A 72,089-nucleotide genomic window follows, 5' to 3' on the forward strand; every position below is an offset into this window, starting at 1 on the left:
CAACTCTTAACTCATAAGGCTGGAAGGAGCCACTGCTCAATATTTACAAGCTCAAAATCTGAATACGAACTGTCTTTTAGGCCTTCTGGTACAAACCCTCCTGGTATTCAGCCCCTTCTCCCCCAGTCTCTGTTCTTAAAGCAGGATACTGAACGAAGAGCGAAGAGGCTGGGTACAGGAAAGACCTACTGTCCCTTCCCACCCCTCCTCCACATAATTTGTTCAGAAATCTCACTTTAGAAATCATCCCTTGTTTCGGAGGATGATGTCATTCCCTGGATGAGAGTAGCACAGGAATGACCTGTGATTGCAAGTGGTCCACAGACATTTTCATTGTGCTGGGGAATAACCACTCCTTCTCTCCTTGGTTCACGGGCATCTTCTCACATCTCAAAAGATATAAATAATTCAGTAAGCCAAAGAATTCTTGCAACTTTTTTTTTTTTCTTAACAGGTATGGGTCTTATTTCTTTTAAATGTAGACCAAGCTCCTCCCCCTTCCCATCTCTGGTACCCTTGCAGCCTGCCTCACTTGGTCGAAATTGAGGATATTTGGTAGGATGGTTAGTGATTTAAGTAGGGAAAGCTCAGGGGAGGTGTCTCAGAATGGTACCGAGAATAGACAAATAGACACTGAACTCCAGGCATCAGCCAACACCAGTTCTGAAGATGTAAGGGTCACCCCAGGCAGCCTACGTCAAAGATTTGAGAATCTTTATGCTACCCCGAGAGGCATCTCCTTGCACCAAGCATCAAATGACCCAAGGTGCTAAATACAGAATGTTCTTCCCCAGCCTGATTACCCCCAGGCCATCAACACTCCCTCGGGTATGTCCTCCACTCCTTAGAAATGGTAGAAATCTTAGGTTTTTCCTCTCATTTGCTTTCTTGCCAACCAGCTAATGAAGAGTGGGAACAGGTATCGGGAACCAACAGATGGTTTCTCAGAAATGTGATGGAATAAGAAATCTTGGTAAGCATTCATTTATTCTCTGAATGCAAGTCAAACACTGCACTGGGGCTGGCACTACAGAACCGGAAAAGATGTGATCCCTGGTTCCTCCCTTCTCTGTAGTGTCTACTGGGAGGAAGATGCTAGAAGGAGCACACTACAAAGTCTCCACCCTAGCTTGGTACGTACTGAATATATCCCAATGCATAGGACTTTTACTTACAAATATTGTTTATACTTGTTTTATCTTAAAGATTTTTCTTATTTAAAAAAAATTTTTTAATGTTTATTTTTGAGAGGGAGAGACAGCACAAGCATGAGCAGGGGAAGTGTCAGCACAGAGCCTGATGCAGGGCTTGAACTCATGAACCATGAGATCGTGACCTGGGCCGAAGTTGGCGCTTAACCGACTGAGCCACCCAGCAGCCCAGATTTTTAAAAATTTTGAAGTACTCTCTACACCCAACATCAGGCTCAAACTCACGTTCCCCGAGATCAAGAGTGGCATGCTTCTCTAACTGAGCCAGCCAGGCGCCCCTTCTTTATACTCATTTTGAAATGTCCCTTCAATCAGTAATAATAAACTAATAGATTTTATCTACATTTACAGTTGTTTTGATCTAAGAATGTACTGTCACCGATAAGATCTCACATTTTCCAGAATAAAGCTATTGAGACCAAAATGCTTTGTTTCTCTAAGGGCAGAATTAGTCATAATTGTATTGACCGCAAGCCAAAAAGAAACGAACTACAATAAATGTAGGGTCTTGATTTCCGACCTCTATGATCAGGATCTTCTCAGTGTGTGTGCGTCTGCTCAGGTCTTTGCCGCCTTCCCCTGCAGGGTCCAAGGGCCGGCCACCCATAATATACCGACCACAATGGTATACTAATCATCTTGAATTGAAGGTCCTTGGAAAACAGTCAGTGCAAGGGCACTCAGACCCTCCTCAGTCCCCCTGAAAGCAGAAACTAAATCTCCCATATGAGAGGTACCCTCCCTGCACTAAGAATGTCTTTTTAGAGATAGCCTTATCATCAGAGCTAGGCACTTCGTAGCAAAGAAAACTGTAGAAACAAACCTTTTTACTTTTTGACCAATCTTCAGCCCAAATTCCACCTAGAATTCCATACTAAAACTCCCAAATATGTTTTTTTTGACCTGTCAAATTTCTCACAGATTTATTCTTTGTCTGAAATGTATAAAAACTGCCTGCCTTGCTCATATCTTGAAGTCTCAGTTTCATTAGTGGGTCTGTGTGCACAAAATAAAATGCTGGTGGTTTTCTTCTTTTAATCTGTCTCATATGAATTTAATTCTGAGTCCAGCTAGAAGAACCTTGGACAGAAGAAAATGTCTTCCTCCTCTTCAGTTGGCATGATATACTTTCACTGGATACTTGCTGTAGATTCTGCAGCTTTGAGATCTTAGGACATCTGACATAAATCTGGCAGAAGGTAAGACTTCTTACCATATCAGCCTCCCAGAATCTGTCTACAGTTCAATGGAGTGAGAATGGTGAGGATCTTTTTCTCTTTCTGAATTGAGATTAGCAGGAGAAAATATTGTGGAACTGGTTCCTTGGGCTTAGCTACTGTTGGTGGGATCCTTTAGGTTTTACTAATCCATTTCCTCTAAGAGACTGTCACTATTTTCCTAAAGGAATTACCAAACTTGAGAAAGCTCTGTTCTGTTTTCCACAGTGGCTGCACCAATTTACATTCCCAACAGTGTACAAGGGCTCCATTTTCTCCACATCCTCACCAACGCTTGTTATTTCTTATCTTTTTGATTCTAGTCATTCTGACAGGTGTGAGGTGATCTCTCCTTGCAGTTCTGATTTGTATTTTCCTGATGATGAATGATGTTAAGCATCCTTTCATGTGTCTGTTGGCCATCTGAATGTCTTCTTTGGAAAAAATGTTTATTCAAGTTCTCTTCCCATTTCTTAATCAGATTATTGGGGGGGGGGATGTAAAGTTGTATAATACGCTCTTTATTTTGTGTATTAATCCTTAATCGGGTATATCAGTTGCAAATATCTTTTCCCATTCAATGGGTTGACTTTTTTATGTTGATGGTTTCCTTGGCTGTACACACAAGCTTTTCATTTTGGTATAGTCCAATAGTTTAATTTTGTTTTTGTTTCCCTTGCCTGAAGAGAGATACCTAGAAAAATGTTGCTAAGGCCAACATCCGAGAGATTACTGCCCATGTTTTAAGGAGTTTTACTATTTCTGGTCTCATATTTAGGTTTTCACACCATTTTGAGTTTGTTTTTGTGTATAGTGTAAGAAAGTGGTTCAGTTTCATTCTTTTGCATGTACCTATCCAGTTTTCCCAACACCATTTATTGAAGAGACTGTCATTTCCCCATGGTATATCCTTGCCTCCTGTTGTAAGTTAACTTACCATATTAGCATGGGTTTATTCCTGGGCTCTCTATTGTGTTCCAGTGATCTATGTGTTTCTTTTTGTGCCAGTATCATACTGTTTTGATTACTACAGCTTTGTAGTATATCTTAAAATCCGAGATTGTGATACCACTAACTTTGTTCTTTCTCAAGATTGCTTTGGCTATTCAGGGTCTTATGTGGATCCATACAAATTTTATTATTTGTTCTAGTTTTGTGAAAAATGCTATTGGTATTTTCATAAAGATTGCATTAAGTCAGTATATTGCTTTGGGTAGTATGGACATGTTAACCAATCTGGTTCTTCCATTCCATGAGCATGGAATATCTTTCCACTTGTTTGTAGCATCTTTAATATTTTCATCAATATTTTATAGTTTTCAGAGTACCAATCTCTCACCTCCTTGGTTAAGCTTATTCCTAGGTATTTTACTCCTTCTGGTACAATTGTAAATGGGATTGTTTTAGTTTCTCTATTTCACTATCAGTGTACAGAAATGAAAGATTTCTGTATATTTTATATACTGAGACATTACTGAATTTTTGATGGAGTCTTTTTTTTTTTAATTTATTTTGAGAGAGAGAGAGAGAGAGAGAGGTAATCCCAAGCAAGCTCCACACTGTCAGCACAGAGCCTGATGCGGGGCTCGATCTCACGGAGAGAACATGACCTGAACCAAAATCAACAGTCAGACGCTTAAACCGACTGAGTCACCCAGGTGCCCCAGGGTTTTCTATATATAGTATTGTGTCATCTACAAATAAAGTTTTACTTCTTCCTTACAAATTTGGATGCCTTTTATTTCTTTTTGTCTGACTGCTATGGCTAGGACTTTCAGTACTATGTTGAGTAAAAGTGGTTAGAGTAGATAGCTACTCTTGTCTTGTTTCTGACCTTAGAGGAAAAGCTGTTAGCTGAAAGCTTTTCCTCGTTATTTTTTTTAGTTTATTTTTGAGGGGCAGGGGGTGGGTCAGAGGATCCGAAGTGGGCTCTCTGCTGACAGCAGACAGCCCAATGGGGGGGGGGGGGCTTGAACTCATGAACTGAGAGATCATGACCTGAGCCGAAGTCAGATGATTAACCCACTGAGCCAGCCAGGTGCCCCAATACTGGGTATAATGTTAGTTATGTTTGTCATAATGGCTTTTGTTATGTTGAGATAGGTTTCCTCTAAACCCACTTTGTTAAATCTTGTCAAATGCTTTTTTATCTCTTGAGATGGTCTTATGGTTTTTATCCTTCATTTTGTCAATATGGTGTATCACATATTGCCTGATTTGCAGATATTGAACCATACTTGCATCCTGGAATAAATTCCAGTTGATCATGAATGATTGTTTTAATGAACTTAATTTAGTTTAATATTTTCTTGAGGTTGATTTGTTTTTTTTAGAGAGCGAGAGTGTGCAAGCTGGGGAGAGGGGCAGAGAGAATGTTAAGCGGGCTCCATGCTCACATAGAGCCTGATGTGGTGCCCAGTCCCACAACCCCAGGATCCTGATGTGAGCTGAAATCAAGAGTTGGACATTTCAACGGACTGAGCCATCAGGTGCCCCCTTTGTTGAGGATTTTTGAATCTATGTTTATCAGGGATATTTGCCTGCAGTTTTCTTGTAGCATCTTTGATGGTATCAGGATAATGCGGCCTTGTAAAATAATTCGGAAGATGGGGCGCCTGGGTGGCTCAGTCGGTTAAGTGGCCGACTTCGGCTCAGGTCATGATTTCGCGGTCCGTGAGTCCGAGCCCTGTGTTGGGCTCTGTGCTGACAGCTCAGAGCCTGGAGCCTGTTTCAGATTCTGTGTTTCCCTCTCTCTGACCCTCCCCCGTTCGTGCTCTGTCTCTGTCTCATAAATAAACGTTATAAATAAATAAATAAATAAATAAATAAATAAATTCGGAAGCTTTCTTTCCTCTGATATTTTTTCGAGTAGTTTGAGAACTAGCCTTAACTCTTCTTTAAATGTTTGGCAGAATTCATCGGTGAAGCCATCAGTTCCTGGACTTTTGAGAATTTTTTGATCACCCACTCAATTTCATGACTAGTAATTGGTCTGTTCAGATTTTCTATGTCTTCCTAATTCACTTTTGGAAGACTGTATACTTCTAGGAATTTATCCATTTCTTCTAGATTGTCCAATTTGTGGCATAGATTTTTTTGTAGCCTCTTAGAATCTTTTGTAATTTTGTGATGTCATTTGTTACTTCATTTCTGATTTTATGATGAATGTGGCTAAAGGTTTATCAGTTATATTTATGTTTTCAAAGAGCCATCTCTTGGTTTCCTTGATCTTTTTTATCTTTTTAGTCTCAATTTCACTCATCCCCATTATGACCTTTACTGTTTCCTTCATTGTAACTTTGGGCTTTGTTACTGTTCTTTTTCTAGTTCCTTCAGGTGTTAAGTTAGATTATTTGAAATTTTTGTTTCTTGAGGTAAGCCTCTAATGCTATAAATTTCCCTTATAGAAGTGTTTCCACTGTGTCCTAAAAATTTTGGGCTGTTGTGTTTTCATTTTCATGTGTCTACATTTTTTAATTTCAAGTTTGATTTCTTCATTGACCCATCAGTTAGTAACATGTTTAGGCTCCATGTTCTTAGGTTTTTTGCCATTCTTGTAATTTCTAGTTTCATACTGTTTCAGTCAGAAAAGATGCTTGATATCATTTCAGTCACCTTAAATTTATTGAGACTTGTTTGGTGGTCTAGCATGATCTATTCTGGAGAATGTTCTATGTGTACTTAAAAAGAATGTGTATTCTGGTGTTTTTCGATGGAATGTTCTGTACATATGTGTAAAGTCCATCTGGTCTAATGGGTCATTCAAAGCCACTTTTCCTGATTTTCTGTCTGGATGCTCTATTGCTGTAATTGGGATATTGAAGTCCCCTACTCTTATTATTGCCAATTTCCTCCCTTAGGTCTGTTAATATTTGATTTAGGTGTTCCTGTTGTGGGTGAATAGATATTTATAAATGTCATATCCTCTTATTGGATTGATCCCTTTATCATTATATAATGCCTTTGTCTCTTGTTACAGTCTTTATTTTATTTTATTTTTGTTGTTGTTGTTCTTTTTTTTTTTTAATATATGAAATTTATTGTCAAATTGGTTTCCATACAACACTCAGTGCTCATCCCAAAAGGTGCCCTCCTCAATACCCATCACCCACCCTCTCCTCCCTCCCACCCCCCATCAACCCTCAGTTTGTTCTCAGTTTTTAACAGTCTCTTATGCTTTGGCTCTCTCCCACTCTAACCTTTTTTTTTTTTTTTCCTTCCCCTCCCCCATGGGTTCCTGTTAAGTTTCTCAGGATCCACGTAACAGTGAAAACATATGGTATCTGTCTTTCTCTGTATGGCTTATTTCACTTAGCATCACACTCTCCAGTTCCATCCACGTTGCTACAAAAGGCCATATTTCATTTTTTCTCATTGCCACGTAGTATTCCATTGTGTATATAAACCACAATTTCTTTATCCATTCATCAGTTGATGGACATTTAGGCTCTTTCCATAATTTGGCTATTGTTGAGAGTGCTGCTATGAACATTGGGGTACAAATGCCCCTATGCATCGGTACTGCTGTATCCCTTGGATGAATTCCTAGCAGTGCTATTGCTGGGTCATAGGGTAGGTCTATTTTTAATTTTCTGAGGAACCTCCACACTGCTTTCCAGAGCGGCTGCACCAATTTGCATTCCCACCAACAGTGCAAGAGGGTTCCCGTTTCTCCACATCCTCTCCAGCATCTATAGTCTCCTGATTTGTTCATTTTGGCCACTCTGACTGGCGTGAGGTGATACCTGAGTGTGGTTTTGATTTGTATTTCCCTGATAAGGAGTGACGCTGAACATCTTTTCATGTGCCTGTTGGCCATCCGGATGTCTTCTTTAGAGAAGTGTCTATTCATGTTTTCTGCCCATTTCTTCACTGGGTTATTTGTTTTTCGGGTGTGGAGTTTGGTGAGCTCTTTATAGATTTTGGATACTAGCCCTTTGTCCGATATGTCATTTGCAAATACCTTTTCCCATTCCGTTGGTTGCTTTTAGTTTTGTTGGTTGTTTCCTTTGCTGTGCAGAAGCTTTTTATCTTCATAAGGTCCCAGTAATTCATTTTTGCTTTTAATTCCCTTGCCTTTGGGGATGTGTCAAGTAAGAGATTGCTACGGCTGAGGTCAGAGAGGTCTTTTCCTGCTTTCTCCTCTAAGGTTTTGATGGTTCAGTCTTTGTTTTAAAGTCTGTTTTCTCTAAATACTGCTATCCCATTCCCCCTCCCCCCCTTCATTTGTGTGGAGTATCTTCTTCCATCCCTTCACTTTCAGTCTGTAAGTGGTCTGAATTCAGTCTCTTGTAGGCAACATCTAGATGGGTCTTGTTGTCTTATCCATTCTGCCATCCTGTGTCTTTTGGTTGGAGCATTTATATTTAAGGTAATTATTAACAGGTAATTTTTAGGTAATTTTAAGGTAATTATTAACTTACTGCCATTTTGTTCATTGTTTTCTGGATGTAGTTCTTCTCTTTCCTTGTGATTGATGATTAGTGTTATGCTTGGCTTCCTTTTTTGTGTGTATTATAGGTTTGTTTGTGGTTACCATGAGGCTCATACATAATGTCCTAAGTACCTAAGTCTGTATTGAGTTGATTGTTGCTGAGGTTCAAACACATTCTAAAGGAACTTGCCTTACACCCCCTCCATGTTTTATGTATATGTCGCCATATTTTACATCTTTTTGTGGGTCCCTAGATATAATTTAACTTAGATATAATTGATTTTACTACTTTTGTCTTTTAAGCCTACTAGCTTTATAAGTGATTGATATACTACTATCACTGTATATTTGCTTTTACTTGTGAAATGCTTTCCCTTTCATAATTTTTTTCTAATTATGGTCTTTTACACTTAAAGAAGTCCCTCTAACATTTCTTGTAAGGCCAATTTAGTGGTGATAAACTCCTTTACCTTTTGTCTGGGAATTTTTGTCTTAATCTCTCCTTCAATTCTGAATGAGAGTCTTGCCAGCTAGAATACTCTTGATTGTGGGGCTTTTTTTTTTTCCAGCACTTTGTTATCAGGCCACACTCCCTTCTGGCCTGCAAATTTTCTGCTGAAAAAAATCAGCCTCATGGGCATTCTCTTGTACATAACTAGTTGCTTCTCTCTGGCTCCTTTTAAGATTCTCTTTGATCACGTGTCTTGTTGTGTACCTCCTTGAGTTCATCTTGTTTGGGGCTCTCTGTGCCTCTTGGATCTGGCTGTCTGTTTCCTTCCCCAGGTTAGGTAAATTTTCTGACCCTTTCTCTTCTTTCTGAGGGCCCTATAAGGTGAATATTAGTATGCTTGATGTTGTTCCACATATCCCTTAACCTAACCTTACTCAGTGTTTTGTTTTTTGCTGTTCAAGTTGGGTGCCTTCCATTAGCCTGTCTTCTAGATCACTGATCCATTCTTCTACGTTCTCTAACTTGCTGCTTTTTCATTTGTTACTGTATTCTTCCACTCTGATTGGTTTTCTGTCTAGTCCACTGAGCAATTTTCTAATCATTTCTTTATCTCCAATTTCATTTAGTTCTTTTTCTGAAGTTTTGGGCTTTCATTTAGAGCACATTCCTCATTTTGTTTGTGTTTATTTCTATGAATTAGGTAGAAGAGCTGCTACTTTTCTCAACTTGAAGAAATTGCCTTGTATAAGGATGTCCAGTATAGACTATGTGCCTGGCCATTTTGGCTGGCACTGTAGCAGGTGTGGACTAGGGGTGCCAGGGCTCTGCAGAGGGCACTCTGGCAAGCCCAGGTAGAAAGCCCCACAGCAGTACCTACAAGGGGTGCCCAGGCAGTCATCTGGAGCATGCCCAGGGTGTTCTGCCCTTGTTGATACAGCTGGAGCTGTAGTCAGTGCTGTCCAGGTCTACCCAGCATGTGCTGGAGGTGGGGGCTCATTGAAACAGCAGGCCAGCCAGGGAGCCTGGATCCTATCTACACCGTCAAAATGGAGGAGTGTAAACAGTGGCAGGCCCCCTACTGCTTGGTGGAGAGCTATTGCCCTTATGTTATAGTTGCCCTTTTAAACCATGGCTTCTTATCTGTATCCCAAAACAGATAAATCTGCTCACAGGCCCTCAATTTTATCCCTCCCCACTGCAGTTTACACTGTTAGACACGATAATAACTGGAAACCCCAATCCCTACCTCTTTTGCTGTTCTCTAGGTGTTCCCTCCAACCTCTGTTGTGCAGAAGGTGTCTAGTCAGCCCTCGGTTCTCCAGGAGGAACTGCTATATATGTAGAGATAGATTCACCGTGTCCATGCAGAAGGTGAGATCAAGGTTTTCCTACTTCACTATTTCGTTTCCACTAGAAATTAAAGTTTCTAAGTGTTAAGAATCCAAATTAGTGAGTTAAAGCTACGCAAAATAAGGGAAACAATTCTGTGTACAAGGAAATTGTTTTCAATAAGAAAATGGTATGTGGTGGAAATACATTTTTGTTGAAGGAAAACTTAGGACAAAATCTTAATGTAAAAAAGATAGTTTATAGGTTTATAGAAAAGAATTTTATATATGGCCAGTAATGGCTAAGACTAGAATAAATTTAAGAATAAGTTTTAACATTAAAAAGTTTTGTTTATAGGGGTGCCTTAGTTGAGCATGTGACCTTGGCTCAGATCATGATCTCATGGTTTGTGAGTTTGAGCCCCGTGTTGGGTCCTATGCTAACAGCTCAGAGCCTGGAGTCTGCTTCAGATTCTGTGTCTCCCTCTCTCAAAAAGACACGTTAAAAACAAGCATTCAGGAAAACTGAGTCATCAATATTAAAAGAGACAAGTTTTGCTCACAATTATGTAACCTTCTATATTTGCCTTTAAAATCTTTTATTGTCACTTTGGTTAGATAGTTCATAACGATCTGTGATCCTATTTAATAAAATGTACAAACTTCCCCCAATTAAATTCGAAAAAGTCTTTTCATCACAATCTAACCAAAATATTCCAGAGGGCCCATGGCATATTTCAAAACATTTGGTTTCCTTATATAAAAAAAGAGATTACACTAAATAATCACGTTGAGTTACATGGGAAACACTGTCAAATGAGTGATACTAAACCCTCTCAGATTATATTTACGTAGCCAGATAATAAAAACTGTATGAAACTCCTAGAAATCAGGTTATGTCCTATTATCTTGAAATGTGTGTCAAAGAAGTAACCAAATTTCCCTGTCAACTGCATCGTAATGAACACTAATCAGATCTTTAGCTATGGGCGTCTTTAAGTCTTTTGTCATTTACAACACCTATAACTTAGATGTGGTTACAAAGCTTCCTGCAAATGTGTTTCATCTGCACTGATACTCACGGAAAGAAATCTGAGTACAGGTTTCTGATAACATTAAGATCACACAACTGAACTGGGTAGGGATTTCCAGAACTAATAAAAGAACTAGATGTAAGCAAAACAAGAGTAACCTGGGACTGAATGAAGTGAGGATTATAATTTTTAGGATTTTCGTTTGTTGAAACTTTTTTTTTAATTATTTGTTTTTCCAGATTAAAAGAAATTTTTTCTCTTAAGATAACTATAACTTACATCAATTTGATAAATGTTTTGTTTCACAAAGGCATATTTTATCTTTTTTTCCCTGATCCCTTCAGAAGTCAAAAAAAACTGTGTTCTTACATTTTCATAATATAGTAAAACTCCGGATTGCGAGTGACTTGTTCTGAGTGTTCTGCAAGACAAGCAAACATTTCTTACAAATTTTAACTTGATAAATGAGTGATGAGGAGTGGTATGTGACACCTAATGTCACATGATCACAACTGAGCCAATGCTTCTTGAAATTCGCTTTGATACAGGAGTGCTCTGGATTTCAAGTATGTTTCCGGAATGAATTATGCTCGCAACCCAAGGTTTTACTGTGCATTCATCTGCACAAGTTCAATAGTAAGAGTACCAGGACACAATTAGAAACACTGGTTATATTACCAACGCTTTGACTGGAATGTCATATTTGAAGGAAACATGCATAAACTCAGATCTAACCAGACCGCTTAAGCAACTATGATTGGCCTTATGGAACCAATAGAGCCCCTTGGAAAGATAGCTTGACACCTTGCTTACAGGGTTCCCATCAGACTTACCAGGTGAACAGAGAAGGTCACTTCTGGGCAGGTGCAAGAATCTGCACCTTGAGAAGAAATTAGCCCAATCTGCATGTGTTACAGGCGAAGTCTGTGGCACGTATCTGGCTTGGCTTTAGACCTTGAGAGGCTGTTAAAGTTCAGTCTGAAAACAGCCTATACAATCAATCGCTATTCTTGATGCACTTATGTAAATAATCAGACCAAGTTTTAAAAAACTAGACTTCCTTGGCAAACAAATTTTAATTAGCTGTCTTTGGTAAAAAGGAGTGTGATTGTAAAAATTGTTTTAATAACATACCTTTGTGAATATTATATTCTAACACATTTCATTATAAACTGGATGAGATCCTGATGTCTTCTGTTTTTTTCCAATGCCTGGCTACAACTCTTCAAACCAACATTTTGGGCTTTTGCCCATCTTTTGTACTTGGAATAATCTGATACAACTGCCCTTTTTCCTGAAGCCCTGCAAACTGAATATAAACAACTTAATGTAAACTTCACAGAAATCACAACAGCTCATATGTAGACATTTTCCATGTCTGTTGCTCTGACACTCAAACTACAAACCAAGAATATATGCCAGATTGTCACTGCCTTCCATCTAGAAATTCACTTGACTCGCTACCCTCAGAAACTGGTTTATAATTTGATCCAATCATTAATCATTGCTTTTGTTTCCACAGAAATGGATTTTCATTACCTGATTTGAACCATCGGACTTTGAGAACACATCACCACCTCCTGAAATGAGTTTAACTAAACTGACCTATTCTCAAGAACTCAAGAAACTGGTTCATGGAGACAGAACAACCTACCAGGTCAACTTTTATTTTTTTTTGAGAGAGAGAGAGTGTGAGCAGGGGAGGGGCTGAGGGAGAGAATCTAGAGCAGGCTCTATGCCCAGGGCAGAGTTTGATCTCACGACCATGAGATCATGACCTGAGCTGAAGTCAAGAGTTAGATGCTTAACCAAATGAGCCACTCAGGTGCCCCCAACTCAATGTGTGAAACTTCCTGGGAAGTTTCAGAGGAGGGAAATGTAGGGGCCAAGGACAGGCCCCCCTTAATGTCCCACAATGGCATACTGATCATTTTGAATTGAAGCTATGTGGTAAATAGCCAGTGCAAGGACACTCAGACCCTCCTCTGCCCTTTTGAAAGAAAATAAATCTCTCACATGAAAGGTAGCCTCCCTGCTCTAAGAACTAAAATTACATCTTTATTTTAAAGTTTATTTACTTTGAAAGAGAGAGGGGTAAGAGAATCCCAAGGAGACTCCACACTGTCAGCACAGAGCCCGATGCAGGGCTCAAACTCATGAACTGTGAGGCCATGACCTGAGCTGAAATCAAGAGTCGAATGCTTAACCAACCGAGCCACACAGGTGCCCCAAACGACAAACCAAGAGGGGTGCCTGGGTGGCTGCTGGTTGAGCATCTGGATTTGGCTCAGGTCATGATCTTGTGGTTTATGGGTTTAAGCCTTGCATCGAGCTCTGTGCTGATGGCTCAGAGCCTGGAGCCTGCCTCGGATTCTGCGTCTCCCTCTCTCTCTGCTCCCTCCCTGCTCACACTCTGTCACTCTCTCTCAAAAATAATAAACGTTAATAAAAAACAAATCTGCAGAAATAAACTTGCTTACATTTTTACTAATCTACAACCGCAGCCCGAAACCTTACTAATGCTCCCATTCATTTTCTTTTCCTATCAATTCCTGACAGCTTTACTGTCTAAAATGTATGTATTTTTTAAGTGCCTGCTTTAGTCTTTCATTTGGGTGTCAGTTTCATTATGGGTACTGTGTGCACAAAATAAAACTGATTTTTTTTTTCTCCTCTTAATCGGTCTCATGTAAATTTAATTTCGAGTCCAGCAGGAAGAACCTTGGACAGAGGAAAATTTCTTCCTCCCCTTCACTCTAACATGCCAACTGGTCCACCCATGAGCAGGCCCACAGCTAACTCATGGGCTTTGAATAATTCCTGAGGTTTTCCACCCCCCGCCCACACCCTCATAGGCGTTTGGCACTGTTGAATAAAGTCAGCTCAAGGTGGGTGAAAAGAGCAAGCAAAATTATTTTCCAAACATAGAAGGGAATGGTAGTTAAGATTCTCAGCCCCAGTTTGAGGTAACAAAATATATAAACATTTTTACATTAACCCTTATGTTCATACTTAGCTATACATATACTCACATATGGGTCAGATATTCTCACACTCCAAGTATCAATGCTGCTAACCATGTATAACAAAATACGTGCTACACAGATATAAATACCTTGTAAAAACCCACAAAAACATCTGAGAGGCCCCAAAGAATAGAGGCCTAAACATACAAGATTATAGGTGGTGCTCAGTAGAAAACTACACACATGAACACAAGCTGCAGTGAAGAAACTGGAGGTGGTGCTGAGGAGAGGAAAAAAAATAGGGCAAAGGTGCTCAAGAAATGACCCCAAGATATTAGAACCTTTTAAAAATGTCCATTAATCTTCCCAGAAGAATACAGTACTGTAGCATTTCATTTAGGATAACTGCGCAGGAAGAAGGGGGAAAGACGAGAGTATGTCCTAGTACTTTAAAACTTGCAAGTTTTGGGGGCGCCTGGGTGGCGCAGTCGGTTAAGCGTCCGACTTCAGCCAGGTCACAATCTCGCGGTCCGGGAGTTTGAGTCCCGCGTCAGGCTCTGGGCTGATGGCTCAGAGCCTGGAGCCTGTTTCCGATTCTGTGTCTCCCTCTCTCTCTGCCCCTCCCCCGTTCGTGCTCTGTCTCTCTCTGTCCCAAAAATAAATAAATGTTGAAAAAAAAAAAAAAACTTGCAAGTTTCTATCAAGCATTAATGATTGCTTTTGTTGGATGAAAAGGAAAATACAGGATCAAAAATAAATTAATGAAAAGTGAAAAAGACAGCATTTATAATGTGACAACAGAACTGTGGTAAAGGCTACGGAGACACTATGCTAATATAATTCAAATATCTACCATTTTCTCCTGTTACTTTACGATACCAGTCAAGGTGTTAAAACGGGTACACACACGCACACAATACTTTCTCACTAGTGTCATCCTGTTTGATCTTTGCTCTTAAACACCAAATCTCTTTTGTAAACAATCTATGGAGTACAAAGTTACATAGTCTTGACCCAGAGAAAGAAGAGAAGCATTTAATAGACACTTCTCTTCTGGTTACATGGGTCTGGTTTTCTACAAAATGGTTTATTTGCCCCTTTAATACAAGTCGAAATTAATTTCAACCTGGAATGAAAAGCCAGTTATCTAATGGAAATAAATGGCTCCCCCCCCCCCAAAAAAACACAAAGTTTCTAATGAAAGTATTAACTAGTGTCCATTAGACATCTATTTCTTACATTCCGGCCACTAGACAGAAAAATCAACTCACAGGGCATTTGAGACATTCTGTTATGTGTTCTATTTTATTGTGTGAGTGCACTAATCTGTCCACATATAACCTCTGGTTAATAAAACCAGCAGAGGTATTCATCTGAGAGGAACATATACTCCCTAAAACCACAATCTAAAACCTAATAGACCCAGTTAAATGCTCTCTGGGGACACCAATACATTTCGATTACTACCAATTTTCATCGACATAAAAAGGACACTAAGTTAGGTAAGGTTCTAGCCTGTTAAGACTCCAGACACATTGCAATCCAATAGCCCCCAGGGGCAGGTTCTTCTATTAAGTGATTTTTTTTTTTTTTTTTTTTTTTTTTTTTTACAAAAGTAGCTTTTATTTTTGTTTTTAAGAGGATATTTAACAGATGCTATTCATAGCACCATCAGTCTGAGGAGCTCTAGGTATTTCAAAGAAAATGCCTTTTGGTTCTATAAATGGGTTCATACCAAATTCACCATCTTTTAGAATAAATCCATGTCCAGAACGACAAATCAGTCTGAAAACCCTGTGACTTAGATGGAGAAACAATATCCACGTTATGGAACGAGCGAGGCAACTTACGTTACTTCCCCAGAGCGACCCAAAGGTTCTAGAACACTTATCTCAGACCCCCTCAGACAAAAGCTGCAGAAAGAGAAGGAAACACGACACACCACAGAGTGAGCCACGGGGACCCGGAGAGCCACGTCGCAATTTAAGACCACAATCTGCATCCAGAAAAACATGAAAGGCCTTTGTGTGCAAAAAAGAAAAGCATGTGCTTGTGGGAGGTTAATGAAGGTCTGGGGCTGAGTGAAGAACAAGAAAATAAAAGAACAGATTTTCACGCTCTTCTCTCCTCCAGTATTATCACACAAGCTACACGAGTGCGCACACACCCCTACACTCTACGTTCACATTGTTCCTCTTTCTCCAAAGTTTCCCAGGGTGGGCAACTACACCTCCGACGTGATCGGCCAAAGGGGGGCAGGTTTCTACACGGAGTAAAACACACGACCTCCCAAGCCCCCGCAGATTATCCATCAAGAACATTAAGATACCTCATAGGAAAAAAAAAAACCAAAAAACTTCTCATTTTAGTTGTGATTTGACCTTATACACCACAACCCACACCCACCACGTATCAGTCTACTCCTTAGCCTGACGGACCAGGACTCTCATCAGACTGACCGGCAGGGCTGCATCTCTCTGGTGAAGAAGCCTTTCGAACATTTAGCTGTGGCTCTCTCGGTGCTGACGAGGGCCAGCTCCTCCCCGCCATCGTGGTGTCACCATCGCATCTCTGAGCTAACGGGGTTCATGTAGAAGACTGAGGGAGAACGTCTCTCCCAATTCATACACGACCTTTCTTTCTTATTAACTTTGTGCCATAGAGATATGCTGCAGGTTTGTTTCAAGCACAGAAAATAAAAAGACTTTTGCATAGGGGGAAAAAAAAAAAAAAAGCTGTGGGAAAGGATTCCCATCAGTCCTGCTCCAGCGTTACCAGGGCTCAGCTCACAGGACGACTGTTTCCTTCCCAGGCCAACGTCCTTGGTGTCTCCGTTCACCTGGCCACTCAGTTGTTCCTGATGATGATCCCTGGAGCGTCTGACTGGCTGAGAGTGCTGCTGGGGTTGGGGGGGAGGGGGGAGGGGGGAGGGGAAAGGTGACAAAAAAAAAAAAAAAAAGGGGACGAGGCTACAGGATGATAATGACTGTATGGCAGAGAACCATCAGAATAGCAACAAGAGATAATCTTGCCCGAGACCACGGATATAAAACTAGAAGCTCTGAGGACTCAGAATTCAATAAACAAGTAACAGTACTAAATATTCTGGTAAACAAGTAACAACCCAACTGGCTGTTCAATAGTGGACCACTGTTCTTATTTCTATTTCGGGGTTGCGGGGTTTCCATTCAGAGTCCACAAACGTTGGTGTCTACAGCGGTAAGAAATCTGAGGCGTCCCTCGTTCTGAGGATTCTCTGGTACACGGCTGGTTCAATACTTCAGCATTAACAAAAGCGAAACGGTGGCCAGACCTTACCAGACCCTGGCCCATTTTGACACTGGTCTCTCTGTTCCAGGCTGACCTCAGTCCTTCTTGTCCTCCTTCTGAAGCTGGCTTTTTGTGGTCCCTAGGTTGTTCCACACCTCTGTGTACATTAGGGTCCCAACGAAGACAAACAAGGTACCCAGCCAGTGCCACAGAGTGAAAGGGTTCTGGAAGTACAAGATGGAAAAGATGAGGCTGACAAACTTGCGCAGAGTCACGACAAGGGTGACGGTAAGGGAGGCGCATTCTGTGGTGAGGATAAAGACACCCCGGATGCACACGTACCTGGAGTGGTGGGTTAAGGTGGTTTTCTGTAGACTGCCAAGAGAACCCCAGGGAGAACCTTCTGGCATGGTTTAAATGTTTATATTCTAAGAACCAGAAAACACGGGGATGGGTAATGGCTGCTCTGAGTCTCCTCCCTGGTAGAATATCCTGCAGAATGAATGTCCTGCCATTCGTTGGTGGACCCTAGCTTGAAACTGCCCGAAGGCCTGAATTTTTGTTCTGAATTCTTCCCACTGCTTACAGTGAGGGTCCCCTCCCCCGTAGTGACAGGAGGTAACACTTTCAGGAAAGGTCAGCAAACCTACTTCATAGGACCTGGTCCTCAGCCCTTCGACCCACTCGTCCCAAAAGGAACTCCGCGGGCAAATCTCTGAGGTGACTTCAGAGGAGTGAGATCGAGCTCCATCTGTTTCATTGTTCCAAAGACTTAACGGTTTTTATAGTGTACTTAAGGTCGTTCAAGAGAGCCATTTACAAAATTAGGCTTTAATTAGTTTGAAATTTCGGGCAGAATTTTGTGGCAGCTGGTGAAATGTCCGAGGCTGCTGAAAAACTCCAGGAGAAATCACAGAGCATTCTTGTCACATACCAATACTGAATTATCCACGGATTTCTCCACGCCACCCACAGCAATTCCTTTATGCGCCCAATGACCTGCTGACCTCCTGCAGCGCTACCAACTCTCTGGTCTTTCCCAAAAGCCCAGGCTGGATGGGAATCTCTGTCTCCTGCAGTACAGATCAAGGCAGACGCAAAACTCAGGTCACCGCACCATTAGGAATACAAACCTTCTCTGTGTTACTTTGACATAAGAGGAGGGTATGGCAGAGGGGTGCAAAGGATACTGAGTGATGACATTCATGAGGAGGTAGAACCACATGATGGGCACTGTCACACCAATGAAGGGAACTTGGTACAATTCTGCAAAGATTAAAAGGGGATACAGTCATACACTTGGGACAGCGTAAGTCTTCATCTTTTTGGACAAAGTGATACAGACTGAACATAATAGAGACAGCAACGTTCCTCCCCTTGCAAAGAGATTTGGATCGTACACCATTTCACTTGCCCTGATTCCAGGCTACACCAGTCTCAAGAGTCATTACAATGGTTTCTTAAATTCTAATTTATTTTTTATTTGAGAGCAAGTGAGCATGCGCGTGAACAAGAGGGGGAGGGGGAGAGAGAATCTTAAGCATTAAGTTATCATTAATTTTAATTGTAAAATAAGCTCTCTACCACTCACCTGAATAGGACCCCACTTTACAAAGAAAGACTCAAGTACAGAGCAGTGAAAAATGACATGGTCTCAGCTGACAACACAAGAATAAAGACAACTAGTAACTAAATGCCATCTGAAAATATATTCAATCCTACTAGTGATGAGAGAATTCTAAATTAAAAAAGGTTCTACCATTTTATATTTATTAAAACAGCGATTAAAAATTTGTAAAATCCTGGGCGCCTGGGTGTCTCAGTGGGTTAAAGTGTCCGACTCTTGATTTCAGCTCAGGTCACTATCTCAGGGTCGTGGGATGGAGACCTGCCTCGGGCTCTGCACTGAGTGTGGAGCCTGCTTGGGATTCTCTCTCCCCCTCTCTGCCTGTGCTTGCTTGCATGCGCGTGCTCGCTCTCTCTCTCAAAATAAATAACCATTTAAAAAAAAATGATGAGGGGCGCCTGGGTGGCTCAGTGGGTTGGGCGACCGACTTTGGCTCAAGTCATGATCTCATGGTTTGTGAGTTCGAGCCTTGCATCGGGCTCTGGTGCTGACAGCTCGGAGCCTGGAGCCTGCTTCGGATTCTGTGTCTCCCCCTCTCTCTGCCCCTCCCCTGCTCACGCTCTGTGTCTGTCTCTCAATAATAAATAAACGTCAAAAAAAAAAAATGATGAAATCCTAATCTGGAATGGTGGCAGTGGAACCAGCAGCCTCGGCTGGCAGTAGCAATCGGTGCATTTTTGTAAAAAAAATCAATTTCATAATTCTTAAGGGGCAATAAAGTATTTATATGCATTCTTAGGAATTAATCCTCACTAATTCAAAAGATGAAAAATAGTTCTCCATTGATGACAGTACTATTTATGATAAAACATTGAATCAATCTAAATGGCCAATCTTAGAGCAATGGCTATGTATGGCAAAGGAACTTTAAATAAGGCATTAAAAAATTAAAATTAAAAAAATCATGAAGATTATATGCAGTCATATAAAGAAGGAGAGTGAAAAAGTATAAAATAAAATTTAAAAAATCATGAATATTATATACAGTCATATAAAGAAGGAAAGTGAAAAAGCAAGTATAAAACTACATCCATGCTAGGATGACAACTAGGCAAGAATATGCATACACAATATCTGGAAGGAAACTGGGAAAATGAAATTAGCTGACGTGTCAGGCAATGGAATGGTAACTCTTCTTCTCTTAAATATGTTCTCATATTAGTTTTATATAATCAAGGCTTGCACAGTAAATATTTGGGAGGAAACAAAATAATCAAGATCAAAGAGATTTTTAAGTTTCCAATTTTGTAGCTTAAGATATTTCAGTGTTTATTTATTCATTTTGAGAGACACAGCAAGGGAGGTGGGGGAGAGAGAGAAAGGCAGAGGAGAAAATCCCAAGCAGGCTCCGCACCGTCAGCATGGAGCCCGATGTGGGACTTGAACTCACGAACCGTGAGATCATGACCTGAGCTGCAATCAGGAATCAGAGGTTCAACCAAGTGAGCCACCCAGGTGCCCCTTCATCACTTTTTTGAAATTGCTCAATTGTTTGTGGGGTCTGAATTATACAGAATAACTTGGGAAATTCGAACAGTGATATTGAAACCTGGTTAGTAAATGAACGTTACTTTTCTTTTGCAAAAAAATAAAAAGCCATGTGTGTAAAGATAATTCGCTCTAACTGTATGTCTGGACTAGGGGGAAATCCCCATAATCTGGTATTCTACTGTCTTTGAAACACTTAGCATGTACTGAAATGAAAAGAAAGTTAACAAGTATTATTACTGTTTAATAACTTCAGAGATCCACTGTATCGATTTGCTGGGAAAAGAATCAATCAGTAGGACTTAAAATATTTAGGTGGATTTTTAGTTCTCTTAGCAAATTCAAGGATAACAGGTTCATCTGAGACAACCTCAAAGCAAGCAAGAGAAAGAAGCATATATTCAACGCAGGTATGAGCTGAAGGCAGATTCTAAAAGAGATTTTACATAAACACCCATCCCTGTGACTTTTAGAAGAGCGCTCTAGGAACGAAATCAAATCAATCCCAAGGAATCTGACGTTTACTTTAATAGCCCTGTGCTGTGTGGGGACTCTCAAGGGACCTTAAAAATCATTGTGACAAAAATGGCTATATGTCAATGAGATCTCCAAAAAAACCCCCCCAAAATCAGAAATGGAGTAATTCAGAGCCTTAGAAACGTTAACACACTACCTTCATTACATATTTTTTTTGTGTGGGCAAATGGGACAGGCAAACACAGCAAACTCAAACAGAAAGCAGTCACAGTCACAACCTCACAATATGCATGTTCAGACTTCAGAGGGCAAACAAGTTTAGGTACGAGCCACGTAAAGCCTTAATTCTACAAACGTGTATCTGTTCCTGTGTGTTCATTTGTCTGTATAACGCCATGTCTTTTAGTAGATATTCACGTCGGATAAGTAATTTCTTTCAAGTTAGTTGGCAATTTATAGCTAGTTTATTAACTCGCCACTTTAACAAGGAATAGCTAACTTACCCTGCAGACATTTGAACTAATTTTGCTTATTCCTGCTGCCTACCTTCCCTGTACCTTGGAAAAAAGCCCCCTCGTGGTTTTTGCTTCCCCTTGCTCCCAGGTGGCTAGGCCAGGACTGGGTCTGTGAGCAGGTCCGCCTTCGCCAGCCGAAAAAAAGATGTGCGGGAACACAGAGCTGGACTGCTGCCCGGCTTCTTGTGGTCCCACCCCTGCGGTGTGTTATTGCTATGTCTTTGCATCCTCAAAACACCAAACGTGCCACATGCAAATGCAAACACACACATTCCAAAGCGTTCTGTGGTGAGGATGAAGACACTTAGAAAATCTGAAGGCAGTTCTCTAACTTTGTTGGCAAATAACTGAGAAGCACCCGTAAAACCTTTTGCTGCTGCAACTGCTCATTAACAGCACTATATTCCCGGAAGGCGGAACAGGGAGGGTTTCGAACAAGGCAGGGATTTGGATAAGACCGTGAAAAGAAGCGGTGGTCAAGTCAATAGGAAAACTGAGAGCTGATCCCAGAAACTGTCAGGTAATTCCCCTGGAGATGCCCACACTCACCAGACTTATTGAACAGAACCGCATGGTCATAAATGTCAGAAGCCAGGAAGATGAAACCCGGGAGGGGAAGGGCGTGCTGTGGGAAGGAAGACGTCGTGTAAATTGAAATGCAAACACATCACAGAACATTTAGAGCGGCTTTACAGTGACTTTAAGTTTTACAAGGTGTTTGACAAGCAGTGTCAAGAAAAGGAATTTAGACTCGCTAAATTAAATATTTGTACCCAGTGCTTCTGCCCACGTGACCCTGAAAGGCGTGCTGTCAACCCCAAACTACAGCTCTTGCCCTTATGGAACAGAATCAGATGACCATCACGCACTAAACAAAAAAATGGAGCCGGCATCCTTCCCTCAACAGAAGGGAAATTAACTCCCAGTCATCTTGCCCACAGGATTTGCTGTATTTTGCTACTTTTGAAAATGGCTGAGCAAATACAAGGATTTAAAAGTTATAAAGCAAAGGCAAATTTCAGGGAGTTTAGGAAACTCGAGGGAAAAAGAGATTTGAGGACAATATGAGGTCAGGGAAAATAAAATGAAGACAAGAATAAAAAGGGGTTGAAGAAGACACAACAGGTCGGCACAGATGAATGAACGAGCCTGACAATAACCCACCACAATAAGGAATCAGAGCTAACGTTACAGGCAGTTACTCTGTGCCGAGTACTGTTCTAAAACAAAGGTGTGAACTGGACCGATTGTTCCTTATTTTTTAAATTCCCAGACACATACTCCAGCTCCCATTAAATATCTCAAATTGATGGTCTGCAACTTTAGTACAGAAAGCTGGTGGTGAAGGAATCTCTGAATACGGACCCTGAAGGCGTCCCTACCAGCCAGGACGGTGAGGGGCTGTGCTTTGGATGTTATCTCCACAGGAGAGACGCTGGAGGAAGAGGACAGTTAGAGGAGGTGGCTCTCGCTCAGCAGTTTTACAACAAAAAAGTGGAAGCACACAGAATTTGCTAATGAAACTCTCCATCAAGGGAAGACAGCCACTGGGAGGGACTCCGCACCTCCCACCCCCCCCACCGCCAAATGCCTGCCTGGCTGCAGATATCCTCCCTGGCATGTTGTTTTGGGACTCGTTTTCCTGTTCCAAGTTTCCATATTGCTTTTAATTTGACCTCACCTACAGGGACCTGGGGGGGTGAAGGTTCTTCATCCCCGGGGGTCGTTCCTGGCTAGCAGACACACGAGGTTCACACCGACTGAGCACAATCGTCTCCTATAGAGAACTGTGGCTCAGAATACACCATTAGTAGCCTATTAAAAGTACTTGGTCCTTCAACGACATCAGAAAAACGTGTATTTCATTTGAAATGACATATGACGACTCAGTACTTTTTGTCTTCCCCAGGTTCAAAAAATTGCTTACATTATAAAACAAAGCCTCCTTCGAGTGCTTCCCAAATTGTTTGTATAAGGTCTCCTGGAAAATACCCATCCTTGCTGACATCAGAAGAGCAAAAGTCAGTGCCCCTATACCTAAAAAACAAAAATTGGGTTATAAGAATTAGATTTGCTCATTTCCAGACATTTTCCTAAAGAACATTGATTGTTTAAGGTTCTACATATATTACAAACTAGTTGTAGAACATGCACAAAATTTTTAAAAGAAATAAAAATTAACTACAATATTACTACCCACTCCTTAATAGCTTGCTCTATCTCCCTACATACATTTATTTATTTTATGCAAAAAAAACAGGATCATAATGAATATACAATTTTATATCTTGCTTTCTTCATGATCTTTTTCTTGGATTTTCCTTCAGGTCGTTTATTAAAATTTTTTCAAAGGTATGAATTAATGGCTCCATATTATTGTATCCCATAGAAACCATAGTCAAATGTATTATTATAACATGAGCCTCATTAGGTTACTTCCAGTTATTTTACCATTAAAATCACTGTCCATCTTTCTACATAAATCTTTAAACAAAATGTTGATTATTTCCTTAAGGACAAACTTTCCAAAATGGAATAGTACTGACTCAAAAGTCGTAGCTATTTTAAAAACTCAATACATCCATTTTTTCCAGAAAGGCTGTGTCAATTTCTACCATAAACAGGTTATACAAACATGGTTGTCTTACTTCACCCTCAGCAGCAATGAGGATAATAATAAATGATTATCCAATTTGATAGAGCGAAAATAAAAAGGGACTGCATTTTGGTTTCAGTTTGCATTTCTTTGATGCCAAGACTACTGAGGCCGAACATACAATGATCAGACACTAATGTTTTCCCCACGAATTGTGTGTTCGTATCCTTTGCGACTTTTTCTTGTTGGATAAAGTGTTTTTCCAACAGCTCATAAAGATCTTTCTATGTTAAGAACAACAACCTAAAAGGATGAAGTCTCAAAGCCAAGAAGCAGGGAGAAGAGTCCTTTCATTGCTACTTCTCTTCCACTTGGTCTCAATCTGGTACTGCTGCTACCTGGCTAAGCAGGAAAGAGTTTCACCTCCGTGTCATCCAATGTGAGGCCAGAGCTCTGCAGGGGTTGTCTCGTGACTTCCACAAAGAGATACTTGTATTTTTAAAGATTCCCTAGGAGACTCTGCTGATCAGTCAGGTTTGGGAACACTCATTAGGGAAAAGCTAACTTATGAAGAAAATGAATCTAAGATTCAGAAATGAGCCCCTTGGAAATTTCAAGAGCCAACTGCTCTAACGTGCCCTTCGTATGTAGAAGCTCCTGCTCAGCAGACAGCTCATGGAGTAATGGACACTCGAAGCAGTGCTCCCAGTGAGTGTGACAGGCAACCAGAAACTATTCCAGTGGCAGCCGTGGAAATATGGATCCATGTTGTAGAACACGCTACCCTGAACACGGACATTGTCTTTCTTTCATGTTCCGAACACCAAAGTTCAGAGACAGATGACGACCCCGGGTGCCTCTCTCCTCTGTGGCATCATCTGTGTAGCCAAAGCTTCTTGCCAAGAAACCTGTCCCTTAGGAGAAAGTTCAGCCAACAGAACTGCAGAGGCAATTAGCTTCATTGTAATTACCGTACTTGCCTAGTAACCACCTTAGAAATGCCTGGAATCCGTCATTCTCGCTGGAGCTGGACTGGGAGGTCTAGGAAATAAGAAAAATACTCGGTATAGAGTCTAGAACTACATGCAAGGTGCTTGGGTACAAAGGAAATATCTGTGTTACCCAGTCACCTCCACTCTTTTCTTGCAGAGACCCGAATCCTTCTATTGCATAAGCATTTAAGTTTATTGCGTCAATAATAGGTACCTGTGCCCCCACGGCAAGGAGTGAATATAAATAATTTGTGAAGTGATGCTTACCACCTGCTTTGCTGACATGAAAGTGCAAATAAATATCCCCACAGACACCAGGGCAATGGAGGTATATTTGAATATGCTGTACCTGCAAAAACAAGAAGCAGAACACCTTAGGAAAAAAGCACAGATCTGAATTTCCACACTATGTTCACAGTCAGATGGAGCCTAAGAGTAAAAATCACCAAAACATGGCTGAGGGGATCACTTTCTAGCAGACTTCCCATGTAAGGCCATGTGAGAAAGAATCAGGATGCTGGCTGGTGTCTAAACAACACCCAATCTTAGTGCTGCTTAAAAGAGTTTCCATCGGTGGACCGATAGATCGTTTCATCAGAAAACAAGAACAAAAAAAGACACAGACCAGACGTGACATTCCATTCTGCTCAAGAGTCCAAATGAAAGCCCGACTGAGATCTTAACTGCCACCTGTTTCTCCTGTCTTCAGGGGGCCCAGACCTGAGTGTCAAGGGACACAACACACAAGAGGAAGAACAGAATATCACGGCCAAGTAGCAGGATTCAGTGCTCAAAAACAAAAAACAAAACAAAAAAAAAATCATTCAACTTGTCCATTTTCAGGAGAGGATTTTGTAAATCATGTCTGAATGACTCGACTGTTGCTTTTATTTTATTATTATTTTTTTTATTTTAGAGAGAGAGCATGTGTCCAAGTGGGGGAAAGTCGGAGGGGGGAGGGGGAGGGAGAGGATCTTAAGCAGCTGAGTGTGGAGCCAGACTCAGGGCTTGATCCCACAAGCCTGGGCTCGTGATCTGAGCCAAAATCAAGAGTCGGACACCCAACTGACTAAGCCACCCAGGCGCTCCTCCAATGTTTTTAAATGCTGGCACAGTTGGATAAAGGGAGGACTATGACACTAATAGGACTACTGGCAGTAAAAACAGTGGCATTTCCTATTAACTGGAACAACATCGTTAACGTCCCTCTTGGGCTCTTAGTGATAAAGCAAAAGGACTCAGGCAAGAATGAAAGGAAATTAAACTTACAGGAGGAACCATCAGAGGTTTTCCAGTCAAATACTTTGTACACTTCTGGTCATATCACCTCATAAAAGGCCAAAAGGACTGGCTGAGCAGCAGCTCAAGGGGCCAACAGCACCACGCCAGAGGAGAGGGGCAGGGTGAGGAAACAGGCGCTGGAGGAGGCAGATACAAAAGTAAGGGAACTCTTCGGTCTGGAAAGATCAAGATCGGGAGAGGTTTGGAATTGTGGCCTGAAAATTCATGAAAATTAATGAGTATGGACTTGGTCTTCAAAGCCTAGAAAGAGGAAAACACTGTGAACCTAAGAGGCTCTACTCAGGTTAAACAAGAGGAGGTACTAACTTACTAAGTCATGGTAGTAGATAGTTACCTTAGGGAAATACCTGCTTTTTGGGGAGCACACACCAAGGAGCGTCAAAAAGGCTTACTTGGATAGATTCAAGGTAACAGACCCAAAATAAGTTCTTAAGGGAAACAGAGATGTTTGAGAAAGGCCCAGGACATTTCGGAGCACTGTCAGGAGAATACATTCCTTTTATAACATGTCCTTTTGTATCCCTGTTATGAGCAACATCAAAGGCTGGAAGGACTGCAGGTCTGTCCCAACGTGAATTCTACACATTATCAAGAAGCGTGGCAGTCACTTCGATGTAACGAACCTGACCAGTATATATGAATGCTCACCTGGAGAGAACCTAGAAATCAGTTACAATCATACCTATCTGGGGGAATACAGAAGCCTCAGAAGATAAAGGGTTTGCGATAAGGAGCCTATCAAGACAGGACAACTATCTTTCTCGAGACACAGCCCTTATTTCTTCAAAACTCTAGATTCCCACAGAGAGTTCTAATACCGGGGTCTAGGACAGAAACGTTGGCATAAGCTTGTACAGTTGTGATCTTAACAGCGAGGGTGAACTTTCCCTGAGAAATGTTCCAGACTGAATGTGCTGACTCTCCCCAGTGCCCCACCTCCTTGGGGGCATGGGGTAAGGCTCAGGACACCAGTGGAAGGCAAACACTTTGAGAAAGCATCTCAGGGCCTTCTGGTATTCCCAACCATATCCCAGAGAAAGCCACTGGCGACAACCACATAGAACAATCCTGAAACTTTTCATTCTATCTTCTTGGCCATTTGGGCCTTTGTTAGGAATTTTCTTTCTAACATGGATGATCATGCTATACTCATAAACACCTTCTATGACACCACTGTCCCAGGACTTCCATGAAGCTGAAAATGTTCCATATCTGGGTTCTCCAACAGGGTCACCACCGGCCACATGGGGCTATAGGCAGGTAAAATGTGACTACTGGGACCAAGACACAAGTATTTATTTAATTAAATTTAAATGTAAACGGTCTCATGTAGCTAGTAGAGACCACACAGGAGTGAAGTTCTAAATCAATTGGTTATGTAGGTTACTGTGGTACTAAAGACTCAATGATGACAAGAGTTCTACCCAGAGAAAATGCTGCTCCAAAGGGATAGGTGGGGCCCCTTACCTGGTCCACGGCCTCAAGATGCATGTCACTGTCACAGAGAGAGCTGAGAAACAAGGAATTATCAAGAGCAAACTTATTATCACTACAAGAAAAGTAAGCTGATGGATGGGGCTCAGGATAGCCTTCCTAGACATAAAATACAAAAGTGTATTGTTTACCTTTTCTTCAAAATGATAATTCCTAGGATCATGTTGGCAATTAGAGAACCCTATAAAACGAGACAACAGTAACAGAGTTTTAGTGCCCTAGGAAAGCAAATAATTCCAGATAAATATGAACATGGACAAACGGGCAGAAGAGCCAAGGAGGAGGAGGTCAGGATGGATAATAAGGTTCCCTTGTTCTTATAATGGCAAAAAGTACAAACCACATAAATCTCTTATGTAAAATAATAAAATCTTTCAAAGATAACAACAAGAAAAATGACCAATTCTCTAAATACCGGTCAGAGCAGAAACTAAGGCTAGCCGAAATAAATTATATTGTAGACTTATTGTGAAATTTTCCATCTAAATTATGAGAGTTTTAATAAACTTCTCTTCACCCTCGGTTTTAAATAATGAAGGAAGTCATGCAGGGATGTCTTTCTCTGGCAAGGTGGCGATCAATCAGCAAGTCTTTACTGAAAGTCTACTACACGTCCAATGCTTTGAAGGTTATCTACGTAATTATAATTAGGGCTGAAAAGTCCCTTTGGGGATAGCACCTTCGATCTCACAAAAATCTCAAGACTACACAGAAGTGCTGTAATTCCAATGACAACCCATCTCGCATTTTTCTGCAATTCTAACTACACTCCCCTTGAAGTCTTCCCTGTTCTTCAGGGAGCACACTGTTCTTATTTATATACCAAACTACATGCAGATCTCCCACCAAACACTAGTGGAAGAAGAAAATGTCTGCTGCTTTGGGAGAAACCCTACCTTCATCAAAAATTTCCCTTTAATTGTCTCAAGTCTCTTGCTTAAAAAAAAAAATGATTACATATATATATATATACATATATATATATATATATATATATATATATATAACCTATGTATGTAACCTATATACATATATGTGTGTGTGTGTGTGTATATAATCAGAAAAGGGAGGTATCTATCTTATGTACTAAGAGTAAATGTAATTTTATGAAAGAAACCAAAATTGATGAGTAATAAGTTAAATAACATTCATACCAAGTCTGAATATAAAATCAGCCAGATGAAAGAAATTTAACATAAAATCTGTGTCCCGGCAACATTTTAGCTCCGTTTACTGATCATTCTTAAGACTTCAGAGGGATAAAAGTCAACTGTCCACCTTTTACCTTACTTTGCAGATGAAAGCCACCCTATGCTCACTCATCCAGGACATCTATTCTTATACCCTAGACTTTACTTACTACAAGACTTTTCTACTTTTGCCAAGTGTTCAATCTACCCTCTTGGCTTCATCTTCTGAAAGAACATACACATGGGAGCCGGCAGCACTTACAGATCTAAATATCATATGCAGGGGCATGGCGATGTTGAGATTCAGGGCATAGTTGTTCACCACGCTGACAGTGAAGAACATGGTGACCATCACAGCATAGTACCTGAAATGCAGACATCACAGCACATCACACAAAATCTATTTCAAGAAAATCAAGTATAGAAGGAAATCAATCTTTGTGGTTAGAAAGGTTATTTTGTTTTAGTTCCTCCATATTAAGAGACTGTATCACTATTATAATGTGAAGTCAATACTAAGTACATATAAAAATACATCACAAAGCTAGACTAAGATGGAAAAAGTCTGAATTACAGAGTATGTTTCGAGGAATACTATTTTAATCTTTTTCAAGGACACTCTCTAAGTATTTTTCAAGCAATTTAAAACTAGTATTCAAAAAATGTTATCTGATGGGGCGCCTGGGTCACTTAGTTGGCTAGGCGTCCAACTGTCGATTTTGGCTCACATCACAATCTCACAGCCCCGTGTCAGGCTCTGGGCTGACAGCACGAGCCTGCTTGGGATTCTCTCTCCCTCTCTCTCTGCCCTTCCTCTGCTTGAGTGCACGCACTCTTTCTCTCAAAATAAATAAACATTTTAAAAAATGTTATCTGATAGACATCAACAGATTTTTTTAAGTGAATGGACAATTATCATTATCAGTTCTTTGTACGGAATGGTCAATTCTCTCAACTATTCTACACACTTGTTTCTCCTATTAATTTTCACTAATCTTTTCTAAAGTAAAGATTTGCTAAATTAAGGATGACTGTTAAGATTATCTCACATTCTGAACCAGTAGCCTCCGAATTAATGAGGATATTATTTGGCATAGATCTGTATTTAAAAATCACAGTCCCTGTTTCTGACAGTTTATAGGTCTTTAATAATAAAAGCAAAAGCTAAAAAATAAAAAATAAAAAAAATCAGTAACCCTAATCACTTAGAATGATAAAGGGACAAATACAAACAATTATGAAATAAGTAACTTTGCTCTTGTATGTCCCATTTTTATCTAGAAAATACTTCAAATGCCTTTCATCCCTATCAGGTTAAGCCATATGAAGCTGCCATTTTTTTGGTAGGTCAAAAGGGCTGAAAAGCAGCAATTTCATATGATTCAACCTCATACATTCAAAAGGAGAAAAAAATAATATTTAAAATAAATGACTAAAGAATGCATGGCAAAGGAAAGCAAGTGGTTCCACATCCTTCAGGACATGTTCAAAGTCCTTGAGCACAGACCCCACCCCCCCCAAAACCTTTCTCGTCTTTGCACGGGTGAAGAACCACAGCACTGTGACTCCAGGGATCTTCCCTGATAAGAATCTACTTGATGATGCTGGTTAGACGTGGAGCTGAATGCCCTAACAAGCAGCTATGCCAGGGCTAAGCTAACACAGTCTGGAGAGTTTGACAAGTTTCACAATGAACGCAGGACACAGCATTACACACACTCAAAATTACTGGTTATCAAAAGAAAACCACAGGCCCCAAACGGTGCCACATAGGTTAAGGACCCAAGTCAGTAAACCAAGACTTAATTCCTAACCCAACTGCAGTTTCAATCCCCCAAGAATGTAACCCTGAACCAGTCAATGTAGAGTTTCCTGGTCAATACTAGGGAGTTTACTGATAGACCCCTTCTACTCCCCTTAGGAGGCAACCTTGCCTAAACAGCACACATCTTGCTAATAAATTCTGTTCTTCTTTAATTTTAATTTTTTAAAGTTTATTTTGAGAGAAATAAGTGGGGGGTGGGGGGCAGAGAGAGGTAGAAAGAGAGTATCCCAAGCAGGCTCCACACTGTCAGCACAGAGCCCTACGCTGGGCTTGAATTCACGAGCCATGAGATCATGACCTAAGCTGAAACCAAGAGTCGGATGCTTAACTGACTGAGCCACCCAAGCATACCTCCTTTCTTTTTTTAAAATGCCTTCTCTCTGAGGGCACCTGGGTGGCTCAGTTGGTTAAGCATCTGACTCTTGATCTGGGCTCAGGTCATGATCTCATGGTTCACTCAGGAGATTGAGTCCCCTAGAGGGCTCTGTACTGACAACTAAGGCCTCTTCCACTCTCTCTCTCTCTCTCTCAAAATAAACATTTTTTTTTTTTTTTTAAATAAATGCCTTCTCTCTGCCCTTAAAAACCATTTTCTTGTTTACTTGGTGGAGCTCCCCTCTACTTGCTGGATAGAATGCTACCCATTCATGAAGAGTTTAAGAAAGCCTATTAAATCTTCAAATTCGCTTGGTTAAATTTTTTTTCTAAACACATTTGGTAGCAACGTCAGGATCCAAAGGGAACTTCTGATGGTGTTCAGGGACAGGCAGAAACACAGGCATGGCGCCCTGAGAACTCTTCTGAGTTTTCTCTTTCTAGCCACTTCCAAGAGCCAGTGGTAAGTCCCTCCCGGTTTCAGCTCTGCTCTTTCTGCATTTGAGCTACCAATCTAATTAGCTTCCCAGGCCAGAGTTAACAGGTCTAGAGGGACAGGAGGATCTAACGGCACTGGTCCTTAGCTCTTGGTTCGGTCGGCAGGGCCACATTGTAATCCCTTCTCCAGTTCCAGTCCACGCCCCCCATTTACCAGAGTTTGGAGTTTTAGTCCTTTACCCCTTTCCAGTGCGCAGTCTCCCCGAAGGGAGTCTGCTGGTTTGGTCTACGTGGGCAATTGTCAGTTTTGTCCCTCGTCTTTTCTTGGCCAGTGCGGAGTAACATCTTTTGCTGACTCCTGGTGTGTTAAGGGACACGTCTTTGTGGGTCGTTTTGTGTAAACAAAGGCTTAGCCTGGAGATCCTTAAATTCAACAGAGTCAAGCCCACCACCTTCTGGCAAGGCTGCCTATTTTAGGTCTAAAAACTATGGTGCCAGAAGCTGTGAACAGCAACAGAAATAGCGATACTAAAAAGAACCTAGAATGACAATGGCCAGGATGGAGAATGTTCCAGTTAGGTGAGGCCATTTAAGAAGTGCATTTGAAAGAAAGGATTCCCAAATTAGACACAGCGGGATACCTGTTTTACATGGCAAGCAGAAGCCTCCAAAACGTTTCAAAATTCCCAAAGTTTTATTAAAAAGATTCAGTGTAAAAAGCTCATGAAAATGAGAAAAGGTACTTAAAACAAGACTGTAAAGCCAGTGTAACCCTACTGTTCCCCTCTATCCTTTGAGTACTCATCCTGGTCAACCTGGGTGAACTGCCTTTTCCTCTAAAGAGACTATTAAGCAGTCACTTGCAGAATAAGACTAATTGAGGCTATAGGTGATACTCCTCAGATATCTTTCACTCCGTGGTCAAAGGTCAAACTAAAGTCCATACTTGAATAATTTTTTTAATGTTTATTTATCTTTGAGAGAGAGAGACAGAGAATGCAAGCAGAGGAGGGGCACGAGAGACAGAGACAGAGAGAGAGAGAGAGAGAGAGAGAGAGAGAGAGAGAGAGAGAATCTGAAGCATGTTCCAGGCTCTGAGCTGTCAGCACAGAGCCTGACGCAGGGCTTGAACTCGTGAGCTGCAGGATCATAACCTGAGCCAAAGTCGGACGCTTAACCAACTGAGCCATCCAGGACCCCCTTTAGTTGAATAATTTCTTACACCTAGGGAGGATCCTCAAGAGTTTTTGTAAATATATTACCTGAGCCCAGCTGAGAGAGGAAAATAAAAATCTGCATTGTCTCTTCCTTTCCAAATCCAGTTCCAATGGTTACTGATCCTTTCTCTCATGGAAACAGCTATTTCCCTACTTGTCTCCTTTTATATCCCAAGAACTTACTGGCTTTCGGCCTGCCTGGGGCATGCAGGCAGTTGATTCTTTCCTCGGCTATTGTTGAGAGTGACTCTAGATTCTCCCAAGACAGTATCTTTTACACCCTTTCTGAGGACCCCTCTTGGGTCCAGTGTTTAATCCTCCCAGAATTATTTACTGTTTGCCCTGACAAAATATTTGAAAGGATTTAATAACTTTATAATCAAGAATTGGTTGGTGATATTCAGAGCCTGACAGCAATTTTTATGTCAAGGCCTTCTCCCCCAAGCTATTATGAACCTGGAGACAAAGAAGACATTCTCATTTTTTTTTAAAGACTTTTTAAAAGTAATCTCTATACCCAGGAGCTGGAACTCACAATCCTGTGATCAAGAGTCACAAGCTCTATCAACTGAGCAAGCCAGGCACCCTGAAAGAAGACATTCTTTTTTTTTTTTTTAAGTTTATTTATTTTGAAAGAGACGGAGAGAGCGAGCAGGGGAGGGATAGAGAGAGAGGGAGAGAAGAGAATCCCAAGCAGGCTCCATGCTGTCAGTACAGAGCCCCAGATGGGGCTTGAACTAACAAATCATGAGACCATGACCTGAGCCAAAACCAAGAGTAAGACGCTTAACCAACCTTAACCAACCGAGCCACCCAGCCGCCCAAAGAAGATACTTATACCTAGATGGGTGTGTCAGTACTTTGATATCATTTAAGGGACAATCCAATTCTTTGAGGAATTAATAGCTGCTCTTGTTTTAGAAATCTAGTCTTTACAAGACCAGAGCTGTGGTTCAAAACTATTCAAAGACTACCAATCCCTTTTGCTAATCCCCAAACCTACCCTATCTCAAAAGTCTTGTAAGTGTAAAACTTCCGACTTTAAGGGAACAAAAATCCTAGTAAGAGAAGCTTTTATTCTTTCTCAGTGCCTTTAAGATGTAAATGTCCAAAGTTCTCCAAGGTCTTCTCTAGGAAATTCTATCTGGTCCATCCCTTTAAAATGCAAATTTCAGAAGCGCCTGGGTGGCTCAGCTGGTTAAGCAGTTAAGCAGTTAAGCGTCCAACTTTCCGCTTAGGTCATGATCTCACGGTTTGTGAGTTCAAGCCCTGCATCTCGCTCTGAGCCTGCGGCCTGCTCTGGATTCTCTGTCTCCCTCTCTCTCTGACCCTCCCCCACTTAACACTCTGTGTGTGTGTCTCTCTCAAAAATAAACAAACATTAAAAAAAAATTTTTTTAATGCAAATTTAAATGCAAATGCTGAAAGCTCAGAGCCTGGAGCAGGCATCAGATTCTGTGTCTCCCTCTCTCTCTGCCCCTCCCCAACTCGCATTGTCTGTCTCTCTCTCTCAAAAATAAAAAAAAACATTCTTAAAAATTTTTTTTAAAAAGAAAAAAGGAAAAAACAAAAGGAGGAGAGGTTATTTGGAACTCGACTTGCCAAAGAGAAATACAAATCTTAGGTGTCTTCATAAATACTAGAAAAATCTTTAGCTATCTAGACTGATAACCTTATCCCACCTACCAGCAAAACAACTTGGATCTAACTTTTAGAATTAGTAAATTCCGTACCTATTTCACAGCAATACTTTAAAACCTGAAGCTATAAGGGCTCTCTGTCTATATGTTCACGTGTACCTGTATTTACATGCTGTAATTCTGTGCTATTTTCTACTTCTAGATAGTATTGCTAAAATTAATTTGTAAGAGCTCTGTTCAGTTGGTTTGAGGGCAAGCACTTGTAAGGATTGGGCATTCTAAAATGCTCAGACACTAATCCAAACATATTACAAGTTCACATGGTCTGAAAAGAAATATTCGATATAAAAGCTAGTTTAAGGTTGATGGCTTAATTAAAACAGATACGTCTTTACAGTTAAAACACTACATATAAAACGTATTCTCCTTGAGTTTACTAGCCAAATAAGTTCATGTTGTCTCTTATAAGATCTGTCAACAAAAATTAATAGCTTAGGATAATGGCTGACTTTGTCTCATGTTTAATACAGCTTTTACAGGTAATCTAAAAATAGTTACCAGGGCACCTGACTCACTCAGTTGGTAGAACATGCGACTGATCTCAGGGTCAAGTTCAAACCCCACACTGGGCATAAAGCTTACTTAAAAATAATCATAGTTATTAAAGACAAGTAAATTAAACAACATAAAAGTTTATAAATGAGCTTTTCTATGGTATTTATGTCTACTTATAGAGTTTTCCCATTTTTTTTTTTTTGGTAAGCTAAAACCTTAAAGTTTTGCTGAGTTAGGTTAAATGATGGGTTAAGCTAAAATCATTAAAAATCTAGATCATTTCTGGAAGTAGAAGTGATGAAGGAGCATAAGGCAGGCGGACGCCCTACAAACTATCTCCCCCCACCCCCATCCCTAGGTGGGATATGTTTTATATTCCTCAGGCACTCCTTGCTGCCCAAGAACAAAGCAAAGGACAGAAAACAAATGGTTAAACTGACAGTCTCCGTCAGTTTACAAATATCTTAGTAAATTACAAGAAAAAGGCAATCTTATCAATAGCCTAAGCTCCATGAACTCCCTCCTGGTCTTAATGATAATGCTTTCCTAGAGGGAAAAACCACCTTAGCTTGATAACAGCTAGGCCTCCAGTAATTATCTTTAGCATATGGAAAATCCCTTTAAAAAACCTCCTCTTGACTTAATCTCTCCTAACTCCACAGTACATAACCCCAGTGCAACTCTTTCTGCCCAGGGGTCCTGTCCCATGCTTTATTTAATAAAATCACCTTTTGCACAGAAGCCGTCTTCAAGAATTCTTTCTTGGCCATCAGCTCTGAACCCCACCATCATTCCAAAACCCCACCAGGAAGATCCTAGGCTCTCCTCATACTAGAAAACTATCAAATCACCCTAAATACTCAGAAATTGACCTGAAGACTAGCAGACGAAGTCCACAATTAAAGGTAGAGAAGAGCCACATCAAAGAAGGTAGGAAGTGCGGATATAAGGTTTGGGAGAGACATGAATCCAGGCCACTACGGTGGGGAAGGAGCTGTGGTCACGGAGAAGGACAAGAGATAGAGTAACACGTGGGAACAGACTAACCCAAACATATTACAAGTTCACATGGTCTAAAAAAAAATATTCGAGATAAAAGCTAGTTTAAGGTTGATGGCTTAATTAAAACAGACCTGTCTTTACAATTACATGGGGAGAGCGTGGGGAAAACGAATCCCCACAGCAACTGGCCCGGACGGTGAGAGGGGCTGAATTTCATGAGTTCTCGCAACCAGGCTTAAAGCCTGGAGTTCTAAAGGTCAGCAGGCTTGGCTCCGACACAGCCCCAAGGCACTGGGCCTGCTCTTAGACCCAAAGCAGGGTAAACAGCCTGAGGACATACAGTGATTTGAAGAGTGCCTGGGGCACACAGTGCTGAGGTTAGTTGAGAGGCAGCTAACAGAGAGACCCCTCTCGGGGTACAAAGGAACTGGCAGGAGGCTTTCCCTCCCCTGCCCCTCAGCATAAACACAAAACCATGTCCAAGAACCAGCCCAGCAGACACTGGCCACCTAACCTGCTGACAAGGCTGGAACTGCCCCTCCCGGTCATGCTTGCCTCAGACCCAGCAAGGCGGGCCCCCAGAAGACCAGCCCAAACCTGGGCCCACAGCACCTATCTTCTGACCTGGAAGTTTGGCAGGGCCTTGGTTCTAGCAGCAGTGGCTCATTTCACAAGAAGACAGGAGCACTAGTTAAAGCACACCACATTCAGGCCAGAGACTAAACACTGCCCACAACAGGCAAAGAAAGGCTCTGCAGAGGTCTGAAGAATAAAGCAGTCAGAACACAATAGCGAGGCATGAGCAGCACACATTGGAGAAACTCCCTGAAGCAGCAGGCCCTGGATAACAGGGGACGCTATGCTGTAGGGCACTGCACAACCTCTTCTGCAGAAGGCCAATACCCTCAAGATCAAGAGACATAGCGGACTTTCCTAATACAGAGAAACAGGCAGAGAGACTTAGACAAAATGAAAAGACAGAGGCATCTGTCCCCAAATGACAGGACAAGGCCATGGACAGAAATCTAAGTGAAACATATGTAAGTAAGATGCCTGACAAAGAGTTTAAAGCAATGATCATAAAAATACTCTCTAGACTTTAAGATACAGTAATGGAAAGTAACCATGCTGAACAACAGCAACAAAAATTATGCAAAACGAGAACAGACTTAGGGAACTCAGTGACCCATTAAACATAAATGCATTTGCATTATAGGATTCGCACAAGAAGAAAGAGAAAAGGGGGTAGAAAATTTATTTGCAGAGATAATATCTGAAAAGTTCTCTAATCTGAGGAAGGAAACATATCCAGATCCAGGAGGCACAGAAAACCCCTAACAAAATCAACAAAGGGAGATCCAGACCAACACATGTTATATTAAAATGGCAAAACACTAATAAAGAAAAATTTTAAAGCAGCAAGAAATAAAATAAAATAAAATAAAATAAAATAAAATAGAATAAAATAAGCAAAACAAAAGAAGACAATTACATATAAGGGAAACTCCATAAGGCTATTGGGATTTTTCAGCAGAAACTTTCCAAGCCACAAAGGAGTGGCATGATATATTTAAACTTCTGAATTGGAAAAATATGCAACCAAGAATACTCTATCCAATAAGGCTATCACTCAGAATAGAGAAAGAGTTTTTCAAACAAAGCAAGAAAACAGGTAATAAAATGGCAATAAATACATATCTATCATAATTACTTTGAATGTGAATGGATTAAATGCTTCAGTCAAAAGACACAGGGTGACAGAATGAATAAAAAAAAAAAAAGACCCCTCTATATGCTACTTACAAAAGACTCATTTTAGGCCTAAAGACATCCACACATCAAAAGTGAGGGGATAGAGAAACATTTGTTATGAAAATAGATGTCAAAAGAAAGCTGGAGTAGTAACACTTATGTTGGACAAACTAAACCTTAAAAACAAAGACTGTAAAAAATAAAGACTATAACAAGAGACAAAGAAGAACACTAAGTAATAATAATAATAATAATGACAATCCAACAAGATCTAACAATTGTAAATATTTATGCACCCAACGTGGAGGCACCCAAATATATAAAACAGTTAATAACAAACATAAAAGAACTAATTGATAATAACACAATAATAGTAGGTGATTTTAATACCCACTTATATGAATAAATCATCTAAACAGAAAACCAAACAAGGAAACAATGGCTTTCAATGACACACTGGAACAGATGGATTTAGCAGACATATCCGGAACATTCCAACCTAAAACAGCAAAATACATTCTTTTCAAGTACACATGGAACATTCTCCAGAATAGATCACATATTAAGCCACAATAATAAGCCTCAACAAATTCAAAAAGACTGAAGTCTTACTGTGCATCTTTTCTGACCACAAGGCTATGATACTAGAAGTTAACCACAAGAAAAAATCTGGAAAGACCACAAATTCATGGGGGTTAAATAACATGGTACTAAACAGTGAATGGGTCAATCAGGAAATAAAAGAGGACATTTTAAAAGTACACAAAAACAAGTTAAAATGGAAACACAATGGTTTAAAACCTTTGGGATAGGGCTCCTGAAGTGGCTCATTTAGGTAAGTGGCCGACTTCAGCTCAGGTCATGATCTGGCAGTTCGTAAGTTTGAGCCCCACATCAGGCTCTACACTGACCGCTCAGAGCCTGGAGCTTGCCTCGGAATCTGTGTCTCCTTCTCTCTCTCTGCCCCTCCCCCAAACGTGCACGTGTGCAAGCTCTCTCAAAAATAAACCTTAAAAGAAAACGTAAAAAAATAAATAAAACCTTTGGGATGCAGCAAAGCAGTTCTAAGAAGGAAGGTTTTTTGTTTTTTGTTTTTTTTAAGTTTATTTTTAAGACAGAGAGTGAGTGAGCAAGCTCAGGGGAGGGGCAGAGAGAGAGCAAGAAAGAGAATTCCAAGCAGGCTCTGTGCTGACAGCACAGAGCCCCCATGCAGGGCTCAATCTCACAAACCATGAGATCACAACCTGAGCTGAAATCAAGAGTCAGACGCTTAACCAACTGAGCCACCCAGGTACCCTAAGAAGAAAGTTTATTGCAGTACAGGCCTACCTCAAGAAGCAAGGAAAATCTCAAGTAAACAACCTACCCTTACATCTAAAGGAGCTAGAAAAAGAACAAATGAAGCCTAAAGCCAGCAGGAAGAATGAAAATAATAAATATCACAGCAGAAATAAATGATACAGAAACCATATTTATATATATATGTATATATGTATTGTGTGTGTACATGCATATATATACATATATATGTATATATATAAAATAAATCAATGAAACTAGGAGCTGGTTCTTTGAAACAATTAATAAAACTGATAAACCTCTAGCTAGACTTATCAAAAAAAGGAACCAAATAAATCAAATCACAAATGAGAGAGAAAAAATAACAACCAACATGACAGAAATATAAACAATTGTAAGAGAATATTATTAAAAACTATATGCCAACAAATTGGACAACCTAGGAAAAAATGAATACCTAGAAACTTGTAAGTTACCAAAACTGAAACAGGAAGAAATAGAAAACCGGAACAGACTAATACAAGAAACTGAATCAGTAATAAAAAAATCTCCCAATAAACAAAAGTCCAGGACCAGACGGCTTTACAGGTGAATTCTACCAAACATTTAAAGAAGAGTTAATACATAGTCTTCTCAAACTGCTCCAAAAAAAAAGGAAGGGAAGGAAAATTCCAAATTCATTCTATGAGGCCAGCATTACCCTGATACCAAAACCAGATAAAGACACCACACACAAAAAAAAGAAAAAAGACAGAGAGAGAGAGAGAGAGAGACAATGAACTATAGGCCAACATCTCTAATGAACACCGATGCAAAAATCCTCAACAAAAATACTAGCAAACTGAATCCAACAATACATTAAAAAAAATCATTCACCAGGATCAAGTAAGACTCATTCTTGGTTTGCAAGGGTAGTTCAATATTCACAAATCAATCAACATGATACATCACATCAATAAGAGAAAGGATGAGAACCATACAATCATTTCAATAGATGCAGAGAAAGCATTTGACAAAGTACAACATCTATTCATGATAAAAACTCTCAACAAAGTAGGTGTGGAGGGAACACACCTCAACATAATAAACGTCATATATGAAAAGCCCACAGCTACAACCATCATTAATTAGGAAAAACTGAGAACTTTTCCCCTAAGATCAGGAACAAGATAAGGATATCCTTCCCACTCCTTTTATTCAACTTAGTATTGGAAGTCCTAGCCACAGCAATTAGACAACAAAAAGAAAAAAAGCATCCAAAGCGATAAGGAAGAAGTAAAATGTTCACTATTCGTAGATGACATGATATTCTATACACAAAACCCTAAAAGACTCCATCAAAACGTTGCTGGAACTAATACATGAATTCTGTAAAGTCTGAGGATACAAAATCAATCTATAAGAAATCTACTGCATTTCTATACAACAACAATGAAGCAGCAGAACGAAAAATTAAGAAAACAATCCCATATACAATTGCAGCAAAAGTAATAGGATATCTAGGAATAAACTTAACTAAAGAAGTGAAAGACCAGTATTCTAAAAACTATAAAGAAATTTGGAAATGACACAAAGAAACGAAAAGACATTCCGTGCTCATGGACTGGAAGAAAAAATATTGTTATAATATCAATACTACCCAAAGTAATCTACACATTCAATCTACACATTCAATGCAATCCCTATCAAAATACGAAGAACATTTTTCACAAAACTAGAATTAACAATCCTGAAATTTGTATGGAACCACAAAAGACCCCTAATAGCCAAAACAATCTTGAAAAAGAAAAGAAAAGCTGGAGGCATCACCACAACTCCAGACTTCAAATTATGTTACAAAGTTATAGTAATGAAAACAGTAGGATACTGGTACAAAAACAGACACAGAGATCAGTGGAACAGAACAGAAAATGCAGAAATGGACCCACAATTATATGGTCGACTAATCTTTGACAAAGCTGGAAAGACCATCCAATGGAAAAAAGAGTCTCTTCAACAAATGGTGTTGGGAGAACTCGACAGCAACATGCAAAAGAATGAAACTAGGCCACTTTCTTACACCAGACACAAAAATAAATTCAAAATGGATCAAGGCCCTAAATGTGAGATCAGAAACCATAAAAATCCTAGATGAGAGCACAGGCAGTAACTTCTCTGACGCTCACTGTAGCAGCTTTTTTCTAGACAGGTTCCCCAAGGCAAGGGAAACAAAAGCAAAAATAAACTATTGGCACTACATCAAAATAAAAAGCTTCTGCACAGCAAAGGAATCAGTCAACAAAACTAAAAGGCAATCTATGGAATGAGAGAAGATATTTGCGAATGACATATCTGAAAAAGGGTTAGTATACAAAATACATAAAGAACTTATAAAACTCAACAGCAAAAAACAAATAATCCAATTAAAAAATTAAAAAATAGGCAAAAGACATGAACAGACATTTTTTTTCCAAGGAAGACATACAGACGGCCAACGGACAATGAAAAGATGCTCAGTGTCACTGATCATCAGGGAAATGGAAATCAAAACTACAATGAGATATCACCTCACACCTGTTAGAAAGGCTAGTCAACAATGCAAGAAACAAAGGTGTTGGCAAAGATGTGGAGAGAAAGGAACGCTCTTGCACAGTTGGTGGGAATGCAAACTGGTGCAGCCACTGTGGAAGACAATAGGGAGGCTCCTCAAAAAGTTAAACACAGAATTATTCTACGATCCAGTAATTAAACTATTTACCCAAGGAATACAAAAACACTAACTCAGAGGGATACATGCACCCTGATGTTTACGGGATTATTTATAATAGCGAAGATATGGAAGCAGCCCAAGTGTCCATCAGTTGATGAATAAAGAATAAAAAAGAATGAAAATCTTTTCAGCCATAAAAAAGAATGAAATCTTGCCATTTGCAACAACATGGGTGGAACTAGAGGATATAATGCTAAGCGAAGTCAGTCAGAGAGAGAACAATACCATATGATTTCACTCCCTTTGGGAGGGAGAGAGAAAAACCAAGAAGCAGACTCTTAACTTGAGAGAACAAACTGATGGTTATCAGAGGGGTGGGGGGGGTGAAGGATGGGTGAAGTAGGTGATGGGGGCTAAGGAGTGCACTGGTTATGAGGAGTACCTGGTGATCCACAGAACTGCTGAATCGCCATACTGTACGTGAAAAATTACTGTAACGCTGTATGTTAACTAACTGGAATTAAAAACTTTCACAAGATCTAGATCATTTCCAAATAAGACAAAATACTAAAACATTAATTACTAAACATAAGTCTCTCTAATTTTGGCCTCTTATTGCAGAGAAACTAAAAGATATGTGGATGTTAATACTGCATTGGAAAATTTTTAAAGGCATACGCTTTTTAAATTTTGAAATGTATTCAATTCTAATCAATGTATGTAATTAAAGCTACTAAAAATAATCAAAATAAAAAATAAATAAAAATAATAAGGAAAACATTTCTGTGTGGCAGGAAAGTAGGATGTGTTTTCAGGAGAAAAAGGTATGAGAAACGGAGATCATGTAGCTGGGGCACAGGCGTGCACAAGCGCATGCGTGGCTCTGGGGGTCCCAAACAGACCAGGTTCGGCCACTGGCCACTGAGGGAATCCAAAGGCAGAGAGACGAGGAGTGGTGGCACGAGGAATTTATTTCAGTGACGCCAAGGGCAGGAAGACAGGGGACTAGCATCTGAGAGACTATCTCCGAAGTGCTGAAAATACTCTCAGGTTTATATAAAGAAAATGTGGGCAAAGTGGGTGAGTACGTGCAGGCGGGCAGAGGGAGTCAAACTGGCCACTATCTTGGAGTCAATCACGGGCGGGGTCTTGCTGGTTCCGGAGGGTCCTTGCTGCTTGAGGGGGCAGTTTCAGTTCCCTTCATGGGACACTTTGTGCCCTGGATCTTCAGCCTGAGCCAAGAGACAAGCTAGAGAGAAGAACCCAGCTAGAATTTGAGGTCAAAATGGAGTCAGCACAAGTTCTCTTTCAATACAGTTTTTGTTAAGGGGAAAGGAAGTCGTTTTGTCCTAAAACCAGGCTGGTTGTTTAAAGAGAAAAGAAAAAACATAGGACAAAATTGGAACGTAGGGGGAAAAAAGTTGTAGGTTTGCAGAAAAAAGAATCTTTAAACAGGAATTTTCATGTGTGGTCAAGCTGGTTAAGATGAAAATAAATGTATCTTAAAAAATGAGTTTTGGGGGTGCCTCTGTGGCTCAACTGGGGTATGTGTTGGACTCTTGATTTCCACTTACGTCATGATCTCAAGGTTTGTGAGATCAAGGCCAGTGTGGAGCATGGAGCCTGCTTGAGATTGTCTCTCCCCCTCTCTGTCTGCCCCTCCCCTGCTCTCTCTCTCAAAATAAATAAATAAACATTAAAAAAAGAAGTTATAAGCTGGCACTAAATAAGAATTTGGTTTTCTTTCTGTTAAAAGGACAAAGTTTTCTTGGGCTTTTGATCTGATTTAGGTAAGACTAAAAACTTATTTTAAGTATTGGGTTTCATAATCATCTGTGATCTTATTTAGGGAAGTGCTTTAAAACCTTTTTAAAAAATATTTTTGTCTAACTTCCTAAATGAAGTCCTTTTCACTTAGAATGTTTCAAAGCACTTGCTAAATGAATTAGGTTTATTTGATATGTATATTACATGGAAAGCATTGTCAAAAAAGTAACACTAAGCCTTTATGTCCTATTTGTAAGACTGTGGCACATGTGAATAAAGTCTATTCCCCTCGCTGCCAGACTAGTGTCCTTGTAACTTGGCAACCTCTGATATTTAAACAACCTTTTATTTCAGGATAAACAATCTCCCTGCGCACCTAACTTTTCACAAACAAAATTAGAATCTCATTGTCAACTCCCCTAAATTGACACTGCTGAGTTAAAGAGCGCCTACCAGAAGATATTCATGATTTATAATTCACTCCTTTTGACAGGTCCCTGTTTCCCTGATTAGGGATAGATGCATGAGGCTATGATAAAGAACTGCTCCTTAATTCTTAAAATTACTGCAAAAACCTGTTAAAACAATAGCAGCTCAACAAATATCCTTAAACTCTCTAGCCAAAGCTCTCCCTGATAATGGAATAATTCTTAATTATCTATTGGCTGACCAAAGAGGTGTCCATGCTGTGGCAAACACCACCAGCTATGCCTAGACTGACACTTCTGGGGACACTGAAACTCAATTATGTAAGATCGCTTGGCTTAAGAAGGTGACTCTTTCCAAAGGGTCTTTCTTTGACTTATTTGATTTTGATCGGTTTGGGTCTTGGGGACCACGGCTCTAACGTGCACTCCATATACTGGGATTTATCCTGCTTAGAGTAATGATAATCATCTCCCTGCTGCACTGTATTCTTTCAAAAGCTTTAAATGCATATAGGCGCTAACCACCAAGCAAATGATCTCCCTAAGACTGGAACATCTAAGGAACAAAGAAAATAACCGATTTAAGGAGCATGAAGCTGTGACCTGTGAATATCATAGAGGTTACGACCTATGGATTCCACAAAAAGGGAAAAACCAAAACTTCAAGAACTTTAGAGCGGTAACTGAGAGTGATGCTAATGCCTTAAATTTTTATCACATATCTCAGCTAAGCTGACAGTCTGATCAAAAGGCGGTAATTTGTTAAAAGAAAACGGCAGGCCCAAAATGGTGCCACTTAGGTTATGAACCCAAGTCAGTAAACGGAGACCTAATTCCTAACCCAACTGCAATTTCAACCCTCCACCCCTCCCCACCCCCCGCAATATAACCTTTTATCGGCCAAGATAGAATTTCCTGGCCAATACTAGGGAATTTTTCTGATAGACCCCTTCTCCCCTTAAGAGACAACCTTGCCTAAACGATTCATATCTTGCTAATAAATTCCTTTCTTCTTCTTTAATGTCCTCTGCCTTTAAAAGCCTTTCTCTTCTTCAGCTGAGTGGAGTTCCCCTCTACTTGCTAGATGTGATAAGGCCTGATTCATGAATCATTTAATAAAACCAATCAGATCTTCACATTTACTTAGTTGAATTTTTTTTTAGCACTGGGAACAGCTATTTTCACAGTTTCTAAATAATATACTATTGGTGACTTCACAAGGTTTCTTGCCAAATTTTCTTAGTCCTATCTTGAAAGGATGCCATTTGGAGATAAAGAGAGTTCATCAAGGTCTTTTAGGATAGTGAATTCCAACTATTCCACATTGCTGTCTACATAGCACAGCCTAGAAATTGCTCCTGGCAATGAAGGACATGCCCATGATGTCAAGATTTTGATGGTAGCTTCTTCTCAGATAGAAAATAAAACAGCCAGCACAATGGACACACACGGAAGTATGACTGTTAGGGCAAGACCCTGGGGGGCCTCAAAAGGCAGGTTAGGCAGCTAGGCTCCCCTCTGAGCCTACTGGTGACCCCTGAGTGCTTGGGGGAGGTGGGGGGCGGTGTCACAATACAATGGTAGGAAATCAAAATACAGGGATGCAGGGGTGGGAGACAAGAGGCCGGCCAGCTAGGGCACCATTTATAAAAGCTAATGATGAGGGTGAACGTGTTCCTGAACTGTGCTAGTGGCAGCCAGAATGGAAAGAGATAGTGGGAGGAAAGGGGAAAGGGTCAGAGGAATCAAAAATGCTGGGGCTCCTGCTGGGATAGAAATGTTGGTCTCAGGAGCAGAAAGTTTTATGTCGATATTAAAGCCAATGGAAAACAATGTGTTCAAGAATACTTAGCATTGCACTGGGAAACTCAGAAGTACAATATTAGTAACAAAATTCAGCCAGATTCTCTACAGCAGACTACTCAGGAATGCTGCAAAAGAATACCAACAAGGATGAGCCTTAACTAGTCCTCTGATACATTCACACCAGAAAACCCCTGCCAAAGGAATTTAGTAACAGGATTCTACTACAGACTGACAACTGGATGCATTACATTTTTATCCCAAGTCCGTCTCAGCGAGAATGCTGAATTTCCAACACGCTGTTCATTAGAAGAGCTGTCCTGTTTCCTATTTGACCCCATGAGTACAGTCATGCAAATGTGGACAAAGGGGTGGAGGTCTGGAATTAACAATTTTGCCTTAGCTTACCCTTCATTTTCTTTTAATTGAGGGGAAGTTCACGAAACACAAAATCAACCATTCTGAAGTGAATAATTCGGTAGCGTTCAGTATTCACAAGGCTGCGTAACCACCATTTCTGTTTATTCCCCAAACCCCGTCATTTTTAAAAAGGAACAATAATACCACTCTTAGTGTATCTGATAACTTTACCAACATGAGGATAGCATACATAACTATTAAAAATAAATCTGTGGTCACACTAAGCCTTTAACCAACCATATACTACACACACACACACACACACACAGTGTTGTCTCCATCGTAATTCATTTTCTGTATTTAATATGTTGTGAAACTACAGGAGTTTTATTCTAAAAATAGTCTCCCTGTAGTTTCACAACATATTAAATGCAGAAAATGAATTACCCTTATTATTCTTCTAATACCTTTGACACAGATCTTATGCACGGATGCCTCATTCTCCTTTATCTAGGTACCAGAAAAGTTCTGAACTTCTTTAAAAAAAAAACAAAGGCGAAAAGAGACTTCAATGTGCCATACCTGATTGGGATGGCTGGCCGCTTCCTTCCCAAATCAGCTTCAAAGAGGAAGCCTTCCACGGCAATAAATAAAAACTGTGCAAATGTCACAATGTTCCCACATCCTGGATGCTTCCTGTGTAGTAAATGACAAAAAGGTAAATAAGGTACAAAAAGCTGAGATAAAGGGCACCAACACTTGTTATACTGATAGTTCAGAATAACAGGGAGGCCTGATTTCCATTACCCACTGTGCTTTATCTCCGGTTTCACAGCCCGTGGATCACACACAACCATCAACCGAGCTCACAGAGAAGAGTGTCAAGGTTTCTTATTTCACTCTTCCTTGGTTGTAGCAGGCCACGAGTAAGAAGCACTCTGATGCATTCATTCTTAGGACCACGATACAACTTTCCTGGTAAGCTGGAGGAAGTGCTCGTATGTGGGATCCTCAGTGAAGCACAAGGACTTTAGGCAGGATCCCAGTCAGCTTGAGCAGCAAAGTCCAGCACAGAAATACGCCGAGGTCTCCAGGAACGTTCACGTAGCCTCCCGACCAGGAACCACGGAGACTACCATTAATGGAAGACATGCACCCGCTTTGGTGACAGGACCACCACCTTAGATAAGGTCCCCAAGGGACAACTGGTTCTTGGGGGGGAGAGATTCATACTCTTTTTCTAAGTATCAAGCACAGATATGCATACAGCACATGAACCGGTATCTAATGCATCTGTGGAGGGGTGATCAGGAAGAAAATGTCTACAGACAAAGGATCTCTGGCCAGAGTAAGGAGAGATAAGGAGCAAAATGAAGAAAAGACTGAAGAACACTCCTATCATCTACCGTTCCCCACAACTCTTAACACAGATCTATCAGGTACTCGACAGATGGTGAAACTGAATCGAACCTCTTCAGGGATCCATGCAAGGGTTGAGCAATGTTCCACAGTGACTGTTAGGAACATATTTATAAGACAGAAAAAAAAAAAAATCCTTCTGACCTCCCTCTTGAAACACTCTGCAAAAACTGGTCACTTAAAAGGCCTGTGGTTTTGAGTCTGTCTTCTATTAGGTTCTGCTCAGTCACTGGAAGAAGTACAAAGCGAACTGTTGTCTTTGTTTCTGTGAAGCTTCCAGATTTCTCATATGACCAGTATTTTTCAGGCTTCATATTCTGTGTTCTCATCTTGACCAAGGACATTTATTTACCAGAGGCTAGTGAGTAGAGGGATTCTTGTATTGCAAATGTACTATCACACTGAAAATAATGCTATTTAGGGGCGTCTGGGTGGCTCAGTCAGTTGAGCGGCCGACTTCAGCTCGGGTCATGATCTCACAGTCTGTGAGTTCGAGCCCCGCGTCGGGCTCTGTGCTGACAGCTCAGAGCCCGGGGCCTGTTTCAGATTCTGTGTCTCCCTCTCTCTCTGACCCTCCCCCGTTCATGCTCTGTCTCTCTCTGTCTCAAAAATAAGTAAATGTTAAAAAAAAAAAAAAAAAAATTAAAAAAAAATAATGCTATGTATTAAAAACAACCCCAATTCTCTCTTGGTGGTGTTAAGATTAAACTGCAGTGCCAAGGAGACAAGCTCTTAAATATGCCCATCAGGCGTAAAAGGGACAACTCAACATGAGCCTCTCCCGTGCAGAGCTCTGCTTACCATCTGGAACAGAACCCCTGTTCCTCTTCGGTCTCTACTGCCTGTGGAGCTGTCCCTGAAAATGACTGCTTTATGTTCAACCATCTCTTTTAGCATTTACGTTCAAGGGACAGGGATAAACGCGGCACAAAACCATAAATAATCACATAAGACACCTACCTCCCTTGAAGAGCTAATTAGAACCATTAGCCGACATAGGGGTGACGGGAGAAGGTACTTCAGCTCTAGATAGTTCCTGGCACGGTTCTGGTTCAACTCAGGCTAGGCTGCTCTTTATTTTTTTAAACGTTTATTTATTTTTGAGACAGAGAGAGACAGAGCATGAACGGGGGAGGGGCAGAGAGAGAGGGAGACACAGAATCGGAAACAGGCTCCAGGCTCTGAGCCATCAGCCCAGAGCCCGACGCGGGGCTCGAACTCACGGACCGCGAGATCGTGACCTGGCTGAAGTCGGATGCTTAACCGGCTGCGCCACCCAGGCGCCCCTAGGCTGCTCTTTAAAACCCCATGTGCCTGAGAAGCCTCACCGCTTCCCCCCGCCCCCCAGGTCCACTCAGACTGCTGTGGGGTAGGGCCCTGGAACCCGGACTTTTCAAAGCTTTCCACTTGATTGTGGTGGGCAGCCAGAGCTGAGAACCACTAGTGTAGGTCTAGGGAGAGGGCGGAAGATGTGGGGGGAGGTTTGTGTGTGTGTGTGTGTGTGTGTGTGTGTGTGTGTGTGTGTACCCACCCATGTAAGATGTGCGGGTAATTCTCATATGCTCTCACAGAGTTGAGAACCACTGTAGTCCACGGTGGTTAAAAGAACACAATGGCTGGGGCGCTGGGTGGCTCAGTTGGTTAAGCGTCGGACTTCGGCTCAGGTCATGATCTCACAGTTTGGGAGTTCAAGCCCCGCATCGGGCTCTGTGCTGACAGCTCAGAGCCTGCAGCCTGCTCTGGATTCTGTGCCTCCCTCTCTCTCTCTCTGCCCCTCCCCTGCTCAGGCTCTGTCTCTCTAAGATAAATTTAAAAAAAAAAAAAAAAAAGGAAAAAAAAAAAAGCACACAATGACATGTAGGATCCAGGTCTCTACCACTTACTGTGTGAGAGGAGAAGTTTATTCCCCTAAGTCTTGTTTCCTTATTTTTAAAATGGGAACAGTATTAGTTCCTATCTCACCTCACTAGTTTGTTGTAGACAAGCCAGTCCCTGAAAAGTACTTAATAGCGCGCCACAGAGGCAAAAAGGCCCTAGGATCTCGCACACTGAAGGCCTTCAATCAAAGTATAGTTAACTCTTCTAAAAAGGCTTTTATCTTGACCAATTTTTCTCACTTATAAAAATGCAAGTGATACAGTTTTCAGTTTGTAGCGAGGATCCAATGAGAGAATATATATCAAGCGCCAAACACAAGACTTCGCCCAAAAGGGGCTCCTCAAGCTTCCTCGCTTCCTCCTGTTTCCTTTTTACCAACAGATTAGGTCATTTCCATTAAAGAACAATTACGGAGGGGTGCCTGGGTGGCTCCGTTGGTTAAGCCCTCGACTTCAGCTCAGGTCACCATCTTGTGGTTCGTGGGTCTGAGCCCTGCCTCAGGCTCTCTGCCGTCAGCACAAAGCCCGCTGCTGATCCTGTCTCCCCCTCTGCCCTTCCCCCTTTCCCACTCTCTCTCAAAATAAATAAATAAACATTAAAAAAACAAAAGGACAATTATGAAGAACGTATTATGTGTCAAATATGGTGCTAGGGAGCTCCCAATGTGAAGACCTGATCCCTGAGCCCTTAAGGATGTGACAAGGTACTGAGGAAGCCAAACATGGAATCTGAAAACAGTAAGCACCTGATGCCACACAGAGAAGGTCAGAGGACCGCCCGTGTCCAATTCGTCTTCGCGCCCCTACTCTCTGGGCACAACATCTGGCCTTCACTCAAGGAGCTGAAGGGGAGGGTGCCTCCCTTTAAGCAAATAGGACCTAAAATAGTAGTACTGTATGAAAGATAAAAAGAAACCATTTATTTCAAAAAATGATTCATACGTGTATTCCTCACAGGACCTTTGAAAAGGCATAATGATTTTTAATTTTATGTTTATTTTACAGAGGTAGTTATTATTACGCCCATTTCATTGCTAAGGGCACTGAGGGCCACGTGGCACTGACTCAGGTAAGTCTCCCAGAGCCACATGGCACATAAATGATGCGTGCAGACTCCCTTAAATTATTGTTTACAATTCAGTGGTTTCTCGTATATTTAAAACTGTGCAGCCATTACCATTTTAGGGCATTTCCAAAAGAAATCCCATACCCTCCCCCTATCCCCTGACAACCCTATTCTACTTCTTCTCTATCTCCATAGGATTTTTAAAGCTCCCTAATGTACTCACATAATTAATTTTTTTAAAAAAATCAACAGTGTTTTCGGGAACACACCGCTGCCAGTGGAACTATTTGTTTTAACTTGAATAATTCATTTTTTTTTTTTTCATTTTAAAACTTCAGCATTAAAAACTTGGATCCTTTTCCCTAAATCACTTGTTCTCTTGGACTTTATTCCTTAGAAATTATAATCACCAACTGCAAACAGTTTCTCTTACTTTGAATTCCCTTTGGCAAGAATTCAAATTTTGACTTCAAAGATGAGCAACTCCGAAGGGAAAGAAATCTACGCCTTTCGTATTTCTTATTCTAGATTTAGGAAACTTCCTTACTTGAGTCAACGTTACGCACTTGATCGTAAAATCAAATGGAAAAAAGAAAATGTTTCAGATTGTTCTCCCGACGTAAGGCACGCAATACCTTGCCTGGCTAATTAGCTGATATGGGCGCATCCTGTTTCCAAGCTCTTTCAGGAGGGAGATGAAGGCATCCATTCATTACTTCACATCTGTTCTGTACACTGCATGGAGCTTTTTATTTTAGTATAGGTCCCAATTATAGATATAAAAATCAGAAAGAAAAACCTAAATTTATTTTCCAATTTGGGGAAGATGGATAAAGATGCGTGCTTCTTCCTACAGGTCACTCTAGCTTTCCATGTGTATTTAGTGTTCTAGTTGCCTCTTTATTAGGGCACATAATGGTTCCAAGGAAGCCATAGGAGAAGCAGAGTTCCTGCTCTATAAAAATTTATGAGCTTTCCATCGTGATGTCCCAAGATAAAGTCAAAAGTGATGAGGAGGCCAAATCTACAAAGAACCATAAAGGCCATCTGGTTCAACCAGCTCTCATTTTATTGATCTTTGGCATGGTAAGTTGCCCAAGCAAATCAGGAAAAAGCTGCTACTCAGCCTGATGTATGCCACCCACTACATTAACAAATGTACCCCTCACAGCTTGATGAAAACCCACTGCTGTACTGCAAAGAGCCAGATTTATAAAAAAGGTTAAAGGAGGAGGATTTGTTTATAAATTATTCAGACTGTTCTACATAGAAGCTCCTACAATTCACAGAAGCAGTAGATTTATCCACGGCTTTTCATGAGCAGCTCATAAAGCAAGGTTTACCTGTACTGAAAGTTTAGAAGGGGAAGGTCGGTGTGCTTCAGGCGCTTTGCACGTGCATCTCATTCAATCCTTCAAAACCCTGTGGGTCTGGCAGAGCGACCACCAGCCTTTTGAAGTTCAAAGAACAGACTCGGGAGATGAAGTAATTTAGCCAAGAGCTCACAGTTAGTCAAGAGGACCTTCAGTTGCTACGTACTCTGAAGTCACACAGCCTTTGGTAGGATTTAACTTAATGACATATTCAACACAACTATTACACTATTATTCTCTGACTTTCATTTCCATGGCTGGCCTGATTTTATCATCTTAACATTTTTAAGTCAATTTCCGAAGTGATCTTACTTTGAAGTTTGTAAGACTAACAACCGGCTACATTTTTTCTTTCCATTTTTAAACCTCTCTCCACCTACTCCCCAAAGAAGTGACAGATCTTTATCAACACTTTCTGCATAAAATTTCAAGCTCTTTAACAGCAAAAATTAACCCACACCGTAAGTAAACTGCTTCAGAATGACGTATCAATGGGATCATGAAAATAAAATACATTTCCAGTAGCCTCCACGTGAGAAACTGACCAAAATTCTGTGGGACGCTCAAGTTCAAAAATAACAGAGGGGCTGCAGAAGATACTAGACTAGAGTTTAGGTATCCTGGATTCTAGTTCTGGTTCTGCCACTTAAATTTACAGTAAAAGACCATCTACCTTCTTGGGACCTGTCTCACTTTCAGTAAAAGAGATTATAACTTCTGACCTATTTGGTACACAAGATTGTTCGGATGATCAGTAGAGATGTCCAGATTCAGAAATATGGCCACGGATATTATTTTATTTTACAGGCAGAAAAGGGAGACCCCAGAACCAAGACTTGAGATTTTTTTAATGCTGAGCCTTTTCTAGTCTACCTGTTATCTTTTCTGTAACAACAGTTTCCATCCACTGAACTTTACGCACTACTCAGTATCGAGTGCCACCTCAATAAAGCCAACCTGGTTTCCTTTTGGGAACGTGTCATAATCATTCTGAAAGTTACGCTTCCAAATGCATGCTTCTCAAGTTAAAGACTGTAACATCTTAGAGCTGGAATTCCTCTCTCCGGTCAAGGGGACGGGCTGTCTGAATAAAAATCCACTCTACTACATCGCTGGGAGGTGTGCTGGGTCGAGTGCTCCCAGCCATCTCTAAAGCCAATAAAACAAACGTTTTGGGGAGCCACATTAAAGAAACTTTCTTTGCAGGGCGTACAAAATCAGACTGCTTTAGAAGTCAAAAAGCTTTGCCCAAGTCAAACGCGTGGCATTAACGGAATCGAGAAGAGGTGGAAGAAACCTGGGTTCTGCCACGAGCTTCCTGCCGACCTTGGACCCGTCACGAGAAAAACTGCAGGCTTCGGTCCCCAGTGCGTGAGGACGGCACCCGGGGCGCTCCCCTCCGAGGGATGCTGTGAAGCTGGTGGACGGGACAGCGGGCAGCGCGCGGGACCACGGGGCAGCCGACTCCGCTGGCCGTGCTAGCCGGGCCCCCGCGCGCCGCCAGCGGGGGTGCGGCCCGCGAAGGTCACTTACCGGGCCAGGAGCTCTAGGAAGATCACGTTACTGCAGCAGCCTGCGAACACCAGGCCCACCGCGAACGCCGGGCGCATGACCGGTGCCGGGGAAGGAGAGCGAGCGCGCACAAGCAGGCGCCCGCTTATACCGCCACCCTAAGAAGCCCGGCTACTGCGTTCGCCGCCGCACAGAACATCCCCACCGCCCTGCAGCGCTGCTCTCCTCCGGGGCCACCACCGACGCTGCCGGCCGAGGAGCTGTAGTTCGCAGTCGGCTCCGGCCCCATTCATCCGAGGGGGTGTCCCGGTCCCGGCCAGACTACACATCCCAGGATGCCGCGCGCCCTTACGCCTGGCTGACGTTCCCGCCTCAAGGTTCTTCCGCCAGAGAAGAGAGCGGGAGGAGACGCCCGTCATGCCTAGCGCGGTAGGAGGACGCGGGGCTTGCTGGGAAGTGAAGTTCCAATGCTGTCAACGTGGTTTCTCGCCAGGCCTCCCAGGCTCAGGAAGGGATTCGACCATCGCTGTAACAACAAACTCAAAGCTGATGGCACTAGAACTACAGACCCGTGATTAATTGATTGTCAGAAGCGTTGCCACCTGAAACAATTCTCCTGAATTGAGTGAAAGTAGAAATCCCTGTGAATTTACTTGTCTACGAATAGAAACTTGGCTGAGCCCCTAATCATCTCCGCTATCCCAGGCAACTTTGAGCCTGAGTCTCATCCTAGCTAAAGATGGGAACGGTAATGCCTATCTTACCTGGTTGTTGTGAGGCGCCACAATCACATCACCTGTGGATCTTGTTTAAATGCAGACTATGATTCCCTAGAACTGTGGTGTTTCCTGAGATTCTGCGTTTCTAGTATGTTCCCAGGTCACGCTGATGCTACTGGTCTGTGGACCACGCTTGGAAGAACAGACACCCATAAAACAGATGACTCTGGAGACCCCTCTATCCCACCCCTCCCATTGGTTCAGGGACTTTCTGCCAGCCAACCTGTCTTTAGTCTCCTCCTTCCTCATAGCTTGTGATTGTTCTCAAACTTATTTTTGTTGTTCATTTTGCCATCAGATATCTTTAAAGAGTAATCTAAATGCATAGTTGCTGCTTTTGACTCCGATCAAAGCGAGATTATTGAAAGTAGTCTCATTCAGACCTCTCTAATAACCTCCTAATTGTCAAAGCCATACACCACGGGCTTAGTTTACTTGACGTTGCAGTGGCTTTTGACAATGAAAACTCCATCTTCTTGACATTCTCTTGTCCATCTGCTTATAAGACATGGGTCCCCTGTTTCTCTTGCTACTTCTCTGACTTATGTCTTTCAGTTTTGTTTGCAGGCTTTTCCTCCTCTGCCCCAAGTCTTCCGAAATTCCATGATGTGTCCCTCTTCTGGTAGCGCTAAACGCTTTCTATTGGTGATCGCATCTCTAATTTCAACCATCATTACATGTAACTGTGAGCCTGTGTGTGTATATGTGTACATGTTCAGCCCCAATTTCCTGTGTGCCTTAAATAAAACTGCTTATTTGACTTCTTCACCAATATATCCTTTTAAACCCTTCAGCTTAAGCATGTACACAGTTCATTATCTATGTCCCATAAAGCCCCTTATTTCTATTATGGACATTGTCCACACCTATTCTCTTTGGGCAAAAACGTGAAAGGTTTTCACAGTCTTCCTCTCCCTCCCACCACACGTTTATTTGATCTCTACGTCCTGTCAATTCTGCCTCACAAGTATCTCCAGGTTCCAGACTCTCCATCCAATGATCCTCCTGTAAAAACCTTTGAACACATCTTAGTACCTTCAGCCTCTGTCTTCTTCAACCCATCCTCCACGCTGTCCCCAGACTGTGTTTCAAAACAAAAACAAAAACAAAAAAACTCTCTATGTCACACTGCTATTCCAGACTGTTCTAGTTGTCTAGTACCGTGTAATAAACCACCCTGAAATGTAGTGATTCATGATACAGCGTAGAGCTGAAAAAATTCTTTCTTACAGTTCTTATGTTGACCACGTTCAACACATTCCCCATTGGGGTTTCTGATGCGGTTGTGGTCAGGTGTCAGCTAAAGTTGGAGTCACCTGAAAGCTTGACTGGGCTGAGGAATAGTTCTTCTCACATGGTGTCTCTTAAGCTGTGTTTCCTCACAATATCGTGGACTCGGGATAGCTGGACTTCTATCTTCTATGACGGGCTCCCCTTGAAACAAGTTTTCCAAGAAATCGAGGCAGAAGCCACAATGGCCTCAGAAGTCACGCAGTGTCACTTATAACCAGATTCTATTGGTTTCATCGGCCAACCCAGATTCACTGTGGGAGAGGACTAAAAAAGGCATCAGGGGTGTGTGGTGGGCAGGGTGGGGGCAGAAGGGCATCTGTGAAGACTATCTATACAGCACTTGTTGGCTCCTCATGCAAAACTCACACTTGTAGAAGGTGTACAAACGTGTCACAATCAGACCTCAGCTCACCTCTGTGGTTTCATCTTTTGCCATTCTTTCCAGTGCTACCAGGAATCCTGCCACATTAAACGCTCTCTATTCTCTGCATTTACGGTGACTTTCAAGATTCACATCTCTGCACATGCTTAGAACACCCTTACCCTTTTCTCTTTGGCCACCTCTTACTCATCCTTGTACAGAGGACAGTGGAGCGAGTAGATGCTTCTACACTGCGCAGAGGGAAGGTCCCCTCTCAGACACCACTTTTCTTTTAAAAAAAAGTTTTTAATTTTTTAATGTTTATTTTTGAGAGAGAGAGAGAGAGAACAGGGGGGAGGGGCAGAGAGAGAGAGAGAGGGAGACACAGAACCCAAAACAGCTCCAGGCTCTGAGCTGTCAGCACAGAGCCAGATGTGGGACTCGAACTCACGGACCGTGAGATCATGACCTGAGCCGAAGTTGGACGCTTAATTGACTGAGACACCCAGGTGCCTCAAAGACGCCACTTTTCTATGTGTAGCTTTTCAATTCTTGGCTCCCTCCTCCACCTGCAGCACTCCATCTGTGCCTAAATTAATCCACGAATCACGTTGTATTATAGTTGTCATTTTCAACTTGTCCCTTTATGGACAGAGCCAAGAATAACTAATTCATCTCTACAGCCTCAGCACCATATACAGTGAGTGGTATATACTACGTTCATATGTTTTTTGTTGAATGAGTGAGCCTGACTTTATTATTTGAATCAAATAACTATAGCTCATAAATTCAATAAATATGTATGTTTTTATTACATATTTTATTAAATAGATAATACTTTTCAGCGTGACTAATTTTGAAACATCGAAAATGCACTGCTCAATTAATTTGCATAAACAATGATCTAGATAACCGATGCCCTGGCCAAGAAACAGAACATTGCCAGCATCCCAGAGCCCCTTGTTCCCCCTTCCAACCACTAGTCCCCTCCAGGAATAACCACTTTTCTTGCTTTCTAGCACCAGAATTAGTTTTGCCTGTGTTTAAACGTCACCTAAATGGAATCATCTGCATGTTTTCTTTTGTTTCTGCTTCTTTCGCTCAACATTACATTTCTATTTGTTTGTGTTGTTGCATGTGTTTGTAGTTTATTTACTCTCATTGTTCTATAGCATTCCTTTCCATGAATATACCGCAAATTATTTATCTCTTCCCCTCATGGACATTTTAGCCATTATGAATAGTGCTACCATAGAATTTCTTGTACATAGCTTTTGATGAACTATTAACCACACATTTCTGTCTGATAGGAATATATTAATCAAGGTCTAGTCAAGAAACAGAAATCACACAGCAATGAACAGGGAAAGTTTAATGTGAAGAATTACTAACCAGTAACAGAGAATTCGTTACAATAAGGAGTTAAGAAACTCCCAAGATTATACAAATAACAGATACAAAGAGCAGCTTTTACCTAGGACTGAGGCAGATAACCCAAGGAAGGAACAAACTTGGAAGAGGGCTTTATGATAGCCAAATTGAGATGCAGGCCTTATTGAAGAGGGTGCGGTTATGGCCCTCTGGCTAGCAGAGAAGTTCAGTGAGATGCTGATTACATTCCACCCTCTGGCATCCAGTTGGGTCGCTGGCCAACTGCTCAGGAAGCTGCAGGTGGGGGGCATCGTACTTTCTAGGAAGCCAGCTGGGGCTCTGGCAGAAATCTCTAGTAACCTTCACCTGTAAGGGGACTGCTGAAATCGACGGAGATGAGTGCCACGGGATGTCCCCGCTGCTGCAGGAACAAGGAGAGAGAGGAAAACACCAGAACCAGGAAGGCAAACCACCGCCTCCCTCACCTCTCCTGCAGCACCCCCCGTGACAAAGCTCTGCATCGGGCCACCTGGCAGAGCACAAAGGTCCTCAGGATCCGGCTCCAGCACCACGTGCAAAGCCATGAAGAGAGAATTTGGAGCTGAGAGGCTATAAATCACCAACTGGGACACCCCAGGGCTTTATTAGGGGGCATTTCAATGTCAATATTGTCATTGTTTCCTCGTAAAACCAAAGTTATACAGTGTAGGCCAGGCTTCATCTCCCAGACTTTTTCTCCTCTTTCCCCCGAGTTCCAAATTCTAGCGTCCTAGAATGAATAGAATTTCTTAGCAGCTGGGCTCAACGTGTTAAACCTTCATACAACCGTCTTCCCTCGTGAAGAAGGATCTGTCGCTTTGGGAACGTTCATCATCTCCGCCCGCTTGTCTGTCAGCAGGCAACGCTATCAAGGTTGTTTTAAAGACCATTTTTGCTTCTAGCTCCAGCCACTCAGACATATTTTGAATCATTTATAAAATCCACTTAACCAAGTTGTTGACAAAAAAATTAAGTAAGATGACTCCTGTGGGGATACTGCTTGACAAGTGTCCTCAAGTTGATAATCCTACCGAGATTTGTCACTTGATTTTTTTTTTAACACATTTTCCATATGTATCACACGAGGATGATTTTCTTCTCTGTATATCACATAAATCTTCAGATGCTTGGAGCTGCATCCTGGAAAGACACACTATAAATATACTTAAGGTATTATTTATAAAGTCAAAATATTTCTGTTGCTTGTTTCAGGGGTCAGATTCAAGCAATGCCCCGGTGTATTGATAGATGTATGAACTCTAGCTTCTCCAAGGACATTATTCAAGGACAGATGTTCTTTTTCAGAGCACCACATGAAAACACATAGAGTTTTGGAGTTTTGGCTAGGAAGGCAGCCTTCCCGACCAGAATGTTAGTGGCAAAGGTCGAGGACTTTGTTTTATTAGACACAGTAGCTTCTACATCTAGATTTGTTTGGTTTATGGCAGATGTCCAGTAAGCAATAGTTCGATGGTAGGAAGGAAGGAAGGTAAAAAGAAAGGAGAGAGGGAATGGAGGGACGGAGGGACAGACAGAAGGACAAATAGAGGGTAAATGGAAGCAAGAAGGATCTTAAGTAAAACCAGCTCCTTTCTATGGAACTCTTTAAAAAAAATTTTTTTTAATGTTTTATTGATTTTTGAGAGCAAGAGAGACAGAGCACGAGCAGGGGAGGGGCAGAAAGAGAGGGAGACACAGAATCCGAAACAGGCTCCAGGCTCTGAGCCATCAGCACAGAACCCCAAGTGGGGCTCAAACTCACAGACCGTGAGATCATGACCTGAGCCGAAGTTGGACGCCCAACCGATGGAACCACCCAGGCTCCCCAGGGAACTCTTACACACAAACAAGAAAGCGATCGAAAGAGCTACCTGCCATGGCAAAAAACAACTACACAGAATCATCGCCTGAAGTGCCTTAGTGCCACTAAGTGCCAGTCCGTAGCGTCTGGGGCCGTGGGCGACCTCCTGAATGTCAGGAACCTTGGGTACTTCATCTCTGTGCCTCGCGGTTTCCTCCCTCATTTCCGTTGAAATTGATATTTGTTAAACTGTCTTCTGGAATTGAGGTGGAAATTCTAACAAGGAGGAAAAGACACTGTTATACCACTTCCGGTGAAAATGATGTCAGAAAACCAAGTTTTCTACGCGGTGTAACATGTCTCAAAATTACATCCCGTGCTTCCCCCTCTGCCACTCAAGCCGGAATGACTGTCATATTTTAAGGGGGAAAAAACCACACCCACGGGATCATTTAATTTCAGTTTCCTTCCACTGGTTCTGTCACTTTTTGCCCACCTCAGGCATTAAGTGCCTGTGAAGCCGTCACTAACCCCTGTACCGAGACATGCTCTGATCTGTTCCAGGAGGTGAACGCAATACCTCACAGTGTGTGACTTTTTTCTTTTTTATAGTGAATTCCTTTTGCAATGTTTTTCTTTTTTTCCTTTGGGAAAAAAATGTTGATTTATTTTTGAGAAACAGGGAGGAAGGGGAGGGGCAGAGAGAGAGGGAAATGAAGGATCTGAAGCGGGCTCTGTGCTGACAGCGGAGAGTCTGATGCGGGGCTCGAACCCACCAACCATGAGATCATGACCTGAGCGGACCTCAGACGCTTAACCGACTGAGCCAGCCAGGCACCAACTATTTCGGCTTGTAAACGCTTCCATATGTAACTCATCTACCCCTCCGTCAATTACGTAAGGTAGATAGGGATTATTATTCCTAGGAGAAAATTTGAGGCTCGAAAATGTTAAATACATTTTCCGAGGCTCACAAATTTAAATGCACATGGGGCCAGGCAGGTAAGGCAAACGCGCACAACTGATTTTTGAGGTAAATGTGTGAACCAGGGTGCAAAACATAGGAATCTTGTTGAGGAATTGGAAAGCGTTAACTCTGAACACATTCAAATTCATATTTAAAACATTTATTTTGGGGGTGCCTGGGTGGCTCAGTCGGTTAAGCGTCCGACGTCGGCTCAGGTCGTGATCTCCCGGTTGGTGACTTTGAGCCCCGCGTCGGGCTCTGTGCCGACAGCTCAGAGCCTGGAACCTGCTTCAGATTCCCCTTCCCTCTCTGCTCCTCTCCTCCTTGCACCTCTGTCTCTCTCTCTCTCTCTCTCTCTCTCTCTCAAAAATAAACATTAAAAAATTAAAGTAAATAAAAAAATTATTTTTAGTTGTATAACATACATAGAACATAAAATTCACCATTTTAATCACCTATGAGTTTACAGTTCAGTGGCATTAACGACTTTTACATCATTGTGCAATTATCACAACCATCCATCCCCAGAGCTCTTTTCATCTTGCAAAACTGGAACTCAGGACTCGTTAAACAATTACCCCGTATTCTCTCCCCGTCCCCTGGCTCCCCGTCCTTAGCAGCCATCCCATTTTTGGGCTCTGTAAATTCGGTTAGTCTAGGTACCTCACGTAAGTGGAAACATACAGTGTTTGTCTTTTGGTGACTGGCTTATTTCACTTAGCAGAATGTCCTCCAGATTCATCCACGCGCGAGTATATGTCAGAATTTCCTTCCTTTTTACGGCTGAATAATATTCCGTTGTATGTGTAGACCACATTTTGTTTATCCACTTACCCACTGATGGACATTGGGTTCCTCTCACCTTCTGGCTGTTGGGAACCATGCTGCTATGAACGTGGGTATACAAATATCTCCTTGACACTCTGTGTTTAACATTTTTGGGTACATACCCAGAAGTGGAATTGCGGGATCATGCCATGAGATCAGGGTCATTCTATGTTCAGTTTTCCTGAGGAACCATCACATGTTTTCCACCACAGCCACACCATTTTCTATTTCCAGCAACAGTGCACAAGAGTTCCCTTTTCCCCATACATCTCCCCAACTCTTGTTATTTTCGGGGTTTTTTGTTGGTTGGTTGGTTGGTTGGTTTGCTTGCTTGATAGTGGCAATCGTGGTGGATGTGAGGCAGAATTTCGTTGTGGTGTTGATGTGCACTTCCCTAATCGTTCGTGATGTTGAGCATTTTTGGCCACTAGTCTGTCTTCTTTGGAGAAATGTGCCCTCAAGTTCTTTGAATCCACATTTTAAAAGCATGGAGCACGCCCATCTTTGAGACAGATTCTCCAGGCAGGCTGCTGGCTTATGACTGCTGATCATACCCATCTGACATTACCAAAACAAGGAGGAGGCAGCCCTCACTTGACAGCTGCCCAGTTCGTACCTCCATTTTACCGCAACATGTTCCCCTTGGGATCGATGATGATACTTTTGATTTTTTCTTCATTTAAAATTTTGCAGATTTATTTTTGACTATGTAACACATAAAAATTTCCCAGTGTAAAATAATTTTCCTTCCTCTCCTAAACTCCAGTCATCCAGCACCCCTACCATTGTGACTACTGTTTTGTGCATCCTTCCATTTATTACAAAGTATGGGTTTTTAAAGTTTAGATGCTATTTCCCCCCTTAATATATCTTGGAGAAGCTTCCATATTAGCACAGTCTTGTTCTTGTTCTTGTTCTTTTTCTTTTTTGAAATCTTTTTTAAAATGTTTGTTTGTTTGTTTGTTTGTTTTGAGTCAGAGAGATACCGTGCACAGGAGTGTGTGAGGGGGAGGTGCAGAAAGAGAGATACGGGGCTCAAACTCATGAACATGAGATCATGACCTGAGCTGAAATCAAGAGTTGGACGCTTAACCTCCTGAGCCACCCAGACGCCCCAATCTTGTTCTTTTTAATGAGTGGATAATATTCCACACGTGGATTTGCCATCTTTTATTTAACCAGTCCTCTGTTGTTGGATCTTTAGATTGTTCTCGGTCTTTTGCTCCAACAAACAGCGTTGGGTAGAATATCAACAGCATGTACTTCTGAGTAAACCACACAGGTGGACTATCGGCCGTTTCTTAGTTACGAATCATAGTCAAGTTAACGGACTTACTCACGTTTTAGATTCAAAACTGCAACATTAATGGTACCACACTTACATAGAACTGCCGTAGCTAAGAATGCTTCTTCCTCAACTGTCTCCCTATGACCAGATAGTTAAAAGAAAAGACCAAAGTAGATATTTAATTTCATACTTATGTATAATACAAAATATTTTATAGTATACCTCATTCATTATCTGAAAACTATGGCCTAACACTAATCCCCCATAGATCTAATGTCACTAGGAAAGAAATGTTAGTATCACAAGGGCAAGATTTCAACTAAGCCAAAATTTCCAGGTAATGCAAACTTAAGAGCTGAAAGGGAACTGGAGATTGTACTGAAATCATTTTGAGTGGACATCTGCATGTACTTCCCCACCTTATCGAATATAACACAGGCAACATTGGTTATCCCTGTCTTGTGCGCTCAGCGTCACGGTTTTGAGCATCCGGTTTTGCAGTGTGGTGATTCTTACGGAGTCACTGGAGGAACCGTGGCCTGAGGGCCCTGATACTAACATGCCCCTCCTCCCCATTTCCTCCATGAAATGGTCTATGGTGGCCCAAGACTGATTGGTGCTCCTCCAGCGCCCCCTACTGTCTAGTACTCGCTCTGGCCCAATGTCTCACCCGCTGTTGAGATGGTTCCCTTGCCTGTCCCCGTCACCTTGCGGTAAGCCCTGTGAGGGCAGGGATACCGTTCTTGGTATTTTTGTGTACCCGGGTCCCAAAAACAGTGCATAGCTTACAAGAGTCACTCATAAGTATTTGTTCGGTGAATGAATTATCGAATAAACAAACCAAGGAGTGAGTGAATAGATTCCTGTATTCCTTTTTTTGAATTCTCCTCTCTGCTTTTTAGTGTGACTTTTGTCTTCTTGTGCACCGCTGCCCTCTTTACAATCAGCGCATCGGCCTTCGGCCACTGTCCCTTCCCACCCCCTGGAACCTGAGAAACCTGACTGACTGAGCATGTGATTGGGTTTAAAAGCGTGTCAGGAATGAAGAACTCTCTGTGATTCAAGTTTATAGCTTTAGTGCGTCATCTTTCTGACAGGTGTTTTGGGAATTCAAAGACCTATTTTCTTTTCTTTCCGGTTCTCGGGTTCTGCATAGAGTTATCAGTCAGCTGATTGCTAGGTTAGAAAGTTATTGCTGTCTTGTAAGTCTATAAAAATTAATTAGGAGTCGAGTTATGTGCTCAACACACACATGGGAAGTACGGGGATTATACATCACAAAGCTTGCAAAGGTAAGGGCTTAATATGTATTTGTTGATTGATAAAGGAAAAGTGCACAGAATAGTCCTGCTGCCCTTAATAATAATAGTTAACATATGCAGCACTTAATGCTGGGCACTTTACTAAAATTATCTCATTTAATCTTCATAAAACTCCAGTGAGATAGGCACTATTATTGTCTTCATTTTATAGAAGAGAATATTAGGCTTAGAGAGATTAAGAGACCTTTTCCATGTGATATAAAGTTGGGAGCTTGGCTAACATCCAGATCCATGCGATACTCGTCACTGCTCTGCTCCGCTGACCCAGGAGATTTTCAGTTTCATCAGAGACGCAGGATAAACACGCATGAAACCACCAACTCTTCTGAAAACACTCGAACTTATGACCCAGCCCCGGGGACTTCTCTTCCACTCACCCACCCCTCTTCCCTGTGCAGCCTGCTCTCCGGCCACACTGAGTTCCTTGCCGTTCCTGCAGTATGCTGAGCACGTACCTGCCCCGGGGCCTTTGCACTTGCCGTTCTCGCGACAATCGCCCTCATTTCATTAAGTTCTGTGCTTAGATGTTACTTCCTCAGAGAGACATTCCCTGACCACCATATGTGAAGTAACATTCTCTGAGAGACTTTCTGACCTTATCCTGCTTTATTGTCTTTATTTTACCATTACCCAACATGATATTAGCTATCTTTTTATAGATTTATTTTATTTCTGTGTCTTTCACTAGATAGGAGACTCCAGAAATCCAGGGGCTTCGTATGTACCCCCCCCCCCCCAGCGACCAGAACAGTGCCTGGCACATAGCAGCACTCGATAGATACTTGCCAAACGAACCAATGACTTTATTATATGGCAATTATCTTTACGATAATTTATAAATATTGAACAGCAGCTCTGCATCAGGCGTTTTGCCGGATGTTTTACATTGTACTATCTCATATGTTACTTTGTCACGCCCCGACGAGAGGAGCCTATCAGCACCTTCTCATTTTACAGACACAGATAAGAAAACCGAAGTTCAGAGAAGTTGAACCATGGGCTCCTGGGCTCACTGGCTGAGCCAGGATCTGGATGTGCTCTTGCCCGTTACGAGTCATGTCCTGAGAGTTCATTTCTTAGGCTTAGTTTTCTTGCAGACTATAGTCTATCGTCCGTAAAGCTTTCAGCCGACAGTGGTTCCTCTTTTCATTTGGCGCCGGTGGTCTTTCAACAAGTTCGAACAGAACAGAGAAGAAGGATGGGTCACGGGCTTTTCAAGCGCTGGCCTAGCGTCTAAAGTACCACTTCCCAAGGGTCAGGTCACAGGGCAGCTGTTCATCCAGGACCAGATTTCCTCCAGGATGCTTCAGATGCCCCCAACTTTTTTTCAGCCAGGACAGATGGCTTAAGAAAGGAGAAATAACTGGGACACCTGGGTGGCTCAGTTGGTTGAGTGTCCAGCTCTTGATTTCGTCTCAGGTCATGATCCTGGGGACTGTGGGATCCAGCCCCATAGGTGGCTGAGTGTGGAGCCTGCTTAAGATTCTCTCTCTCTCTCTCTCTCTCTCTGCCCCTCTTCCCCACTCGTGTGCTCTCTCTCTCTCTCTCTCAAAAAAAAAAATTAATTAATTAATTTAAAGGCAAATGTTTAAAAATAAAACAGAACAAATAACTCAGAGCAACTCCACAGCAGAGAGGACTTTGTGTCACTGCCCACCTCTCTGACACGAGGAAAGCTTATTCCTCCACGGAATGTTTTCCGAAGTTCCCAATGATGTGGCAAAAGGTTTTTTTGTTTGTTTGCTTGTTTCGAGGTGTGATTTTTGCCACCAGCCTTGCTGGCACAGCTCTGATTGCTGGCCGTCGCATCATGCCCTCTGAAAGTGGAGAGTCCGTCCCTCATCTCCTGCTGGAGAATAATCATACTCTGAATGCACCCCTGGAAGTTTCCACCTGTAACAAGCCTACTTCATTCACTTTAGCTTGTTCTCAGGGAAAGGGGTGAGGGAAGGTGGTTCTTTCATGCAAAATCAAAACCACTCAGAATTAACACCAACTGTGTTTCCCACGGCGGCTTGGGTTTTTGTTACCAACAGAAGTTTTGTCCCGCCCCCCCCCCCCCAACTTAAAAAATTTTTTTAAATGTGTATTCATTTTTTGAGAGAGAGAGAGACAGAGCATGAGTGGGGAAGGAGCAGAGAGAGAGGGAAACACAGAATCAGAAGCAGGCTCCAGACTGAGCTGTCAGCACGGAGCCCCACGTGGGGCCCGAACTCATGAACCACCACATCATGACACGGCCGAAGTCAGACGCTTAGCTTGGCCGAATGAGCCACCCAGGCACCCCCTGACATTTCTTTATTAACAAACTCTGGAGCAGCATGGCTGCTTTTTGTCCTTGTTCCAGAGTCAGCATTAGTTCCCCCCACCCCGGGTCCCCAACACCCATAATTCCGCGGAACGGTGCAGGTGGTGGTGGGGGGGGGGGTGTTAAAGAGGAGGGAGTGGATTTGCAAAAAGGAAGGTCCAGATGGCTCAGCGTCAAGACGGTGGTGGTGACAGCTGAGACAGGGAAGGGGCGGCACTTCCCAAGAAGGCGCTGAGGGGACAGCCTGGCGGGCCAGGCTGCTGAGGCGTGTGCGCACGCGCAGATCCGCGAAGGGAGCCCGGTGATCAGCGCTTCGCGGTGGCCAAGCCACACGGAAGTTCAGAGAGGCTGCTAGTTAACTCGAGGTCACACCTAAGTTCTCTGCTTCTCTGCTCCTGAGCCTTCACTGAGCTCCTGCGTCTCTACCGGAAAGCCCCAAACTTCCTTCCAGGGCCCTGCCCGCCCTGTCTTCCCAGCCTCATTTCACGCCCGCTGCCACCTGCACCAGACCCTGGGTTATGAGAACCGCCTGGGCCTCCCTGAGCACGAGCGCGACGACCTTCGTCGCTTTGCATCTGTTGGGGTCTCCGGTGCCTTTAGGGCCACCTGGCAAGTGTCTGCTCTCGGCTTCAGGCCTGCTCAGGAGTGGCCTCCTCTCCTGCGATGCTCCCTCACCCTCATCCTGAGTCGGGGCTCCGTCTTCACAGCTTCTATAGCGCCCCGGGTGTCATCCACCAGACCGCCGCAACGTGCAGCCAACACAACTCTGACCGGTCCTTTTCAGACTGACCGACACTCTTCAGTGGCTTCCCAGTGCCCACACAGTATGATCCAAAGCATGGCCTCTGAGCGATGGCCCTCCTGCCGTGAACCACTGCCCCCGCCTTCTCTTCTGGAATTGCACCGTCCAACTTGGTAGCTACTAGCCCCGTGTGGCTATTTAAATTTAAATTTAAACAAAAGGAGATATTCTGTGCTTTCGTCAGATTGGCCACTCAACAGAAACACGTGGTTGTGGCTGCCATTTTGGATAGATTCACAGAACATTTCCGTCATCATAGAAAGTTCTTCTGGACAGCACTGTTCTAGAGCCATCTACTCCCACTTTTTGCATCATTTTGCTTGTGCTGGTCCTTCTGCTTGGACCGCCCTTTCCATCCTTATTCTTCTGCATATATCTCCCAAATATAAGTTCAGGCATTTATCCTTGAGGAAGCTTTCCATTAATCCTGACTGGGTTAAGTGCCCCTTTTGGGTGCTTATAGCTTCCTCTGCCTCCCTGTCTTATAATACTTACTCTCTTGGGTACTCAATGTATCCGAATTGGGGAAACTTCAAGGGCAAGGAGCCTAAGCCTTATTCATCTATTTCTGGTGTCTCCATATAAGCAGGGCTGTGCTCATCTTTTTCAGCACTGCAAACCTAGTGCTTAGCATAGTAATTGGCTCATAATAATAGATGCTCGATAAATACTTGCTAAATGAATGAATGAATGAATGACTCTGTGTAGGTAGCAGTAACACATCCTTGGGAGAGCCTGGAGTGGTAAACTTTGAGATTTTCCTGAACAATAAAGTGTGCTGTTAGAACAGATCTCCCTTTTCTTTTTTCTTCTTCTTTCTTTATTTTTTTCCCTGTTGGCCGTAGAATAAAAGGAACGTACAGAAAAATATCCAGAAAGAAATAATTGCCCAGAGATCACAACCTTCCAACATCTTCTTTTTTTAAAACTGTGTTATTATCTTTCTCTTGGTATTCATTGATTCTGTATTTGTTGTTCAGTTTTTACCTGGTTTAACATTTGCACTCAGCAGATGGGACACAGGGCAACTGGATGTAAGAAGCCCTTTCCAACAAATCTGGAGAAGGAACTGTAAGGTTATTCTCTGAAAAGAGCCACTTTCTGTAGGATCACTACTAGTATATCCAGAAAATACTCTCTTCTAGTTTCTTGGCCCAAAAAGATATGGGGAAAGGGAAGTTTAAAGGAATATTGATCGATTCATGAAAACTAGTCAGCATTTCAGTGGACTAGCCATGCTTAACCTTATCATAGAAAACTGTGCTGGTCATTCTCCATTGTCCTTCTGGGTCCCTTTCCCACTTTTCCCTGTCCTGCTTTGGTGCCTGGGAATTCTGCTCAACTGGAATACATCAACCAGGATCTCTTGCTCACTGGTTTCCAGTTGAGTTTGGCAAACAGAAGACACCAGTCAGGCGATCAGACGGTAGGAAGAGAGAGAAGCTGGGGTCTTTATTCTCCCTGCCCTTCATCCCTTGGGCCATGGTTCAAGCAACGGCTTCATCTTTCTATCTACAGCCCTAATCCCTGATAGAGGCTCCTTTCCCATGAATATAGCTCATGCCATGTTCCAATAATAATGTTCTTCCCTTTGTCCCTTTAGGCCTAGGGTAGGCAACTGCTTCCCAGTGTTGCCAGTCCCTGTAAGTTTCACCATCCTTCATTGGTTCTCTTATCTCTGCACATTTCAGCGGGAAGTCCTGCCATAAAACTCTGTTTAGTTAACTCTTCGAGGGTGTCATCTGTTTCCCTCTGGGATCTTGAAAGAGATAACATCAAGTTATGTTCCATCTTCTTTGGGGCCAAACTGTCCCCCAACTTAAAGCAGCCATTGGTTTTGTTGGCAGGACATCATAGACCAAGAGTTGGCAAATTCCAAATGGGAGAGGCAATGTAGATCCATCCACTGCCTGTTTTTGTCAGTAGAGTTTTATTGGACCCCAGCCACGCTACAACAGCAAAGTTGAGTAGTTGTGACAAAGCCTAAAATAAAACTGTATGACCCTTCACAGAATGTTATATACCTCTTCTAGACTTATCCCATATTGGAATTACAGTTTGTATCCACAAAGTTATGAAAGGCACATAGCCTTGGCACATGATGAACCCATTCCTGTCTCCGGCGCTGTTCAGCAAACATTTTGCTGCGTACACAGGAGTGTGTAACTCAGACCACAGGCTATGGCATCAGACAGACCTGGATTCAAGTCTCAGCTCTGGCATCTACTGGGTGACCTTGGACAAATTTTTAGAATTCTCTAAACTGACCTTAGTTTCTTAATCTATAAAAGGGGAATAAGAACTCTACTATCTTTTTCTCCCCTAGACTTGTAATGAGAAATGAATAAGGCAATACGATGTAAAATGCTTACCACAGGGCCTGGTGCCCAGTGACTGCTTCAACACTGTTAGCTCTGCGCTAGGAAAGGTGGAAAGATAAAGACATTAGAGATATAGTCTTATGCCTCAAGGAGCGCACAGATACGGTGAAGGAGAGGCTTGGCTTCACTGCAGAGATTTTTCTCGTGTTCAATATGCGAAATGAGCACAGCCTGAACAGCCTTCCTCCCTAGCCCCAGGTGCTTTTCAATCGTCCAAGTCTAGCCCCAGCTAGACTAGTCCCAACTAGTCCTTTCTAGCCCCAGCTGGGCAAACTGCAGAATCTCATGCTTGGGAGAATGGCCTTCATTATTGCCAGTGCCCTGTCTTCATCCTATCAGGTGATAGAGGGGTCCTGCTCCATCGAAGGTGATTTGTGCTCCATTTGGAAATTATTATTTCAAGGCCACCAACATCCATTGGTTTGAGTACAAATACACGGCTCCTATGGAACATTTCTTACCTTCTGTTGACCTGGGACCCGTGACTCATCTGCAGCAGCAGCTTCCAGACCAGCATATTATCAAAAAAGATCTTGGCATACTTATTGGCATTCCATAGAAGGCTTAGCGACAATACGGAGCTGATGGAAGGGTCTTATGCGTCATGAATATGAATATCATCATTCAAATTACTGTGGTGGATGTCGAAGATAAAAGGAAATGTTTTATTTTGTGTTCATTAAGCACTAGAGGGTATGTTTCCCCTGGATGCCAACTCATTATATCTGTAATGGTTAATGGGAGTTAAATTCCAACATCACATCAAGGGGGGGAAAAACGATCCCTCAAGTATTCCGAAATTCCTTCCTCCAAATTGCAGATCAAAGCTAGGTTGTGAACTCCTAGGCTGTCTTGCTAATGGATTTGACTAGCTGTATTCTTTGCATTTTTCCCCCTCCAAACACTAACTTTCCCTAAGTAGAGATGATTACAGAAATTTGTAAGCATGAGATATTATGAGGTCTCTCAGAGCCAGGTCCCCATTGGAGACTTCCCCCACCCAGGGGAGAAAAGCTAATATTGAATGAATGAGCTAAGTATCAGGGACTTTACTTAGGCCTCTCTTACTTCCATTTCACAAAACCCCCAATGAGATGCTTCCGTCTTATATATGAGGAAACTGAGGCCCATGAGGCTATGTACTCCACCCCAAAGCACACAGCTGATAGAAGGATGAGGCCACATGCCCAATGCAGTCCAGTTTAAAAATACATTCTAGGGGGGCCTGGGTGGCTCAGTCACGGTTAAGCATCCGACTCTTGGTTTTGGCTCAGGTCATGATCTCACAGTTTCATGAGTTTGAGTCCCATGTCAGGCTCTGCACTGGCAGCACAGAGCCTGCTTAGGATTCTGTCTCCTCTCTTTCTGCCTCTCCCTCACTTACACTGTCTCTGTCTCTCTCAAAATAAATTAAAAACGAAACTGAAAATAAAATAAAATAAAATAAAATAAAATAAAATAAAAACACGTTCTAATCCACTGCTTGGGGCCATCTCCCCAGTCCCTGTCACGTTCTTCCTCTATGATAAGCGTTATCCAGGGTTGAGGTAGGCAATCCAGGGTTGAGGTAGCTCAGAGAAATCTGAGCTAACAAAATTTCCAGAGAGGTGTGACCGACCCATGGGAACTCACGCAAGCTGTCTGCAGATGTGGTTTTCTCCCCTTCCCTAAACGTGCCAACGAGGAAATGCATTAGTCCCAGGTCATGGTCAGTGAGCAGCTAGGAAGCCGTCCTCTCTGTGACTGGGGAGGGGAAAGCACATGGGCAGAAAGGACAGGGGGTGGAGAAGAGAGGACTCACTGCTGAGTTGTGCCCTCGGCAGGCTCCTGGGACAGGACTCTGCTCCGTGTGTGCCGTCTCACCCAGGAGGAGCCTTCCAGTGACTTCTGGAAGGAGAGAAACCCCAGAAAGCCCATCCCCAGGCAGGTTTTCATAACGGTTATGACAACATGTCTCTGCCGTGGAGTGACACCTGCTCTCTTGTTACTGAAGAGGAAGGAGAAAATGAATCCCTGCCCTCTTTATCCCATCTTCCTGTGACTGCTTCTGGGCTCGAAACCGAACAGGGCCCAGCTTTGTAATCTTCCTCCCAGGACCCGTTTTCCGGGTCAGGGTAATACTGGTGTTGTTCTCCTTTGTCTTCCCTTTGTATTCTCCTGTCTGGGGTGAAATGTGGGACCCAGGAGGACAGGGAAATGGATCTGCTAACCCACACTCGGAGCTCCGGACGACCCTGCTGAGACCCCACCTGGAAAGCTGTGCTCAGCTCTGTGCCTCTAATTACCAGCCAGGTACAGACAAATGGGGTGACCCCTGGGGGGAGAAGCAATGAGAATGATGGAAGAGGAGAGCTGGATTTATGAAGAAAGATTAAAAGAGCTGAATGGGTAGAGCTCCATAAATGATGTTCTGGGGGAACTTGGGGACCATCTACTTACATCTGAAGGTTGTAAACAGTCAGCAGAGCAAGAATTATTTTGGTTCAACCTAAGAAATATAACAGAGAGTAATGAAAAGAAATATATAATAATCATGGGCTGTAATTTTATACCTATTCTATTCCCATCCCGAGAAACCTCAAACCATATTATGGCTTAGGATAATATACACACCACGGTGGGGTGTATTCAGACTGTAAAGTGGCTTGTAATTTTGCTAAAGCCCTGGAAAAAATAATATTTAGCGAGAGGGTAATGGGCACTTTGTGTATAAAGAGCATGGCCCTGGCTTGGCTTAGCCAGTAGCATAGGCGGGAAGCAAGACTGCTTTGTGGAAGTCAGGCCACTCACCAAGCTTCCCGTGACCGTGCTCAGGGGCACACACAATTCGACCCCCATTTAAGAAAAAAAATAGAAGGATCTTCACGGTCAGAGAAATATGGGTCTGGGAAAACCGTGGAAGGCTGCTACAGCTCACATCTTACACGGTCTCAGGTTGTCAGCTACCTGATGGGGTCCACACGGCAGCGGCCAGACCTCCTCCGTCCTCACCTGCTCCTGCCCAGACCGGGAAAGCCTGAGGATTCCGTGGGGTCTCCGCGTCTGTCTGGACCTCACCTTCTCAGTCCCCGCTTTAGGGGGGCAGATCTTTGCCTCTTTTCTGTCCGGGATTCTGAGCAATGGGTGAGCTTTTGCATTTTGCGGTTCTCTCTGCTTAGGACGCCCCTTTCTCAAATGCCCACGACTCTGGCATGGCTCACTTCCTCATTCATTCAGGTGTAGAGACTGCGTCTGGCCGCCCTGTCCAAAATAGCAGCACCCTCTCCCCTCCTCACCCTCTTGCCTCTTACTCTTTATTTTTTAAGCATACTTACTAATATCTGAGCTATTATATTATATTATATTATATTATATTATATTATAATATATTTTATATTATATTATATTATATTATATATTATATTATATTATATTATATTATATTATATTATATTGCATTTTCTGTCTCCTCTGACTAGAATGTAAGCTGCTTAAAGACAGAGACTTAGCTGTTCTGTTTACTCCCAGCACCTGGATCACTTCCTGGCCACCCACAGCATCTGCTCAGCAAATATTACCAA

At 42.1% G+C, this 72,089-nt stretch overlaps 1 protein-coding gene across 2 annotated transcripts; it reads right to left on the bottom strand.

Moving 5' to 3' along the window:
• Positions 1 to 16,612: 16,612 nt before the first annotated feature.
• On the bottom strand, positions 16,613 to 53,316 carry SLC35B4 (solute carrier family 35 member B4). 2 transcript variants are annotated; one of them, XM_043589554.1, is made up of 10 exons: positions 53,011 to 53,316; positions 46,325 to 46,438; positions 28,855 to 28,957; positions 27,534 to 27,583; positions 24,874 to 24,955; positions 24,595 to 24,655; positions 22,946 to 23,055; positions 21,568 to 21,643; positions 18,102 to 18,177; positions 16,613 to 17,253 (listed from the first exon to the last, which is right to left on the bottom strand). In XM_043589554.1, the coding sequence occupies exons 1-10, from the start codon at positions 53,085 to 53,087 to the stop codon at positions 17,007 to 17,009; spliced, it is 996 nt and encodes a 331-aa protein (XP_043445489.1). In that variant the 5' UTR covers positions 53,088 to 53,316; the 3' UTR covers positions 16,613 to 17,006. The 2 variants fall into 2 exon arrangements, with proteins under 2 accessions (XP_043445489.1, XP_043445490.1); XM_043589555.1 differs by lacking the exon at positions 16,613 to 17,253 and adding an exon at positions 17,260 to 17,403 and having other exon boundaries at positions 18,045 to 18,177; positions 53,011 to 53,310.
• Between the last annotated feature and the right edge of the window lie 18,773 nt (positions 53,317 to 72,089).

Source organism: Prionailurus bengalensis, chromosome A2 (genome assembly GCF_016509475.1).
Source record: "Prionailurus bengalensis isolate Pbe53 chromosome A2, Fcat_Pben_1.1_paternal_pri, whole genome shotgun sequence".
In the NCBI taxonomy this organism is placed as follows: domain Eukaryota; kingdom Metazoa; phylum Chordata; class Mammalia; order Carnivora; family Felidae; genus Prionailurus; species Prionailurus bengalensis.

Coding starts and splice junctions, on each gene's coding strand:
- SLC35B4 (XM_043589554.1), bottom strand. CDS start 53,087: ATGCGCCCGGCGTTCGCGGTGGGCCTGGTGTTCGCAGGCTGCTGCAGT. Junction 46,439..53,010: donor TTCCTAGAGCTCCTGGCCCG/GTAAGTGACCTT, acceptor TTTACTACACAG/GAAGCATCCAGGATGTGGGA. Junction 18,178..21,567: donor GGTTCTGTTCAATAAGTCTG/GTGAGTGTGGGC, acceptor TAATCTTTGCAG/AATTGTACCAAGTTCCCTTC.